At 38.5% G+C, this 70,937-nt stretch overlaps 8 protein-coding genes across 12 annotated transcripts in view; 4 read left to right on the top strand and 4 right to left on the bottom strand.

Annotated features, from left to right (window-relative positions):
* The first annotated feature begins 1,317 nt into the window (after window positions 1-1,317).
* Window positions 1,318-3,927, top strand: LOC144648028 (GFP-like fluorescent chromoprotein amFP486). The gene is made up of 5 exons (XM_078507680.1): window positions 1,318-1,335; window positions 1,731-1,828; window positions 2,351-2,575; window positions 2,834-3,043; window positions 3,801-3,927. The coding sequence occupies exons 1-5, from the start codon at window positions 1,318-1,320 to the stop codon at window positions 3,925-3,927; spliced, it is 678 nt and encodes a 225-aa protein (XP_078363806.1).
* Window positions 3,928-6,087: 2,160 nt separating this feature from the next.
* On the top strand, window positions 6,088-8,690 carry LOC144648016 (GFP-like fluorescent chromoprotein amFP486). Its single transcript, XM_078507672.1, has 5 exons — window positions 6,088-6,105; window positions 6,496-6,593; window positions 7,116-7,340; window positions 7,599-7,808; window positions 8,564-8,690. The coding sequence occupies exons 1-5, from the start codon at window positions 6,088-6,090 to the stop codon at window positions 8,688-8,690; spliced, it is 678 nt and encodes a 225-aa protein (XP_078363798.1).
* A 9,278-nt stretch (window positions 8,691-17,968) lies between these two features.
* Window positions 17,969-19,927, top strand: LOC144644470 (uncharacterized). The gene is made up of 3 exons (XM_078503970.1): window positions 17,969-17,986; window positions 18,073-18,438; window positions 18,893-19,927. The coding sequence occupies exons 1-3, from the start codon at window positions 17,969-17,971 to the stop codon at window positions 19,238-19,240; spliced, it is 732 nt and encodes a 243-aa protein (XP_078360096.1). The 3' UTR covers window positions 19,241-19,927.
* A 3,358-nt stretch (window positions 19,928-23,285) lies between these two features.
* LOC144666797 (GFP-like fluorescent chromoprotein amFP486) lies at window positions 23,286-46,469 on the top strand. Of its 3 annotated transcripts, none has more exons than XM_078528225.1 (6): window positions 23,286-23,423; window positions 27,582-27,641; window positions 42,800-42,897; window positions 42,995-43,213; window positions 45,760-45,969; window positions 46,251-46,469. In XM_078528225.1, exons 1-6 carry the CDS (start codon window positions 23,397-23,399, stop codon window positions 46,375-46,377), a joined length of 741 nt encoding a protein of 246 aa, XP_078384351.1. In that variant the 5' UTR covers window positions 23,286-23,396; the 3' UTR covers window positions 46,378-46,469. The 3 variants fall into 3 exon arrangements, with proteins under 3 accessions (XP_078384351.1, XP_078384501.1, XP_078384424.1); XM_078528375.1 differs by having other exon boundaries at window positions 45,760-45,998; XM_078528298.1 differs by lacking the exon at window positions 27,582-27,641.
* A 116-nt stretch (window positions 46,470-46,585) lies between these two features.
* Window positions 46,586-51,255, bottom strand: LOC144647998 (alpha-1A adrenergic receptor-like). Of its 2 annotated transcripts, none has more exons than XM_078507664.1 (2): window positions 51,160-51,255; window positions 46,586-48,806 (listed from the first exon to the last, which is right to left on the bottom strand). In XM_078507664.1, exon 2 carries the CDS (start codon window positions 48,776-48,778, stop codon window positions 47,906-47,908), a length of 873 nt encoding a protein of 290 aa, XP_078363790.1. In that variant the 5' UTR covers window positions 48,779-48,806; window positions 51,160-51,255; the 3' UTR covers window positions 46,586-47,905. The 2 variants fall into 2 exon arrangements, with proteins under 2 accessions (XP_078363790.1, XP_078363784.1); XM_078507658.1 differs by lacking the exon at window positions 51,160-51,255 and adding an exon at window positions 49,201-49,382.
* Window positions 51,256-54,034: 2,779 nt separating this feature from the next.
* LOC144665590 (beta-1 adrenergic receptor-like) lies at window positions 54,035-66,494 on the bottom strand. Of its 2 annotated transcripts, none has more exons than XM_078526958.1 (2): window positions 66,465-66,494; window positions 54,035-56,876 (listed from the first exon to the last, which is right to left on the bottom strand). In XM_078526958.1, the coding sequence occupies exon 2, from the start codon at window positions 56,850-56,852 to the stop codon at window positions 55,950-55,952; it is 903 nt and encodes a 300-aa protein (XP_078383084.1). In that variant the 5' UTR covers window positions 56,853-56,876; window positions 66,465-66,494; the 3' UTR covers window positions 54,035-55,949. The 2 variants fall into 2 exon arrangements, with proteins under 2 accessions (XP_078383084.1, XP_078383009.1); XM_078526883.1 differs by lacking the exon at window positions 66,465-66,494 and adding an exon at window positions 58,405-58,806.
* Window positions 62,110-63,891, bottom strand: LOC144665402 (alpha-1A adrenergic receptor-like). The gene has a single exon (XM_078526688.1). The coding sequence runs from the start codon at window positions 63,803-63,805 to the stop codon at window positions 62,897-62,899; it is 909 nt and encodes a 302-aa protein (XP_078382814.1). The 5' UTR covers window positions 63,806-63,891; the 3' UTR covers window positions 62,110-62,896.
* Window positions 66,495-70,566: 4,072 nt separating the features above from the next.
* LOC144652419 (uncharacterized) overlaps window positions 70,567-70,937 on the bottom strand; it is an 8,605-nt gene continuing 8,234 nt past the window's right edge. The window contains exon 5 of the mRNA XM_078512434.1: window positions 70,567-70,937. This exon is cut by the window's right edge and continues 1,329 nt beyond it. The gene's annotated coding sequence lies outside the window, so the exon portion shown is untranslated.

Below are 70,937 nucleotides of genomic sequence, written 5' to 3'. Positions count from 1 at the left end.
CACGTCCCCGTATAGGCCATATAGGGGAGTGCCCCCCCCCCCCCCCCCCGGGATTGGGAACCAGTCACGCAAATCACACAAACGCTGGTGCTTGCGTGATTCCTCTGCGTTTTCATAATTTTTCCGATTCCAAAAATGAACTCAAAACGCTTGAATAACAAGCAAAAAATAATTCATTTCTCGCTAACAGAACTGGCTCCTGTATGAATAACACGAGTTACATAAACATCAAGAATAGACGTTTTGCGCTGGCGTCCAGTTCTCACCGCGCGCTCATCGATCGAAAAACACGAAAAAATAGAGGGCTGTGGACAGCGCTGGCGTCCAGTTCTCTCGCCGTTCTCACCGCGCGCTCATCGATCGAAAAACACGAAAAAATAGAGGGCTGTGGACAGTCTACATCAAGAATAAAATGTTCAATACACAAACGACTTAGAACAAGTTACTGTCTAAGTTATTGTCTAGACATGTAATTGAGTCCACCGGGCAAACAAGTGGTGAGATTATCTCTGATACTTTTAAATATCCACCGTTTTTCGATTCTTGTTGGCTTATAATCGGTTGTATTTTTTGTTTCCAGGTAGATGGGCCTATAACCGGGGGTCACCAAACAACGGGTTTTTCGGTTCGTGTCTTGTTTGTCCAATTTTGTACCATGTTTTCTGATTACTTTTATACGGGCGTGTTTTGGTCGCACCACGTTTTCAATATTGCAATATCGCTTAATCTGCTCAGATTTTTATTTCTTTGTTGTTATGATTCAATGAAGTGCAGTGCCTCGGTTAAGTTATTGTCTAAGTTATTGTCTAGACATGTAATTGAGTCCACCGGGCACACAAGGGGTGAGATTATCTCTGATACTTTTTAATAACCACCGTTTTTCGATTCTTGTTGGGCATGTCTGAGAAATTATTTTCAATGCATAACAAAATTTAGAGTGGTATTGTTGTTCCATCTCGAGAACACTACTCTTAAGAATTTTAGGCAAGGTTATACCATTTCCCAAACAGTCGCAAAAAGAACGGCAACAAAAAAAATTTCATAATATTACATAACATGTACACATCATGTTTTGACACTGCATCACCACAAATATTGCGTAACGAGAACGTTCGGTTAACGCATCGGTGAATTCAAAGATGTAAAAACAACTAGTACAGTCTAATTGGATTTCAAATGTCCCTAATAAGTTTTCTTTTAGTCCAGCTTGGCTTTTAAAAGTGATTTACCGCTAAGGTAAATCAGTCGAGTTAGTCGGTGACAGAGTGAACTGCGAACAGCTCAAAGGGTAGAGATTTGAAACATTTTTTGGCCAGTATGGCTCTTTCAAAGCAAGTAAGTGAATATCTTGTAGCTATCATTTTTGAACACTACGATTTTCAATTAATTTGGTAGTGGAAACCCCGATCACGTTCAAGCGCTGGTTGGGTCATTGCGTTTTTGGGCAAGGCTTTCTACATTGAACTGATGATTAAACTCAGGAATATTCGTTGATGGCGGCAAAATGTTAGGGAAACCTAAAATGCTACTAGGGTGAACGCCGCTTCATTACGTCAATAATCAAAATAACATCATGATTCTTTGAGGTATTGTTGTCTTTGAAAGATTTCTAAATTTTTAAGGCTCTTTTGACTTTATAATATTTATTGTTAATAGTAGTTGTCAATAAAGTATGTATGTACCTATGTTTCTATCTATTTTTTTTTTTGTTGTTTTTTCGATTTCACCAGGTGCTTGCAAAAGAACTTAGTGGGAACATTTTCCTGGATGGCTGTGTCAACGGACACAACTTTACTATTGAGGGCGAAGCCACTGGGCAGCCATACGAGTAAGTACCAATTTTATAAAAATACAAGTCGAGAATAAAGTTTGAGTCAATGAGTCATGAGTCATGAGTCAATGAGTCAAATCTTAAATTAGAGTTCTAAATTTGAAAATAGTGCTACCCTTACTAACAAATTAAAGCTAACGCAAGCAAACCAGGGTGGAACTAACCGCAAGCAAACCGGAGTGGAACTAACCGCAAGCAAACCGGAGTGGAACTAACCGCAAGCAAACCAGAGTGGAACTAACCGCAAGCAAACCGGAGTGGAACTAACCGCAAGCAAACCAGAGTAGAACTAACCGTAAGCAATGTGAAGTGCTTGTAAGCTTACTTGTATAAATGTAAACCATGGTTCAATAGATAATATCCTACTTTGTGTAAAAATCAGCTTGACTCATTGACTCATGACTCATAGACTCATTTGACTCATAAAATAGGGGACCTCATACAAGTCATGTTTAATGAAGATGTGTCCCTTTGATGGCAGTGCAGTGATGACCATGCCCTTTTATTTTGTTATCTCAGGGGACATCAATCTATAAAACTACGCGTCACCAGCGGAGCTCCCTTGCCTTTCGCGTTTGACATAATATCAGCAACGTTCTGTTATGGCAATAGACCAATGACTAAATATCCTGAAGAGATTCCCGACTTTTTCAAGCAAGCTCTTGCATCACCTGGAGGCCTGTCATGGGAAAGGTCGATTACCTGCGAAGATGGGGGCAGTGCTGCAGTTAGTTGCCGCATTAGGTAGAAAGTTTCTGTTATCTATTAGTCATATTTTATTCAGTTCATCGTACGATCCAATGCATATCTCAAGGATAACTTAAGTTTTCCTGTCACTCTAAAAATTTCTAAAAATTCAGTAATCAAGGTATGCCTTTTAGAGAGTACAGCATAACAAGCTCATTTCAGTAATATGGTTATATCATTTTTTCTTCTAATATCTTTTCTTTCGCCGTTTCCCTGCCGTAGCTTTATACTGATAAATTTCTTTCGTGTTTACAGTCTTAATGATAACCGCTTCGTGCACAAATCCAAATTTGTGGGCGTTAACTTTCCCCCCAACGGACCTGTGATGCAAAAGAAGACCCTTGGTTGGGAGCGATCTATCGAAAAAATGACTGTCCGCAATGGAGCCCTGGAAGGCAATCTTACGATGTTTCTCATGCTGGAGGGAGGCGGCAATTACAGATGCGAATACCGATCTATCTACAAGTACGTCGGCAGAGTATAGGCGCTGCGATTTCTTGTTTCTCTAAGGTTAAGGTTTTTGGCTGATAGAAGTTAACTTATAAATAACGGCTGAGGCGTTTGTAAAGTGCAAGAAAACTTTACAGTGTTAAAGGCTCTTTTAGTCTGCGTTCATTGTGGCTATTCATTTCTTTTCGGGGGGTTGTGGGGGTCTAAGTAAATAATTCGTACAGGTGATAAAATTAATATACATTACAGCTTTGCTTAAAACTAATGCACCCGCAGGAATTGGCGAAAGAAGTTCCTTGTGCTTTATAATTTCGCCAAACATCGCTTTAAAATGGTTTACGTGCCTAGTTAAAAGGTACTGGGTTTTATTGTTTCACCCAACTTCACCACTCGAAATGAATGCACAACAAAACAAAACAAATTTCCTAATCGAGTTTGAGAATTCATGAACCCCATGTCTGGGACAGCGGGAAGGAATTAATGTGCTTTGTTTGCAGATTTTCTATCGAGCCGTAAAGATAGTAACACTGATCGCGAATCCATCGTGAAACTTAAAACCGAGGGAAAAAGTTACTTCTCATCGAATAATTTATCCGTCCGCGAAAAAGTCCAGCCGAATGAATAGTATAATCCTTCCTTGCTTAACACCTTCAAATCCATTTTGCGACTGTTTTTGTAGAAAAAAAAAAGAAAGAAAAAGGCAATCTTGTTTTATTTACTTGATTTAAAATTAGTTCTCATTGAATCCTTGCTGTCGTATTTTCTTTTTCAGAGCAAAGGAGAATGTGCAGATGCCAAAAAGCCATTTCATAGAGCATCTCCTCGTCAGGAACAACATTGAGAAAGATGCGAAGGGCAACACCATTGAACTGATAGAAGATGCAGTAGCTCGTAACTAAAGCCAGGTCCCGTATCATGACCACTGGTCGATGTCGCAGAGCGATTATAGACAAGCAATTAGCAACGCGTGTTACTTGTTAATTCTGATAGACAATGTTGAGCCCTTCAATTCAAGAGTGATTTTAACGCCTAATTTTACTGCAGCACTGTATTGATATGATGTAACGCTCCGACATAAAACTGACAATAAAAGAATTATAAATGCGAATATATTTGATTTTGGGTGTCTGCAATAAACTACTTTGCCCTCTCCGAAATATTAACTGTAGCATGATTTTCCCTTGTATAATAAGGATTTTATGTGATGATGATGATGATGATGATGATAGCATCTCTCAGGAACACCCCGTTCCACTGCACGCCGCATTAGCACCCATACAATTGTTAATAGCTTAGGAAACTCGCGATGTCTGTAATCATATCGAGAACACGAGACAGGACCGAATGTTTAAATTTTCGCTTATTTCATCAAAAAAGATAAATAGATAGATAAAGAAACTTTATTAATATGTCAAAACCACATAGCTTGGAAAAATCCCATACAAATTTGGGGACAAAAGACCCATTCTACGAACTACTGTTTAAAAGTTCCAGCGAGTTTAATTTTTTAGGCGATGGCATCAGTCAAGTTTAGCACAAGCAACCAAACCCGTTGTACCATGTTTTCTGATTACTTTTATACGGGCGTTTTTTGGTCGCCCTACGTTTTCAATATTGCTTAATCTGCTCAGATTTTTACTTCTTTGTTATGATTTAATGAAGTGCAGGCCTCGGTTAAGTTATTGTCTAAGTTATTGTCTAGACATGTAATTGAGTCCACCGGGCACACAAGTGGTGAGATTATCTCTGATACTTTTTAATAACCACCATTTTTCGATTTTTGTTGGCTTATAATCGGTTGTATTTTTTTGTTTCCAGGTAGATGGGCCTATAACCAGGGGGTCCCCGACCAACGGGTTTTTCGGTTCTTGTCTTGTTTGTCCAATTTTGTACCGTGTTTTCTGATTACTTTTATGGGGGCGTGTTTTGGTCGCACCACAGGCGGCTCAGGCTCTCTCGTTAATTATTTGCAACGGTCGTTGTCGGTTCGACTCAAGCGATCGAAAAATATGCTTCATAAATTGACGAATTTGAGATCTTTCGTTCCCAAATTACAATAAACTGTAAGCCATATAAATAAAGATCACTTACCTATTGTTGATTGTCTGCTTTTGTGTGATTTTGAGGGGTTTTTGGGACGTTTATTCCCCACTTGCCGCTGACGCCCCCTACTAATACCAAAGAAAAAGACAAAGTAGGGGGCGTCAGCGGCAAATAAGGAATAAACGTCCCAAAACCCCTCAAAATCACACAATAACAGACAATCAACAATAGGTAAGTGATCTTTATTTATATGGCTTACAGTTTATTGTAATTTAGGAACGAAAGATCTCAAATTCGTCAATTTATGAAGCATATTTTTCGATCGCTTGAGTCGAACCGACAACGACCGTTGCAAATAATTAACGAGAGAGCCTGGGCCGCCTGTGATCGCACCACGTTTTCAATATTGCAATATCGCTTAATCTGCTCAGATTTTTATTTCTTTGTTATGATTCAATGAAGTGCAGGCCTCGGTTAAGTTATTGTCTAAGTTATTGTCTAGACATGTAATTGAGTCCATCGGACACAAGTGGTGAGATTATCTCTGATACTTTTTAATAACCACCGTTTTTCGATTCTTGTTGGGCATGTCTGAGAAATTATTTTCAATGCATAACAACATTTAAAGTGGTATTGTTGTTCCATCTCGAGAACACTACTCTTAAGAATTTTAGGCAAGGTTATACCATTTCCCAAACAGTCGCAAAAAGAACGGCAACAAAAAAATTTCATGATATTACATAACATGTACACATCATGTTTTGACACGTACACTGCATCACCACAAATATTGCGTAACGAGAACGTTCGGTTAACGCATCGGTGAATTCAAAGATGTAAAAACAATTAGTACAGTCTAATTGGATTTCAAATGTCCCTAATAAGTTTTCTTTTAGTCCAGCTTGGCTTTTTTAAAAAAGTGATTTACCGCTAAGGTAAATCAGTCGAGTTAGTCGGTGACAGAGTGAGCTGCGAACAGCTCAAAGGGTAGAGATTTGAAACATTTTTTGACCAGTATGGCTCTTTCAAAGCAAGTAAGTGAATATCTTGTAGCTATCATTTTTGAACACTACGATTTTCAATTAATTTGGTAGTGGAAACCCCGATCACGTTCAAGCGCTGGTTGGGTCATTGCGTTTTTGGGCAAGGCTTTCTACATTGAACTGATGATTAAACTCAGGAATATTCGTTGATGGCGGCAAAATGTTAGGGGAACCTAAAATGCTACTAGGGTGAACGCCGCTTCATTACGTCAATAATCAAAATAACATCATGATTCTTTGAGATATTGTTGTCTTTGAAAGATTTCTAAATTTTTAAGGCTCTTTAGACTTTATAATATTTATTGTTAATAGTAGTTGTCAATAAAGTATGTATGTACCTATGTTTGTATCTATTTTTTGTTGTTTTTTTTATTTCACCAGGTGCTTGCAAAAGAACTTAGTGGGAACATTTTCCTGGATGGCTGTGTCAACGGACACAACTTTACTATTGAGGGCGAAGCCACTGGGCAGCCATACGAGTAAGTACCAATTTTATAAAAATACAAGTCGAGAATAAAGTTTGAGTCAATGAGTCATGAGTCATGAGTCAATGAGTCAAATCTTAAATTAGAGTTCTAAATTTGAAAATAGTGCTACCCTTACTAACAAATTAAAGCTAACGCAAGCAAACCAGGGTGGAACTAACCGCAAGCAAACCGGAGTGGAACTAACCGCAAGCAAACCGGAGTGGAACTAACCGCAAGCAAACCAGAGTGGAACTAACCGCAAGCAAACCGGAGTGGAACTAACCGCAAGCAAACCAGAGTAGAACTAACCGTAAGCAATGTGAAGTGCTTGTAAGCTTACTTGTATAAATGTAAACCATGGTTCAATAGATAATATCCTACTTTGTGTAAAAATCAGCTTGACTCATTGACTCATGACTCATAGACTCATTTGACTCATAAAATAGGGGACCTCATACAAGTCATGTTTAATGAAGATGTGTCCCTTTGATGGCAGTGCAGTGATGACCATGCCCTTTTATTTTGTTATCTCAGGGGACATCAATCTATAAAACTACGCGTCACCAGCGGAGCTCCCTTGCCTTTCGCGTTTGACATAATATCAGCAACGTTCTGTTATGGCAATAGACCAATGACTAAATATCCTGAAGAGATTCCCGACTTTTTCAAGCAAGCTCTTGCATCACCTGGAGGCCTGTCATGGGAAAGGTCGATTACCTGCGAAGATGGGGGCAGTGCTGCAGTCAGTTGCCACATTAGGTAGAAAGTTTCTGTTATCTATTAGTCATATTTTATTCAGTTCATCGTACGATCCAATGCATATCTCAAGGATAACTTAAGTTTTCCTGTCACTCTAAAAATTTCTAAAAATTCAGTAATCAAGGTATGCCTTTTAGAGAGTACAGCATAACAAGCTCATTTCAGTAATATGGTTATATCATTTTTTCTTCTAATATCTTTTCTTTCGCCGTTTCCCTGCCGTAGTTTTATACTGATAAATTTCTTTCGTGTTTACAGTCTTAATGGTAACCGCTTCGTGCACAAATCCAAATTTGTGGGCGTTAACTTTCCCCCCAACGGACCTGTGATGCAAAAGAAGACCCTTGGTTGGGAGCGATCTATCGAGAAAATGACTGTCCGCGATGGAGCCCTGGAAGGCAATCTTACGATGTTTCTCATGCTGGAGGGAGGTGGCAATTACAGATGCGAATACCGATCTATCTACAAGTACGTCGGCATAGTATAGGCGCTGCGATTTCTTGTTTCTCTAAGGTTAAGGTTTTTGGCTTATAGAAGTTAACTTATAAATAACGGCTGAGGCGTTTGTAAAGTGCAAGAAAACTTTACAGTGTTAAAGGCTCTTTTAGTCTGCGTTCATTGTGGCTATTCATTTCTTTTCGGGGCGGTTGTGGGGGTCTAAGTAAATAATTCGTACAGGTGATAAAATTAATATACATTACAGCTTTGCTTAAAACTAATGCACCCGCAGGAATTGGCGCAAGAAGTTCCTTGTGCTTTATAATTTCGCCAAACATCGCTTTAAAATGGTTTACGTGCCTAGTTAAAAGGCACTGGGTTTTATTGTTTCACCCAACTTCACCACTCGGAATGAATGCACAACAAAACAAAACAAATTTCCTAATCGAGTTTGAGAATTCATGAACCCCATGTCTGGGACAGCGGGAAGGAATTAATGTGCTTTGTTTGCAGATTTTCTATCGAGCCGTAAAGATAGTAACACTGATCGCGAATCCATCGTGAAACTTAAAACCGAGGGAAAAAGTTACTTCTCATCGAATAATTTATCCGTCCGCGAAAAAGTCCAGCCGAATGAATAGTATAATCCTTCCTTGCTTAACACCTTCAAATCCATTTTGCGACTGTTTTTGTAGAAAAAAAGAAAGAAAAAAGCAATTTTGTTTTATTTAATTGATTTAAAATTAGTTCTCATTGAATCCTTGCTGTCGTATTTTCTTTTTCAGAGCAAAGGAGAATGTGCAGATGCCAAAAAGCCATTTCATAGAGCATCTCCTCGTCAGGAACAACATTGAGAAAGATGCGAAGGGCAACACCATTGAACTGATAGAAGATGCAGTAGCTCGTAACTAAAGCCAGGTCCCGTATCATGACCACTGGTCGATGTCGCAGAGCGATTATAGACAAGCAATTAGCAACGCGTGTTACTTGTTAATTCTGATAGACAATGTTGAGCCCTTCAATTCAAGAGTGATTTTAACGCCTAATTTTACTGCAGCACTGTATTGATATGATGTAACGCTCCGACATAAAACTGACAATAAAAGAATTATAAATGCGAATATATTTGATTTTGGGTGTAAAGATATTAACTGTAGCATGACTCTCAGGAACACCCCGTTCCACTGCACGCCGCATTAGTACCCATACAATTGTTAATAGCTTAGGAAACTCGCGATGTCTGTAATTATCGAGAAAACGGGACAGGACCGAATATTCAAATTTTCGTTTATTTCATCAAAAAGATAAATAGATATATAGAAACTTTATTAATATGTCAAAACCACATAGCTTGGAAAAATCCCATACAAATTTGGGGACAAAAGACCCATTCTACGAACTACTGTTTAAAAGTTCCAGCGAGTTTAATTTTTTAGGCGATGGCGTCAGTCAAGTTTAGCACAAGCCACCTGGAAAAGGACTCATACAAAATAAAAACGCAAGAGAAAAATAATGTTTGAAGAAATATATAAGACACGGTTAACACATGAGGACCCGCATAGGACATTTTTCTGTTCGCCGGTTGGAAGCCAATGAGTCTGCCTTTTGGTCGAGGGTCGAGGGTACATTGTCGAGGGTGAGGGTAACATGTCGAGGGTAGACAATTTTCACAATATTCCAAAATTTACCAACCATTACAATTAATTACCATTGTGGGTAAGACAGTCAATAGCACGTAGACATCGCTAGGCGTTTTTTTTATTAATTGATTTGTTTGATGAGGCATCACAATTAGTTTCATTGATTTAGAACCCACAGAAGGCCATGTATACACGAATAACTACGTGAATAGAAAAGAGATGACTAAAAGCTGTGCTCAATTTCAGAACATAGGGTTGGGTGGAACTTGCCTGCGAACGCAAACGTACGGAAATACATCTGCGTTCGCAGGCTAGGGTCGAATCCAATTGTCGAGTAAACTCCTTATTTTGTTCCATCTTGACATAGCTAAGATCCAGACAATGAAATTTCTCGGGATGAATCACCCGGTAACATTTATTGAATCCGACTTCACTGAAAATGTTCACAAGTCGACCTGTTCAGGTATCATCGTACTGAAAAAGACGGCGACTAGTACATTAAACCCGCAATTCTCGGCGGACAGGTACTCTTATTCGCTAATAAAAACGCAAATTAAAAGTCTGAAAACTTCAAACCTGGCATACACAATGTTGACAGTTCATAAAGAATCTTCACAAAAACATGGAGGCCTTTTATGTGTGTCTATTGTCTGTGCTAGGTTCACAAGGAGTTGTGTTGAAATGTACAGTCACCATCTTTTTTCTGTACGGTGGATTCGAAAGTTAAAACACGACACTCGAAAGAAAACACATCCATGTTATTCTTGCTACAACTTATCAACGTATAATTATATTAAATTCAAAGGAATTAAGAATTTCGTGCTGTGCTGGACTTTACGAGGCATATACGGCATGATTGATGTCCCAGGGGGGGGGGGGGTACTCCACATTTTAAATGACGGGGATGATAGAATGGAGGCAAAAATCAGAACCCAAAAAAATCCCTTAGTCTTCCAACAATACCCAAACAAATGCCTGGACCAAACATAACTCCCAAAAAAATCCCTTGTTAAATTAACCCAGTGATCACAAGCGAAAGAGATCATAAATTCACTGCAGCAAAATTCCAGTGACAAGAAAGCCTGGATACACAACGGGACACCTTGCAGACTATTGTGTAACCAGTTTTTAAAATACCACATTTCTGACACATGCATTGTAGAGCGACACCATCATTAACTATTAAACAACAGCAAAACACGTTCGTTTGTACTTTATTCGCAGAAATACGCCAAGGCCGCGTCAAGTAAGGCACTTTAGTTCGTCTTTAATACCCAAAAAATCCCTATTTAAATCTAAGTCACCCCAAAAAATACTTGCCTAATTTTCCAACCCAAAAATATCCCGGAATCGAAAATTTCAAACCCCAAAAAATCCTTCGATCATCCCCGTCATTTACAGTCCGGAGTACCCCCCTGGGATTGATGTACACAAGTCCAGTGAAAAGCAAACTTTGTGTTTCGTACCGATACCAAAAGTCGTTTTGCAAAGGAGCAGATTTCAGAGATTTCCCTTGCACAACGTCTGCATAAGTAACAACATATGCACCACTACTGGTGCCAGGCTTAGGCGAGTTTTCGGGTGAAGACATTTCGAACAAAGCAGTCAAAGCAATAACCAGAAGGCAGAGAGCTTGCAACACTTCAAATGTTCCAAAACAGGATCCGTATGAAAGAAGGTAATCCTAAACCCTTCAAATGATTTCCATATGTGATTGACAGAATGGAAAGAGTGCCATGACACCGAGGTGTACCCATGCGGAGCCAGGAAGATTTCACTTCAGTACCAATAATTCCGCATAAGAACTTCTGAGATGAACAGCGTATCTAACAATACGAAAGAATGAAGTAACTTCTAAATCTAATCATACAGAAAAACAGGCAGTGCATCTGAAGGACACTCAGAAATATAATCCGACAGGAAAAGAACATACAATAGAACAGTCAAGTTTTGTTTTTTACTGTCACGAAACTGTCACGCCACGAAACTAAGTAAAACCAAAACCATTAAGCCAAAAAGCAAGAATTTTAAATGTTGAAGAAAATTACTAGATAATCCATATATCGAGTCAGTGTCGATCATGACTAATACACCACACGAGTACTACGAGTAACATACGGGTATAACATACGAGTAACACACGGAACATACGGGTACATACGGGTACATACGGGTAATATACGAGTAACATACGGATACATACGAGTAACATACGGATACATACGAGTAACATACGGATACATACGAGTAACATACGGATACATATGAGTAACATACGGATACATACGAGTAACATACGGATACATACGAGTAACATACGGATACATACGAGTAACATACGGATACATACGAGTAACATACGGATACATATGAGTAACATACGGATACATACGAGTAACATACGGATACATACGAGTAACATACGGATACATACGAGTAACATACGGATACATACTAGTAACATGCGGATACATACGGGTGCATACCAGTTCCTATTTTATTTCAAAAAGCTTGCGTGACGAGTCCAAAACAAAAGTAAGACACAAAACCATTTACTAGTAAAAAAGTCAAGATTTTGAAATGTTATAGGATCACGCTTATCAATCATACGATCTTACATTACCCGTAACATATGAGTAACATACAGATACCTACGGCATACCAGTTCGTATTTCATTTCACTCTATTTTATTTTAACTTTTTATTTTTATTTAATGCAACACAAGGAAACAAAACAAAGAAACACGGGTACATACAGGTAACATACGAGGTATAATAATCTAATAATAATAATAATAATTCCCCATTTATTAAGGCTTCAGTATTGGAAATTTGATAGACAATAGACACCATGTTAATCTAAATATGATTTACACATGAACAATAAATCTTTTTTGATCCAGTGTTCAAGTAACGTCTAAAGTATGTGTTACAAGATCTAGAGAAATACAGTTATTTATAATAAGATATTCTGGTGTGATGAAATCCCTACCCTTTTCCTATGTTTTAAATGATTTTGGCATTTCGTTAAATGAAATGAAATGAAATGAAATAGGAACTGGTTTGCACCCGTATGTTCCGTATGTTACTCGCCCGGGGGGGGGGGGGACTCCCATATGAAACGGACGGGGATGCTCGTCGGAAATTTTGAAAAGAACCCCTAAAAGAGACCAATCTGGGTGTGGCTCAAGTCTTTCTTGACCCCTAAAAGATACCAAAAAACTAAGAATGGAGTTTATATTTGTATATTTCTTCGTGTGTAACCCTAAACGAGACCATTATGGCTAAAAATATTGGCGTTTTGGGCGTTTTTTCCCGGAACACCCTAAGCGAGACCAAAAGTCCGAAATTTACACCCCTAAGCGAGACGACGAGCATCCCCGTCACTTTCATATGCGAGTCCCCCCTCCGGGGTTACTCGTCAATGGTTTTGTGTCTTACTTTTGTTTTGGACTCGTCACGCAAGCTTTTTGAAATGAAATAGGAACTGATATGCACCCGTATGTATCGCGTATGTTACTCGTATGTATCCGTGTGTTACTCGTATGTATCCGTATGTTACTCGTATGTATCCGTATGTTACTCGTATGTATCCGTATGTTACTCGTATGTTACCCGTATCTACCCGTATGTACTCGTATGTTCCGTGTGTCACTCGTATGTTACCCGTATGTTACTCGTAGTACTAGTGTGGTGTATTAGTCATGATCGTCAGTGTCGAGTGAGACTCAGGTCAGTATTCGGTAGTTGAGCTATCTGTTGAATGTTGAACATAACTTTGGCGCCAGAGCTCAGTATGGAAACGCTGCCCTGCAGAGAGGCGTGGCGGCCAGAAATCGATGAAAATGTCTGGAATTCACTTCTGCTTGAAAAGGCGACCAGTTCAGCCTCATGAACTAGTAAAAATTCACATAAAGATCCATAAATAGTTCTCGCAATACCTCACAACTGTTTAGACTGCTATAAGTCGCAGGATGAGCCATTTTTATATGTACGTGACAGCCGTCTGGGGGGCCATCTTGATGTCGTGCAGCCTAACTAAATAAACCGCCTGTTCTGCAGGCTAGATGTCGTGTGGCGTAAAAACTCCTGAATAAATCCGGGGAATGAATGAAGTGAATTGTTCAATTCAATGAAATAGCTAAAGAGGATGACAAAAGAAACCCTCAAGGCTTTTGTAAAGTAGTCTCCCTTCTCCTGTACTTTAAAGATCAATTGTGCTATTTAGCCTGAAACGGGGGCCACGGCGTCCACCAAGAATGATTAGAATGCGAAAAGTGTGGGTCTTGAAGCGAACAACATCTCTGAGACGCCGACATTGTGTTATCTGATGCGCATATTTTTAGGGCGACTTTAAATTTTCGTCCCCTGTGTTTATTAGAAAATTAGAAAATACGAAAAATAAAAAGTACTGATTATTGATAGCCATTGCTTTTCTACTGCTTCATTTAGTCTCTTTCACGACACCGTGCACCAACTGATGATGAGCTCTTCCTGAGTCCAAGTAGGCCCGTGGGCCCGTAGTACGGTACTCCCTCACCCTTGATTAATAATAAATAAATTAATTAATTAATTTATCTTTTATTAATATGGGAAAAATTGTCACCCTCGACCCTACCCTCGACATACTACCCTCGACCCTCGACCAAAAGGCAAACTCGATAATTACTTAACATTGAAGCCATTTCAAGACAAGCTAAGCCTATTGAATGAGTCTTTTAATCTATTTAATACGCAACTTTTCGGAACAGTACCGCAAAAAAAATTCCTTATGCGAATGCACCAAAGTAAAATATTGTACATTTTTACATAGAATCTTTATCAAAATGTTGCTGTAGTGTGAAAAAAGTGCTTTTCTAGCACTTTTAAAAACAATTTAACGGTAAAAAACACGTTTTTTTAGAAAAAAAATACTGTACCTTACTTTTCTGTAATTTTTTGTTATCCACCGAAATACCCATTTTAAAGGGAGAATGCTGCCTTTATTTCTGATTAGGATTTAAAACAGAGACCGCGCAACTTATATTCGACTGAGGAGGCTAAATCAAATGCCGCTTGTAATTCGCGCCGCTTGCGCAAGCCGTCTAGGGGGTTCCAAGGGCATGTTCCCCCGAAAGCGTTTAGTTTCCAGAATGGCTAAAGATGCATCCCAATATACCAGACGCAGTGAATTATTTCATTATTTATCAGGCTAATAAATGCCACCAAAAGTGTGGGTCGAATTTACCCCTAGTGCATAAGTTAAAGATGTAGTATGGAAGTTTAAGTTGTATTATATCTTTACAACAGGGCTTTCTGGTTTTCAGCTCCCTTTGAACCTGTCGTGTCTTCGAATTCTTCCATCGGTATATCCCTTTTGTTGCTGTCTTCAGCTGGCGAAATTTGGTGCAGGATCCACTGAATGGGACGGGAGTAGAGAATGCATTCGGTCAAAAGCTGAGGCGGGATGACGACATGGCCAATAACGTTTCCTTTGTCGACGGTCAGTGGTTGAACGACGTTTAGGATCACGCTTGCAATGGTGGTGCGCATATCCCACACGGAGAGAGCCTATATAAATAACATAACAAGGAATGCACATTCGATTGAATTGTTTGTTAACATTAAAAAATTAGCTGCTACATAAGATGGCTTCTGTTATGTACTCGCAAAAACAGAATAGTCATTTGAACATACATCGTCAATCCAATAAGTGGGGATCTTTAAAAAAGCTCTGCAGAGCTTGCTAGATCTCCTGCCGTATTTAGAATGTATATCATATGTGATGTAATGAAATATCGAAGGCGAAATAAAGACGTGAACAATTCAAATCCAAGCGGAGCTAAGAGCTAAGATGTATTTGAGCACAGTTTCAAGCAAGATAATGGCCGAGTATTACATGCAGATCTGGACATCGGCAGATTAAAAGAACAAATTGACGAGAGTCAAATGACAACAACAACAATTTAAGAGCAAAGATCCACTGAGACCGAGCGAAAACAAAAATAAGTGGCACAAAATATCAAAATCAGACTTCTTGATGTGCCGCCCATAGAAAACCTATAGTAGGCCTAGAAACGTGGTAGTTCTTGCTGATCACATAAAAACCACAGGCCATAACATCAAATGGGATCATTTTGAAATCCTTGCGTCAGGCAAAACTGACCTCCACTGCAAGATTAAAGAGACCTTATACATTCAAGAACTACAACCTTCTTTAAATGCCAATGTCGGCAGTGAGAGGTTGTTACTTTATTAACTGAAATGTAAATATTAAGTTACTGCTGAAGATCAATTGTCTCAGTCTAGGTTCCAGACTTCTTTCATAACAATATATAAATAGTTGCCAAAATTTTAACGGTCATACTTTTGAAAATGTATGTAGCTTAGCATACGAAACGTCAAGTTTATAAAAATGCGATTTTTCATAATGTTTGTCACCGCTGTTTGTGTTATATTTTTATTGGCCAATATTTCAACTTGCAGAGCTAGTCTTCTTCTGGGCCAGTGCTATAGTGAAAGGATTTCCTTACACTATAGTACTGGCCTAGAAGAAGACTAGCTCTGCTATTTGAAATATTGGCAATAACTTTTGCCCTACTGTCGTTGTACTAGCCTTGCAATCAATCTGGTTTTAGAGCAACGTCTGGTACAAGCATTTGTTAAACAAGAGATCCGGCAATAGACTAGCCAAGTAGTTTTATTCTTCGTTGAGTGGTCCCCTGCATCCAAACCTTTTTGAAATATGCACTAAGGTTCTTACAGTAAGATGGATATCTGGAACGGCGTAGATTCATTCAGATATCTAAAAAAATAACGCAGTGATGGACAGATTTATTACGTAACCAAACTCTATTCACACCCCAGAAAACCCTTTACGTACAAGACTACCCCTTTGTGACTTTATTGTTAAAAACGGAAGGCCCCCCCCCACAAAATTTCTCAACATCATGCAGCTAAAATTGCTACGAGGCAATAGACGCGAACAATAAAGACTGACAGAAGCAACATGATCGAAATTTGATTGATCGATATATATTTCAGGGAGTAAACGATTTTGCGAATATACAAAAGCTTCATAAATGATAATACATGACATAGCAACATACATAGTAAGTAAAAGTAAATTAAACGTTTATTTGTACATTTTCATCAGACGCAGTCCGCTTTTTATTCAGTTCATTTACTGGTTCCCATACCATCTCTGAACAACATTCAACTGAACTTGCTCGTGTTCAGATGTTAACCGTGAACATTACAGAGTCTGTCCAACAGAACTAGTTTTTTTTTTCTTTTCAACTCCGGTTTCGTCTTGGGAATATTTGATGAAAATTGCTTTGGCGATTGACGGTGTAAGAAAAACGCATTAAACTCTTCCACTTTCAAGCCAAGACTTCAGAAGACTGACAGCAGTTTCCATCACTTTTCAGCTGTTATACCAGGATAGGACAGTTCTAGAGATTGTTATCAGTTGCTGCTACAAAAATGGTATCAAGCAAATGCCAAATTGCAAATTCTTGAAATCTTCCTGACAGAGAGATTTAAGATATATGTCAACTCCAGAAAAAAATTTTTTTTTTTTCACATAACTTGTTTTTTATAGCAATGGTATATATAACCTGTTAAAACACTCTTAATTATAACTCAAAAAAGAGCCTTGTGACTCCCATTTTTTTATTGCTTACTATACAATTATCAACATGTTAAGATACAACTTTTTGCAAAGTTGACAAAATTTCCTGGGTTTCAGAGCCATCTTGAATTTCTTGAAAATTTGATAAAAAATTTTACGTACCAGCTTTATAACCTCAAAGTTTGGCTTGTCACTTTCATTTACCAGATTTTGTTCCAAACGTCTTGCACAATATGCTTCAAACTCTTACAAAATTCAAGGTTATGAAATGCATGTTTGCTAAACCCATTTTCATGCCCCTCGATACGTGAAGATTTTCATTCTGAATTCTACTTTTCAACGTACGATAAAAACACGCTCGACTAAAACTGTTTGTCTAACTGATATTGAAATTATTTCACGTCTTCGTAGACTCAGTTTGAAATCTTACGCTCTTATCATTAAATTTTCTTCTGCAATATAACAACTATTTCAATCAGAACACAATGCTCGATGATAGCAATACTATGGCTGAAGTGAACATAAAAGCTACGTGTTGAATACGATTCGCCAGCAGACGGTCTACAAAGCGAAATTAATTAAGTTCACGGGCCGTACAAATATGCAAAAAACCGGCTCACCGGTTTGAGTTCTAAACAGTCGCACTACTCTTCTTCGAAGCAGAACAGATCGACACAGAACAGATCCTACCCTACACAAACGCATCAATAAATAAATAAAAAAGTGTTCATTTATCAATACTACAAACGCAATTTGGCGCCTTAATAGTTTAAAAATAAAATAGCCTTGACAGTGCTTTGTTCCGTTATAAAGCACGCAAGGAAGTGACGAGAGCACGAAAGAAGTTTGGGGCTAAACACGAGCCGCAGACGAGTGTTACTCCCTTCTTCTTGAGTAAACTGGTTTCCGACTAGCAGTATGACTAAGCTGCTTCCTCCATGGAATGCTACTCATCGGTTAGGTTATCCCCAAGCATTTTTATTAGGTCATTATTATCACTAACGCGCTGTGGAACTAAGTACTAAACTACTTTGTTTTCCAGTACCCAGCCTCTTTGTCCCTTGAGGATCTCAAGCGCCAATGTCCTGCCTTCGCGGACAAGGTTTGCCCTTTTTCCAAGCTACCGGACGAAAAGAAAGGCGTGGCTGCCAAGTGTCCTGAGTTCAAGAGCGGTTGTCCGTTTAAGGGCTGCAAAACTGTTGGAGAGTTTGAAGACATGCTAGGTCAAATGCGCGACCAGTGTAAGGGTGACGCTGCTTACGTGCAGTTTCTCCGAGATACCGTCCACACTGCCAAAGTGAAGGAGGTTGACGCTGGAATGGCTTGTACTTTTTTCCAGACTAAGGGTGGCTGCCCCTTCGCCAAAGACACTAAAGGAAAGTCAATACTTTCTCCGGACTACATCGTGGTATGTTTGTTTTTATGAATCCTTCTTTGCGCGGTAAACCGTTTACTCGCGAGTGAGAAAAAGGACAAATCTTAATCCTCTTTTGCCGTCATTTGAAAGTATTGACCTTAGAAATGTAATGTAGAAATATAAGAACGTTTCAAAATTTATACATCACTACGCGACAAAGTTTATAAAAGGATGTGGAAGCATTTTTTCAAATTTGCAATTAAAAGTTTTTAGAATTTTGCGGTCAACTCTGGGCACAAATATAAAGTTTAATTCTCCAATGGTTTGCCTCGCTTACACTTGGAATAATACTTACTTTTAATTTAGTAAAGGAGGGGGGGGGGGGCTAATTATAGGCGAGGATATTTGAAATATTTTGTCAAATAATTAAACTGCATTGACTCGATAGCTATTTTTGTTGACTTTGGGTTTTATTTTAATTTCTATATATTTTACTCTCTTCAAGACCCCCTTGGGCGTCACCTTGAACGACGTGATGCACAAGTGTCCAGCTTTTGGCAAAGGTGTGTGTCCATACGCCGGCCTTGTTACCGAGTGCAAAGGTCTGGCTGCCAAGTGCCCGGCTTTCAAGGGAGGCTGCCCATTCAAGAACTGCAAGACCGTTGGCGAGTTCGTGGAGAAGATGACCCAGATGCGAGATACCTGCAAGGGGAAAAAAGCTTACGAGCATTTTTTCCAGAAGCTTCTCAAAGTCACCGACGATGGGCAGAAGGCGATGGGTGCATGTCCTTTCAACGCACATGTCTGCCCTTTCAAGAATGATGCCCAAGGAAAGCCAATCATCTCCAAGTGAGGTGGCCAGATCAAGAAGAGCGGCTTCTTAACATGGATATGACGAAAACAACTTTCAAACCGGACTGACGATTTTTAGTAGTGTTAATGAAAGAGTGTTATGCACTTTGCACATCTTATCACGAAAATTATCGTGTTTGTCTTTAAAGCGTTGAAAAAGATCTTTCCACGTATTTTGGTCGCCATCTTTATAGAGAAGCAAACACGGCAAAAATGTGACTGAAAACTGGATTCCAGAAAAGGCGTTGCCTAGTAAAACATCACCCAAGGCTTTCAGAAATGTATGTGCTATCTATTTCCACCTTTTCCCTTGATTTGGTTTTCTATCATTTCCTGTTTCGTCAGCTCCCAGAGGTCTTTATTTCTGACTGGTTAGGCGGATTCTTAAAATAAATTGCTATTAATGGGGCTGTAAAGCCACTCTAATTCGCTAACTCTGAAAGGGGAGGTCTTTGTTTTATCTGAATTCTCTTCAAGCGCAAAGGATAGATTCAGGCTTACATACCCTGGCCTCGCATGTTTTTTTTTTTTTCATTTCCAAGTTCTCTTTGCGTTTATAAACTGTAGCGGTGAAGCGAAGCCGAGATGGCGGCTCCAAAAATCCATGGACTGATCTATTTTTAATCTCGTTTGGTTGTATTTGCATTGCACAATTAAGTAGTTTTCACAATAAACTACATTGAAAGAGTTTCCTGGGTGTATGTGTATTTTTACTATATTTGCTGTCCTGTCATGATTAGTAGGTGAGTTTCGAGTCTATGCCTGCATGTCTGTCTGTCTGTCTATCTGTCTGTCTGTCTGTCTTTCCGGGCGTCCACGTTTCTGTCCCTCTGTCTGTCTCTCAGGTTTGTGAGCCGCCATGTCACTGGAGTAATTTGAGACCTGCATGAATTCCAGACCATCGCCGATAAGACCAAAAGGACAAACTCTGCAACCCTAAACAAAAGCGATTTGTGATTTTTTTCAGATTTGTACTCGAAAATTGCGAATATTTTAAGTAAAATATAGATTCCCTTTTTAATCGACGTTGTTCTCGGCGATCGGCCTCGGCGTCACATTCATGGTTGCTTAAACTCCCTATTAGCTCGGAGGCTAGAAAAGTGTCTGACGAGCCCAAAGCTAAGCGCGTGCGCGCGTAGGAAGCCGAGTCGACTTGTGATCGCAGGGGAAATTATTGACCAACTGCCAAATGCTCCCAAGATAATATTAAAATGAATTTATTTTACAGAGTGCATTAAAGGACAATTCAGATACGCCTGCAAGACCCTGGGGCAGGGTTAATGCTGGACTAGGATGGGAGGAATAGGAATAGGGAATATGTAATATGTTACTGCAGCTTTGAGAAGGTGTTCGACTATTTTCAAAAGCTCATATCTGATACTCAATAAAATTTTTATTTCTTCGTTCTTAGACTCGAAGTTTCATCGGTGTAATACTGGAACATTAAAAACCAAGCAAAATCACTTAGCTTGATGGAAAGATATTGGTTTATATTGGTTTATATGTTCCTATTGGTTTATATGTTCCTCATACATATTTCTCGTAAGTGAATTGTTTTTAGTTCTCCTTCTAACTCCATTAGGAAATTGAAACTTAGCTTCAACGCTTTGGGGAATAAAACAATAGAAATCGCGTGGGCAGGTTGGGGACAGGGTAATGGGTTTCAAGCTGGAGAGTGATTTACCGTAAATGCAGGGCTTAATTCTTTTTAAAAGATTTCTTGAGGTTAGGAAGCGGGGAGCTTAGAAAGAGGAGGCGTATTAGAGTAGGGGGAATATTCCAAATCATATATCATTTAACAGCCAGATGCAAGACGAGGCACTTGCCTCATTCTTCTTTTTCAAAATTTGAATTTTTTCCCTTTCTTTTCCCTGGAGCTACCGGCTCGCGCCTTTGTGATCGCAGATCTTGCCTCGTCTTGTGCCAAAAGTCTGGCTACGGCCCTGAACGTACATATAAAAGAAATCAAGTGGACTTTTAAATTAATTTTTTAGTGCCGTTTAGTAGCATGTTTTCTTTTTTTGGTGGATGAATGTCATGAATGCTGCAAGCAACTGATGTTCACGTAGAGATGGTGGAGTAAAATTCCATGATCTCTGCGGGATCCAATGGACTGTTTTCAGTTGCTATATAAATAAAGTATTATCATTTATCATAACTACACATCGCTGAGTTAATGTCAATTAAAAAGGCACACATCAACATTCCACGAAACGGGCTTGACCGGTTCACGCTTCTCTGATGAGTTTGAAAATGAAAAACAGTTTTGCTCAGTGTAGGGTAACTTGTTTTTAATGTGCCAATCATCGCCTTAGCTTTATTGTTGATTGACCGCCAAAGAACAGTCTGCAAGCGAGGTTAAGCACAGAGTGAACTACAACAGCTCAACGCGGTTGTTCCCTTCTGAACTGCTTGATCAACATATCCTTTTCAAAGCAAGTAAGTGATTTTTAAGAGCACACATTTCTTCTTTTTTCAGTTCGAGTTTACTATTCATTGAAAGTTTCTGTATATAACTGAGAAAACGCGGTCTTCAGGCTAGTTTTTTTAGTAGTACTTAGACAATTTCAATCTCAATTTCAATAATGATGAATACCGTATTTATTCGATTAAGCGCCCTGGGCGCTTATTAAATTTTTGGACCTTGAGGGTGGGCGCTTATTCGAGGTGGGCTCTTATTCGAGGCTGGGCGCTAATTACATTTTCACCATTTTTAGCAAGTAGTACGTTTATTTTGCAAGAAAACAATGTGTAATAACTAAACGTGAAGGTGTACGAAAGCTGAATAGTAAATGCTCTTTGAAAGTTTCAGTAAAAAAACTAAAAAAACTCGGTCTTCGGGATAGTCTCTTAGTAGTACTTAGTCAATTTTAATCTCAACTTCAACAATAATCAAAATTCCTCTTGTGCCCTCATTTTAGTGGGGTGGGGGTGGGCGCTTATTCGAGGCTGGGCGCTTATTAACTTTTCCCACCTACTGGGTGGGCGCTTATTTGAGGTGGGCGCTTATTCGATGTTGGGCGCTTAATCGAATAAATACGGTAAACTGGAATCAAGATTTCTCGAATCTGCCGATAATTAAAACTCGAACAAAAACTCGTCTTCCTTCCGAATTCCATCAGTCAAATACTACAATTTTATCCTCGATTTCTCGACCACAATTCACTTGCCTTGGAAGTTCCAGAAATCGGGATTCAACTCTATATCATTAGTTGTTTTTTTGTGGTTTTGATCATGGCAACCCTTGAGAATTTGATGGGGGTAAAAAAGCAATTGGTTGAGTTATAGGTCAGTTATAGAGTGCTCGGAGATGCGTGATCGATCTACTTGCGAGTAACATTTTGAACCGCTTTTACATTATTAGTCTTTTGAAACAGACATATAAGTCAATATTAAGCAAGTGCATCGTATTAATACGAGACTCGAGCGTTTCGACGATAGAAATTTATATTACTCAAACAACAAAAGTGACTCTTCAAGCGACAAACCAATCAGAAGTCTCTTTAATATTCCGGACAGCCCTTCCTTTCTATTTGATAGCGTTGGAGCACTTTTAAACAAAATTAGTATCTAAGCTTTTTCTGACATTGATGCATGAAAAGTTTGTACCTTAAAGTAGACCGATTTCAACACAAACTTCACTATTGTCCATGGTCTACCGGTCATAGACTAAACAATCTACCGAGCTCAAAAATAGAACAAAACTAAACCACGGAAAGAAAACCACCGAACCAAACGAGCGAAAGGAAAAAATCTTCGTAACAAGCCAAACCATTACCACTTCTTTTCACATGTATCGATCATTTTATCTAGTTTCGCTCGTTTTGGTCGATTTGGTGATTTTGTTTCGTTGTTTTGGCTTTTATATACATGCCGATTATGTGGTCTTGTTTTGACAAAAGCTTCAAGATCATTACGTTATAATTAAAACGCGAGAGGTCAATCAATCATTTGAATGTCTCACCGATTGACCCCTCCTCCCATTTTCGATAAAACCAACATTCCATTCGTGTTAACAGTATTAACATACCGTAACTGCACGACTTTTAGGCTTGGATATTTCATTTTTTTAGACAGTCGCAACAGGATCGGCAGCAATGAAATCTTGGCAATTAAGTAACTCGGTGACATAGTGAACTACGACTGCTAAGCATTTTATGCTCAACATTTCTCTTTCAAAGCAGGTAAGTGAAAAGTCTGCTGTTAAGTAAAAGTGTTGTTTAAAGGGCAAATCTCAAAACTGAGCTAACTGATTGTGTTGTAGTTTGAATAACGAAACTCTGCTGGCGGAAATAATGTTTACACATTGTGCAGCTTCAATATGTATGGAAAGCGATTCCAGCCAGACACACTTGAACGTATGACTAAACCTATGCTAATCGGCTTGCGTAAACGACCATATAAAAAAAATCACTACTACAATTCTTTCTGCCAGGTAGCGTCTGACTTTATTGGAGCCACACTTAAAGTCATTTTAATTATATTAAAACCCACTATTATCTTATGCTGTGTTCACACTAGGCTGAAACATGATTAATCTGATCACGAATAAAACGTAACATGTTCACAACAGACGGTGCTTTGCGCGAATCATGATTGAAACCTATTTATTCTGAGCATGGTTGAAACAACCTCACGAGGTAGTTTCAATCTCGATCAGACGAAACGCGTTAACACAGGCGGACATGCGGAGAGAAGGCGACCAATATTGGGCCTACTATGAGACCAAACGTTTATTTTAAATACGGGACGACAAAGCGATACAAGAGGAATTATCGGCGATGGGTAGAAAGCAAAATATTTGGGAGAACATCGCCACGAAAGTTAACGACGGTGGATACAAGCGCACAGCATTGCAATGCAAATTCAAAATTCACAAACAATTCTTCTTGTACCGAAGATAGCGCAAATACTGACAATATATTGCCTTTTTGCTAAACGCTGGAAAGCCCTCAGTGCTCCGAACGGCTTGAAAATTGACACAAAACCAAAGAATTGACGGTAATGTTCATAGTAATTTCGAGAAATATTTTTCTGTTAAAGTGTACAAGATTTATGCAAGAACTGTAAAACCGCATAAATTACACATGCACCAGGCATGAAACGTGTTTGAAACTGACACCTAATGTGAACAATGCAATAACAAGCATGTTTAGGTGAAACATGTTTATTCTAAACATCTAAACATCCTAAACATGTTAATATAATTCTAAACACGTCTCGGGTTTAATGTTCAAGTACCGTGAAACCACATTAATTACACACCAGGCATGAAACGTGTTTGAAACTGACCCTAATATGAACAATGCAATAACAAGCATGTTTAGCCTGGTTTTCACTTGCGACGCAAGCACAAGCGCAAGCACAAGCTCAAGGATAACAGCTCTTTTTTCACCGTGAAAACGGCTTCGACTCAAGCAAAAGCACAAGCGCATTGCATTTTGACAAGCACAAGGATCGAAATTTGTCCTTTTTGCATGATTGCGCGTGTACTTGCGTTTGTTCTTGCCTCACTAGTGAAAACCAGGCTTTAAGGTAAAACATGTTTATTCTAAACATCTTTCGGGTTTACTCTAAACGCAGCTTTACTGCATTGAGGTTCTGCCCATGCATACTGCGTCATTATAAACATGGGCCTTAAATGACCCTAAATCAAGAGTCAGTAACAAAACGGTCCATTTGCATCAGTTAGCAGGCGGGGTTTTAATAACCAACCATCATGATCAAACTGTAGGTTTAATCAGGCAAATGGCCTGGAAATGGAATATGATACTAAACTGGATTTGGTACTGAGTTAAAAGGTGATTATACACTCTTGCTTGGGCAATAGCTTCAAGATCATTATAAAAAAGACATCCCCTCCCTTTTTTTATTGAACTATCATGACATCCGGTTTTGAAGATTCTCGTCTCAACAATGAATCCGATGACTATTTTAATTTGGTCAAAGGGACATGTACTTAGATTTGTTTTAAGAAAATGCATGACTAACCTGCATTACTTTTTAGGCTTGGCAATAATTAATACAGTTGTGCTTAAGGCGTTCAGACTGATGTTTCTATATGTTAATCATTGGTTGTTTTGTGAAGATTGGCCGCCTGTAATCATGGTCTGGAACTTTGGAAAAGAAAAACAAAATCGAAATTGTCAAACTTGGCCAGAATGTTACCAATCAGATTTTCTTTGAACACCTCAAAGTGATTCCATCGTGAGACAAACGAATTAACGTTCATCTTTCAAGATTTCCTTTTACGCGAAAGGCGCCGATGACTGTTTGACAATTCCGATTTAGCTTTCAAGGGCTGCACACAACGCACTTCTTAAAAATAACCCAGAAATGACCTAAAAACATACATACGAACAATTAAAATATCATTAAAAAGATATACTTAGTTATGCCTTGATTAGCCTAGACTCAAAGTTGCATTTTCCTGCTTTTTATTCTAAAGCCTGGTTCTCATATGATCGTCCCGATCGTCTCTGTCGCTTCTGTCGCTTCAAAAAGTTTGCTTGCTCCAATCACCTCAGACTTTGCAAACGACAGAAGCGACAGAGACGATCTGGGCGATCATATGAGAACCAGCCTTAAACAACACCCAGTGTTACCGTGAATTCAATTGTTTATTCTAATTTATACTGTATTCTCTGTTTAGTTTTATTATTTTGTGTTTTTTGTTTTGTTTTTTGTTTTTTGTTTTGTTATTTTGCTTTGCGCCCTTTTTTTGGCACTGTTGTTACTATCCTGCCAATTTCGTTCCAAAAGTCACATCACTTCCCGTACTGCAAGACTTTTCCGATAAAATGTGTAAATCTGTTTTTCCTCTACACGGAATCTCGTCAGAGCGTGATTCAAGGCTTAAATCAGTATGCATCTTTTTTAGCACGATCACTTGAACCTGCAAACTCCTGCCATTCTGCTTCAACCGTTACAACTTTAAAAGTAGACGTTCCTGTAGCCATGGCCACCAACAGCAAACCATTCCACAGTTCCCTCGATCAAAGAAGCCTTCGATCGGCCCTTTCCGTACCGGCAACACAACCAGTATCGCAAACTTATCGTACAGGCTGTTGGTTCAGGATATTCTGTACCATGCTGGGAAATAGTTGTCTCGCTATTCTTTTCTTTGAAAGTAACCAAAATGGTCTCTCTCACACAACACATGCAACCATTACCGGCTGTGTTTTAACCAGTACCAGTTGATTTTTTTTCAACCGGTAAATTTGTTTTAGAGCATCGATGCCACCGACTTCCATGGATCCTAGCGTGGAGGATCATATTGATCACGGAAAGGTGCCACCTAAAGCCTAAAATAGGACTCTCAAACGTGAATGTATTTACTTCGATGATCTTCCGTCGTCCAAACTGTACCATGTACACGCCTCTCTATTCCAACAACTTTACTGTCGTGAAAGTGATAAATGATCATCGCAGTGAATTTCCAATTTAAGCAATTGGAAATAAAGAAGCCTGAAAAAATTTCGGGGCTTCAACGGGATTCGAACCCGTGACCTCTGCGATACCGGTGCGATGCTCTACCAACTGAGCTATTGAAGCCACACATTGGGAGCGAGGTCATATATGAATCATTTCATATACATTACATCAACTTTACTGTCATTTAAACCCTTTCCTACAAAGGAAACGCCGCATCGAAGGCCATTTGGCCTGGCTCGAGGACTGGAATTCGTACCTTTTTTTCCAACGTTTGCCGTCAGCTAGACAAAGACATCCTTCCGAAAAGGACTCTACGAATTTACATTCCATGCTACACAAATGGCCATCACACCTAAACCTTTATTATGTGCTTTAAAGTTAACCGGCCCTTTAGTTCCTTAAGAGCCTAGTTGCGATCTACCTAACCCTTTTAACAACCATCTTTTTAACTTTTACTACGATATTAAGTTAGTTTTATTATTGAAACTACCAGACTGTCAATGCAACCATCCTGGACGCAGGGCCCCAGTGGAATCTGACTTTATCACCCACCCACTTTACTTGACGCCGCTACCATTTAATAATTCATATTTTTATCATTCGCTCTCCGAAAGTCTCTCCCATTTTAATTATATGCTTTGCTTCTTCCACAAGCGGTCAGTTCCGAAGCTGTTATAAAGGAGGGTTAGCGATGCCGCACGGATAGAACATTCCCAGAATCGCCAATCCTGGACCTTCAATGTTCTCCCCTAAGGGGCTTGCCAAAGAAAAATGGCACATGGCTTAAAACCATGGACCCGTACGCGTCCTCCCCTCACAGATCTATCCTTGATGACCACATATGACTTACTATACTTACCATCATCTTCGTTATTCGTATTAACAGTGATTTTGTTATACACACACAGGTAAACACAAACGATATTATTTCTCGACGTTTCGGCGACCACCTGACGCCATTATCAAGGGTAAATTGAGAAAATTATTTAAATGCCTTATTAATAAATTAATGTAATCTTCGTTTTTGTAATTAAACTGCTTCTGCTAGCAAACGGATTTAGAAAAATATTAGCTGTCAATAAAGATGTGTCTGCTGCTGTTTGATGCCTGATTTCGATGCATCCGTGCTGATCAGCCATTGCAACCTTGCTTGGGAATCAATGGCTTAGCTTCAGCATCACGGGTTGTTCTCCTTAAATGGGAAGCTGTACTTGTAAGCCAAACATTTGCTGGCAAGGAATGTTGGCAGAGCTCTTGACAGGCTTTTTAGAGATTCCATCATATTGGAATACATATTTTTTAGCTCAATATTGCAGCTGACATGTGTATGGACGCACATTCGAAATAGTTTTAAAAAAATTTTCGGCTTAGTACTGTGTTGACCTCAGCGTAGATCTCGGGCTCCCTTTTTAACAGAACTTTGCGACAAACAAGTGCTTTATTTTGCATAAGCTAAACCTTTGCTGAATGTAAAGCACTGGTTCACAAGTGAGAAGCAGCTGTTTTATGGGCAAATAATGGAGAGTAATTGCCTAGAGTAGCAATTGTTTTCGGTGTGTGGTGGACTTGGTGCCGTAGGGTTTGGGTTGTTTGGTTGAACTCTTTCATGAACCTCTTACATATTTATGAGGCTATGTTAATGCGTGGTATTTCCTGCAAGCATTGTAGCTCCATTAGCGCAACTAGCGCCATTTTCTCGCACACCTAAGCTGTTCTTTTCTCTTCATCATGCCAATATCTGTCAGACTCCTACTTGAATACAGGACATAATCCTGTTACTTTATGAAGCTTTTTAACAATAACCTAAAGCGAACATTATAGAATAAATTTCTTTACATCGGTAAAAAATAACATAAATATGAAATTAGAAAGAAAATATACATTTTTATAATTAACGTAATATAATTTTCATCCCATTATTTTCCAATCCACATTTGATTTGCTGTAGAAGCTTCTGTACGACTTCAATAATTATGGATGCCTCTAGACTACAAAATATAGCAAAGCAAATTATATCCAAACAACATCGAAAAAAAGTCGCGGCCGGGTTCCAAATCGTTTTGTGCCATACAAACATGATATTTGACAATTAACATGTTGCTAGTCTTACCGGTATTTGTTGCATGTCTTAGGTGAATTTGTGCTGATTAGCAATGGCAACCTTACTTGAAAATCAATAGCATGTCTTTAGCATTACGGCTTAAAGGTCAGAGTGACGGATTGTTCTCCTCAATTGGGAAGCCGTCTTGGTATGCCTAGCATTTGCTTGCAACGCCCTTCTTGGCTACAGGACCGGTATATGGGCAAGGATCTTGCTACAAAAGTATTTACGTACATTTTAAGATATTGTTGGTTGTTCGAGGTGACGTCCATTGAAACTTTGAATTTTCTCCACTGGTCTAAAACATTTCCTATTATGCATTATGAAATGAGAAAGGATTCCTATGGTGATTATTCATTTTCCTTTCCTCGTGCATCTGGCCTTGCCGGCCATTAGACTCCCGAATAGTTTGGACAACTGAAGGAGAGCCACCATTAAATATCGGGCACTTGGTAGTCATTTTCTGGGTAGATGGCACCCAACCTAGCGTCTTCTTTTGCATCACAGGTCCGTTGGGGGGAAAGTGAACGCTGACAAATTTGGATTTGTTCACGAAGCAGGTTCTATTAAAGCTGTCACAACAAAGGAAATATCTATCTATCTATCTATCTATCTATCTAGTCACTATTTTTTTAATGTAATTAAGAGTGTGCCCGTGAGAGAACAGGGCAGAACCATGCAACAGGTGATACAGCTCATATCACCGATTTCGCCCAAACTTAGCATAAATGTTGGGTATGGTGAGCTATTTACTGTGGCAAAACATCAACTCAAAATATTTTATTCCCTTCAAGTTATGGCACCTTTTGCAAAAATGGCCATTTTTCACTAATTTATGCATATTTAATTAGCTGACTTTGATTGACCAGTTCCACAAGAAAAAAAGACTTCTGAAAATAAAATTCACTGCACTATATTCTGTGGTTATTAGGCTTTAAGTACAATAATTCACTTTAACCGTCAAATTTGATTTCTTCTCTTCAAACGGTCTTTTGGAAGGTACACATTTCGTACTGTTGGAAATAGCCTTTAACTAGTGCCCAATATCTCCCATGAGCAACAACTTATATACATTATTCTTACATAGGTAATGAAGTCCATCATTAAACTTTACAAAAATGCAACAAAATGTCTGGGGACTACAATATTTTATTAGTATTGAGGAACTAAACACACGTGACTTAACGATTTCTTGCTATTTCATCAAAATTCATCGAAACATAGAAGCCATTTATTTGCCTCAATTTGGCATAAACTCGGTACGAAATAGCTAATCAAGCATTAATCTATAGATAACAATCAAAATATTGGCGAAGAAAAGGCAGTTAGGACATTTTTCGGAGCGTTTTCAGAGCCATATAATTCGGCAATGTTGTGATATAGCAAATGTAAAAACAGCAGCGAAAGATTTTCTTTACAAGCTCGCTCAATTCAACATTTAGGCACATCAGAGTAAAGAAACAAGAAAGTAATACTACATACATGCCACTTATCGACACACAGATGCTTTCTTTTGAAGAATTTGTTCTTCCTCGCTGCACTTCGATTCTTTGATCGATCTCAATTGACATGTACTGTTGCTTTGAGGCGCGCTGAACTTAGTCAATCCATCGTGGTTCATCCTTCGTGAAAGGTGTAAGCAGGTTGTCAATAAAGTCATTCAAAGAGCTGTTCAAAGTTTACGGAAGGACACTTGTCTCAGCCAGTTTGCATGAAATAAATTTAACTGGAAAATAAACAGCCGCCATGTTGAATTTCTACCTTTGAGCCTGCCGTTTCAGTCAGCGGTACGGCTGTTCACTGGGCATCACGCGTCCATCACGCGTGACCACACCACACGCGCGATCAGCTTTTCCTCCCCGAGTGTTCGTTGGATGCGTTTGTGATGAAAATGAGAATATTTTCAAATTGTCGTAGGGAAAACAATTTCCTCCGCTACAGCTTGACGTTTTTACCGCAATGTGATGCTGAACGAACTCTAGGGTGCTTACCATTTGTTGGAGAGAACCGGTTGGAATGACCACTGAAAAATGGAAAGGCTTCTTTCCAAAATTAGCAAACTAACCGAAATAGATGTCGCTTACCATTTGTAGCTCAGTTTCCTGTTATTTCTTTCCGTTGATGGGAGACCTGATGCATGGGAAACTAGAACTGGGAAACCTTACAAGCTCTTACAAATGGTAAGAAAATTTCTGACGTTCCGTCAATCTCCGAAGAGATTTTCCAGAAAAAATACTGTTCCATTTGACTTTCACCGAGACAGAGTTCTTGTTTTTTCTGTTCAACGGTCGGCTAGCCTGCGTGGCAGGCCTCGTTAGTTTCTAGCGCGCGCATGGGAGAAACGCGAAAGGCGCGAGAGCGCCACGCGAGGAAAAAATCGAGAAGACGGCGTCTCCTCGATTTTACCTCGCGTGGCCTTCTCGCGATCGCGCACTCTTTTACGCGTGCTAAAAACTACACAGACGCCTGCTACGCAGGCTAACGGTCGGCATGCACGGCAACCAAATCAAAATAATTGTTTATGTTCCAAAATGACGCTAAATGGCGATATAAAACTGCTCCGACGTTTCGGCAATACTGCCTTCTTCAGGGTGCCACCCCCAAAAAGCATAAAAGACGCTACACAGTTAAATAGATCAAAATTTCAACGTCTCCCAGTTACTTTCCAGACATTTGTACTTTTTTATTGCTTGTTCAAATTCCCCTTCCCTGGCGGGAATAGTGATTAATACCGCGCATAACGATTACATTTTTTGACCAAATTCCCCTACCCCGGGGCATAAATGGGAAAAAATGAATAACTCAGCAAAATTGGAGAATAACGTTTACCACGAGATAAATCACTATACGGTGGATAGCGAGGTAGGTTTTGTAATCGTTTCTTGCGCAAGTGCTTTAGTTGGGGGAGCGTCTGTGCTGAACTGAACAAAGAATTCACGTACGAAATGCCTTTAGGGACGCAGTCTATATGGCGCAGCAAATATATACAGTTATTACACGACTAAGGCGGTCCGAGGGCCAATAACTAAATCAGCCAATCAGATTACTTTATTTCCGGTCCCGCGAGGGCCGATATTTTCCAAGTATTGGACCGGGTTTTGTCCCAGATGACCCCGCACTAATTCCCGCGCGATTTAGCGCAAGATTTTTTGCAAGATTTCTTTTTGTAAAAATTTTTCGGAGTTTTTATTGCTTTGAAAATGAAATGACCTTCAACACAGAAATAATTTTAACTCCTTTGGCGCGCGTAAAAGTTTTGCCGCATATTGTTTTCCACGACATCTACCGGGTAGCAATTCTTAATACACAAAGTTTCCAGTCGTGAAATAAATCTCTTATTAACCACGCGCGAGGGCCGTACTGGGCGAATATTGGCCCGAGGTCTTAACAGTACGGATCGAGCGCAGCGAGGTCCGTACAAAAAAGACCGAGGGCCAATATTCGCCCAGTACGATCCCGAGCAAGCTTGGAGAAGGCTACCTGTGCTGGTTGAAACATTAGCTAATAAGTTTTGCCGTCTTGCGTAGTCCTAGTTTTACAATAAATTTGTTTAGTTTTAATGCGGGGTTTAAGCTCTCTACAAAAGTCTGCATTCGCGTCTTTGTAACTCACATAGCCACTTAAATTGAGTCGGTGATGAAGAAAATTATCATTTGAAGCCGCATTTCGTCGACACTTGCAATGTGGGCATTCAGGAGGAAAACAAATTAATAAAACAAATTAATAAAACTGCAGTAATGACGTTTATCGGTAAATGGACAGATGGAGAACTTTGTGCGATCCCGAAAAAGAGAGTGGGTACAAATTCAGTCTCCTAGCTGCCAAAGTGTAATATAATATAGACGATTTGAACAGAAGGAATAGATGTACACAGGCCAGGCTGACAACCTGACCGCCATTTCGTCGAATGTCCATATTCACCCCCTCCCCCACCTCCCAAAAAAGACAGAAACAACAAAAAAAACAACAATAAACATACTAGTTTTAACCTGATATAAGATGGAAAAACTTGCTCTGATTATTTAATGGTTTCCGACATTTCAGAGCTCAATTTCAGAGCATCAATTGCATCGCATACATTACACTGCATCCAGTGTATTTCTCTTCAACTATTTATCAAAAAAATTCAATGGAGAAGTTGAAAAAAATTCTCACTTTTACAAGAAACGCACACTACTTACAAGGCTAAGATCAAGCCCCGGTTGTTCAGAGGGTAGATAACACCATCCGCTACTTATTCCGACGAAAACAAACATTTGCGAAGGAAAAGCAAATGAACACGCGTGTGTATAGCTGTGTATAGCTGTGTTGGGCTATGTATAGGCGTGTATAGCTGTGTAGGGCTAGGCTATGTATCCCCTCTATGAACATCCCTATATAGGATTTAGTCAAACAAATATATGATGACTACACTACGTACTTGCCCAAGTGTACGGCTTTACCGCTGACTGAAACGGCAGGCTCAAAGGTACAAATACAACATGGCGGCTGTTTATTTTCCAGTTAAATTTATTTCATTCAAACTGGCTGAGACAAGTGCCCTTCCGTGAACTTTAAACAGCTCTTTGAATGACTTTATTGACAACCTGTTTACACCTTTCACGAAGGATGAACCACGATGTATTGGCTAAGTTCATCGCGCCTCAAAGCAACAGTACATGTCAATTGAGATCGATCGAAGGATCGAATTGCAGCGAGGAAGAACAAATTCTTCAAAAGAAAGCATCTGTGTGTCGATAAGTGGCATGTATGTAGTATTACTTTCTTGTTTCTTAACTTTGATGTGCCTAAATGTTGAATTGAGCGAGGTTTTGAAGAAAATCTTTCGCTGCTATTTTTACATTTACTATCACAACATTGCCGAATTATATGGCTCTGAAAACGCTCCGAAAAATGCCCTAACTGCCAATCTTCGCCAATATTTTGATTGTTATCTATAAATTTATGCTTGATTAACTATTTCGTACCGATTTTGTGCCAAATTGAGGCAAATAAATGGCTTCTGTGTTTCGGTGAATTTTGATGAAATAGCAAGAAATCGTTAAGTCACGTGTGTTTAGTTCCTCAATACTAATAGAATATTGAAATCCCCAGACATTTTGTTGCATTTTTGTGAAGTTTAATGATGGATTTCATTACCCATGTAAGAATAATGTATATAAGTTGTTGCTCATGGGAGATATTGGGCACTAGTTAAAGGCTATTTCCAACAGTACGAAATGTGTACCTTCCAAAAGACCGTTTGAGGAGAAGAAATCAAATCAGACGGTTGAAGTGAATTATTGTACTTAAAGCCTAATAACCACAGAATATAATGCAGCGAAATTTATTTTCAGAAGCCTTTTTTTCTTGTGGAACTGGTCAATCAAAGTCAGCTAATTAAATATGCATAAATTAGTGAAAAATGGCCATTTTTGCAAAAGGTGCCATAACTTGAAGGGAATAAAATACTTTGAGCTGATGTTTTGTCACAGTAAATAGCTCACCATACCCAACATTTATGCTAAGTTTGGGCGAAATCGGTGATATGAGCTGTATCACCTGTTGCCTGGTCCTCTTATGGATACACTCTTAATATAGTAATTGACGGCTTTTGTGAAAAACAAAAGTGCAATTATTTGTAATTTTTGAACAAAGCTACCGTCGTTAAATAAAGTTTTCTATCTATCTATCTATCTATCTATCTATCTATCTATCTATCTATCTATCTATCTATCTATCTATCTATCTATCTATCTATCTATCTATCTGTCTGTCTGTCTGTCTGTCTGTCTGTCTATCTATATATCTATCTAAAAGTTGAAATGTAATGGTCAAGAGGCCAACTCCGATAGCTAAGTTGGTTTTATTCGCTCAACGTTTCGACCATCACGGTCTTCATCAGGAGCGTTAGAGGCATAAACTACTTACATCAATAACATACAAAATTCAAATTCGTGTCAACGGTTAACATATTGTGACGTAACAACGTCACATGTAATGGGAAATATGCAGCAACGGGTAAAAAATATATACATACCACAAAAATACAGATATAAAGAAAAACGAAAACAAAATTAATTAAATATATATATAAATATATGCAAGCTATGGTTTTTATACAACTAAGTTATTTATAGAGGGTTTCAGCCTTAAAATCCAATATTTTTCTATCTATCTATCTGTCTATCTATCTATCTATCTATCTATCTATCTATCTATCTATCTATCTATCTATCTATCTATCTATCTATCTATCTATCTATCTATCTATCTATCTATCTATCTATCTATCTATCTATCTATCTGTCTGTCTGTCTGTCTGTCTGTCTGTCTGTCTGTCTGTCTGTCTGTCTGTGTCTCTCTCTTTCTGTCTGTCGCTCTTTCTGTCTGTCAATCTATCTATTTATTTACATCGTAACATGGCCCTTTAGTGTTCCATCGCGGAAAGTTATTTTCTGGGTAGATGGCTACCACCCTAGCGTCTTCTTTTGCATCACAGGTCCGTTGGTGGGGAAGTAAACGCTGACAAATTTGGATTTGTGCACGAAGCAGTTTCCATTAAGGGTGATACAAGAAAGGAAATTTCTATTTAATTTAATAATAATAATAATAATAATAATAATAATAATAATAATCGTCCTCTTTTGCATCACATGTTCGTTAGTGCGGAAGTGTATGCTGACAAAAATAGCTCGCTGTTGATTTATCTATTTATCTATCTGTTTGTTTGTCTATCTGTCTGTCTGTCTGTCTGTCTGTTTGACTGTCTTTCTTTTTATCGATCGATCTTTTAAGTCTTATAAGCAGTAGTTTTACTAAGTTTTTTTTAGTTATATTCCTGTCAAATGAAAATCGACGATTTCTACAAACCCACGCCTGGTCTTCCCTTCTCTAGAGAGGAAGCTGCAGCTTTGCTGATGTCTGATGCCTCACATGTTTGATATGCATAGTAAGGACATACACTTAAGTTCATCTGTTCTTCCTTGGAAACAGCGTGAACTTCAGTGAAAATAAACCCTTCATAAGCGAAAGGTATCTCGTATCCTGTTTAATGTTTCGTCGAGATCATTAAATGTCTTGTCCTCCTTAAATTGGAGACCGCCTTTGAATGACAGACATTTAATGGCAACGCTTTTTTTCTTTGCAACCAGGTTGGTATATGGCTACGTACACTTTAGAATCAATTTGTCGGTCTTTCGCAGTGACCTTCGTAGAAGCATTCAACAGGACAAAAAAAGGCGGCGGCCTTATATTGAGCTAGATTGGGCGGTCCTGGCTCGAGCTCTGGCTTGAGTCGAGTGTTGTGTTTAAGAGTAGGACGTTTTACTTTTCTTATTACTAACTGAAGAGTGTTGTCATTGTTTTTAACATACAAATTCCCTTCACTGGTCTCAATAAATTTCATGGAAGAATGGATGATTGATTTACTTTCTTTTACTTCGAAAGTTTCAGGCATTTCACAACTTGTAAAATGACAGTTTAATGGTGTTGTTTTGGTTGCAAGAGCAAGGGTCAGCACAAACTAAAAGGTAGTACAGCACAATTTCTCTTAAAAGCGTACGAAATCAGTTCGTCTAAAATGGCATAAAGTGACAAGTAAACCTGGTCTAATCCGGTTTGTAACTTGTTTCTTTACATCCGTGTTGATAATCCATTTCCATCTTTTGGCTTTACTTAGTAATCAATGGCTTCTTTTCCAGCATCACTGTTGAAATGGCAGATTCAACTCCTTCTCAATTCCTGTAAAAGGGTATGAACTTCCTTGTAAATCTTCTGATATTTAGCATCTTAAGCATCTGAAAGCATTGCACTTGCAACGCACCTGACCCAGTTTTGAAGATATGAAGGAATAGCTAGCCCAAATTGAAGGCAGTTTTTGAATCCAGCAAGCAGCTTGGCAAATGGAAAAAATCTTTTCCACAAAAACGATGCATTGGCTTCACGAAAGATATACAAAAATAGTTAAAATAATTGACATTGGTAAAAAAAAAAAAAAAAAATGGAAAAAAGAAATCTTTTTTAATCATTCTTCGGTAAAAAAGTCGACCGATAACCCGTTATACGTCTTCGATAAGCAATGCCAACATTCTACAACTCTCTTGTTCTTAAGGCATTCATCTGCCAAGTCATAGAGAAATGAGATTTTTAAAAAGATAAATTGCTTCCTGATAGACATTGCCCTCTCAAAGGGACGAATGGCACAGGGTTTCTCCACCCCTATACTCCTGCCACCTTCCCACTACCATCAGCAAGAAATTAAAATAAAAAAGCTAAGAGGGCAGAACCTCTGCTAATGAAACGTTTAAAAAATCATAAGGAACAACCAAACAGACAAAACTTAGTTTAACAAGTAAAATAATATTAGTATGAATTGACAATGAAAACGTGTCTACTCCTTTAATTTACAAGTCATACTTGAGAGTCAATGACTAAGTTTCATCGTCATGGTGAAAGGCTATAGACAGACGAGTTGAATGGTTCTTTTATTTTCTTGTCTTGGTATTCCTTAATGGGTAGCGGTCTGAAACCTGGATTTCCTTGGCAATGCCATTATTTAGTCTTGGAAACAAGACTACTGTATGGGCATGAACCGCAACAAAAAGCTTGAAAACAATGTGGGTTGGCTTCGGCTTTTGGAATCTTCTTTATATTAAATATTGGTTCTTCAATTGAGATGTTACAAATTGACTAACTAATTTGAAATGGCCTAGCCTAAAAAACTAACCACTTTCAGCCTTTGTCAAGTTATCAAGATTAGATGTTTTCTATAACCTATAAATAAAAGTAAATAGGTTTGTGGACTTGACACATCTCCAGCAAAAGCTTCGTGTACTTCGAGTACATGTCCTAACGGAATAGTGTGGAGACTAGCTTATTCGAAGAGGGGTGCTCAATATAAATACAGCAAATACAACGTGTTCATATCTGCATATACTTTACGTACTTGTTGGACGACTTATGTGTGTAGCCAGTAACAGAGGCTTTCCACCGGTGTGTTACAAAATGACAGCACCGTTAGGTGAAAAACGGGCACGCGGGTCCTCTGTGTTCCGAATGAAGGCAGAACACTTGGTGGCTATCCCACAGTTGCTTGGCAAATCGTGAGCGTTGTCAAGATAACTGCCTTTTGCAGTATCCACGGACATCGTGGCTATGAACGAAAACTGCAAGATCAGATCATCTAGCTGTTGTCCAATTAATTAGACGTAATGAGCATTTTGGGTGTGATATTAAATTATAATAATAAGGTACTACGAAAGAGAAGTGTTGAAGGTTAAACAGCTTACTTTTCGTATCACTTCTTGAAGACCTTTAAATTTTAGCATACAGACTCTCTTCATTGGTCTCAATAAGTTTCCAATCTAAAAATGGAAGAAAATATTCATTATTGTCATTGTCCTATAGTTTTTACTCAGTTGGATTGCTGTACAAAACCAAACTATTATACGGCTTCCACAAGTATTGATACCACCAATCTTTATAATATAACATAGCAGAGTTTATAAGAAAAAAAACAAGTGTTCTAAGTCAATAAGTGGTATATTAGCCACTGGCCCCAGTGATATTAGCATAGTTTGACAATCATGCTAGTCTAGTGCTATTTGTCGCTGATCAGCAATTGCAACATTATCACTGGCTTGTCTTCAGCATCACTGAAAGGTCACAAGAGAAAGTTTATTCTTTCTTAAACCGGTAACGTCTTTGAATACTGTGACATGTGTTGGCAAAGCCTTGCTTTTGGCCATCGGACCGGTACATAAGCAGGTACCTTGCAACAAAAGGACCGACACATTATGTCGGTCGTTCGAGGTGACACCCACTGGAGTTTTCTACTGGAAAAAAAATGGACATATACTCTTCGAGGCTTGTGGAAAACGGCGTGTCCAAGTATTGAGTACGATAAACTCCATATCGAACGGTCTGGTTCAAGTGCTTGCTGGGTTGATATGTTTTTTTTTCTCTTTCTATTGCACTACAAAAAAAATACAATTAAATCCTGCTACCACAAGCGCAGGGTCTTATCCCTGTGAAAACTTCCGCTGTCGTACTTTTGGCCACTTCTCTAGTAACACCAACCTTCAGGGCCCAAACGATTCTATCTATAACATCCGGGAGTTGTTCACTTGCTCGTCCTAAAGACGTATTTACAGCATCTCCTGCCGTCGCTACCCTGCCATTTACATCGGCGAAACTGGGCGCACTTTGAGAGTACGTTTTGGCGAACATCTACGAAGCATCACCAAGAGTGCGCTGGGCCTCTCCGTCGCAGTGCATTTCAGCTCAAACAAACACAGCACAGCCGACGCACGGGTCCGCGGTGTTAACAAGCAAAGAAAGAGGCAGGAGAGCGTTTAATTTTCCAACCTGGGACCTGCCATTACCGCGCGGCCTCAACTCAGATTTTCGTTTTTATTGAGGTTCTCGCGCGCGCGCGCGCATTCTAGAGACCCACCCTTTAAACGATCACTTTACCACTAATGAGGGGCTAAGCCCGAAGCGTTCGGCGTCTATTGTTCGAAACGTTCGGTTCGGTTTAACTTGGCACTTTAAACAAAGTTTATACTCAATTTTCACAATTACAAGTGCCACGCAGAGATCGAAGATATATTTTTTCAAACTAGTAGTAATGGGTTCCTGCTCTGTTAATGCAATTTTAATCTTTAACCTAATCCAACGTAATCCCCCCCCCCCCCCCCCCCCGCGGCTTAACATTGATAGGTGCATAAATCGTTTTTAATCGAGTGATCACTATGAGAGAGCATACATAAATGGCGCATGCACTTTTGGTTGTTTTTCATCACATTACTCATTTTGTGCATTTTAGATTTTTTTGCACACTTTCGAGCGTTTTTCGTACTTGGAGTTATGACTAATTGCACACTTTGATATTTTGCACGCTTTTTGATATTTCATAATTATCATAATTGATTCTTTGACGGTTATTTATTTGTTATAATCCACATGGCAATTTAGGCCGAGAACGTGATCTGTGTTTGGTACACCATGGACCAAAATTTGAAAACCAGTTAATCACTAAGCATGCAGTGCGCGTGTTAGCATTTGTACTTTAGTACTTTTACTCGAGCATTTTTTTACAGTAACAAGAACAGTTCATGTAATTTGGAAAAGTTCCCACAAAAAACTTATTACCAGCTAAAAGTTCCCTTTTGTTTTATACATTTTGGCCCAAATATCCAGGCCTCTATTAATACGCTCAAAAGTCATAGACAACCCTTGTTCCAGTTAATCCGGCTAAAACTAGCCGTCTACCAGTGCCATTACCGCAGCTTATATTAGTCTTCTAGTGCCAATTATCACAATTCAAGACTAAAGATGCGTTTGCAAGTCTGGCACGAGTAGCTTAACTGGTAATCTCTTTACTTTGTATTGAATTCCGTTCTTCAGAAAAGTTCTGCTTAGAAAGTTAAATTGTTAAAAGTGTCGGAGCTATCCTGACAAACACGAACTTTTGAATCATTTGATTACGTTCAACGAAGAGTATTAAACTTAGTTAATCTCGGTTAGCGCGTTGGTCTTTTTGAACAGTTCAAGGTTTTGTTTCTTTGAAATCAGTCGAGAACAGATTACGAAACGATTGGTACGGCGTTCTTAGTCCAGTAACCTCAGTGATTTGAACTTGAAGAATCTCCAATTTAAGTGTATTTTCATTGCTTCTGCAGTTGACCGAATTTAAAGCCACCATGAGGTTTCTAAGAAAGAACGGGAAACGCGGCCTTAATCCTTGAAAGTACACCACCGTTTCAATGTAGACCCAACAGCGCATTGTCTGGCTTTGTAAATTCATACTAGTAGCGGCGCTCAGAGTTGAGCAGTTAGTTGAGTTATATCATCAGCGAGTAAACTTGTCAGCCTAAATGTGTGGTTCGGTTTACTCACTAAATTGAGCAGTCCAGAAGAACAGAGGAAAGCCACAACCAAAAAATCCAGAAAAGGCCCAGCTAAAACTGAAATTAAAAAAAAGTTGTGTAATGTTTAATAAATGAGCAGCATTGTTTTATCAAAATTAAAACACGAGGCGCAGACGAGTGTTTTTGACTTGACAAAACACGAACTGCGAATTTGGTCAAAGGCTTTAAAATCTTCTGAATTATATCAACTTATCCTGCACTTATATTTCGATTTGGAGTTCTTTTGGCCTCGAAAATTGGACATAAAGTTTAACCGTGTTTTTATCAGGTATAAAGGCAGTCATTAAACATTAAGTGCTTTTGCATCTTCTTTATGAAGTATTAACGAGTTTTTGAATCATTAATATTTGTCTGGTACGAGATTATAACAAAAAAGTGTGGAATGTAAGTGGCAGGAATAAATGCGCTGAACAGTAATCGAGTTCTGTAGATAAGACTTGGCCCACCTAGGGTTGCACCTCTCTCCTCCGCAGAGGCCTCTTTCGTGTTCCGTACGGGCTGTGAAATGGGGAGAGGTGAAAGGTAAGCGCGCGAAGCCTGGAGAGAATCGAAACGAAAGCGCGCGGGGGACTGCCCCCACTAAAGGAGCCTCTGCGGAGGAGAGAGGGGTTGCACAGTTATATCTTTTGCCACGCCTCTTACAAGATTTTGTGAGCGTGCTCAAATTAAAGAATTAAGGGCATTCAAGGCCAGGTCAATAAATGACAGAATATAGGATGTCTCCCGTGGGGTTGGTTAGATAACGAGCGGCCGCAAACCTTCAGTTAGACTACATACTTTATATAAGCCAAATATCTCAATTTTGAAAAATTTGAGCTGCTTTGTATAAATCTTTAACATAGGGCCCATGATGGATTAAATGTCACATAAAAAGAGTTTTGCTGCGTAGCACTCAATAGTTACAATAAATGTTCAATAAGTGTTTTTGCCGGTGCAAAGATAGTTTTTTTTTAAAACAAAAAACAAAACAAAAAACAGACGTTTCGGGGAAACCCCTTCATCAGTGTAAATATGATGTCTTATAAAAGCTCGTTTATGCGTCGCTCTATTTATTTTTAAACGACGCGCACGCAAGACATTTAACGTACGATCAAGCGTTCCTGAACATTTATTGGCCCATGATGGATTCCTGCTTATAACACTTAACACTTAATCTTACTTAATCTTACTTAAATCAACTTGATCTGACGTAAATCTAAATAAGTGAGGCCTTTGAAAGAGTACATACACGGAACATACACTTTTCCTCATTTTTTTGTCATTATTTTCCACATTTTGTGTGTCATCCGTGGGCTTGGATAGATAACGAGCGATCGCAATCCTTCAGTTTGTAATGCCATAGGAAGCCATGTGATTCGCGGTTCGTGCAAATCCACTTAAAAGATTAATAGTGCTCAATGGCTGACAGCACGTCAATCATCAATCAATTTCTAATTGTCTGGACCTGGCCATAAAGTTTGCTCATCGTCGACTAACTAATCACTCGATTGGCAAAGAGTGAGCTGTGAACTGATAGTTTAACGCGAGTTGTTGAGTGGCATTTCAAATCAGCTTCAATTCCAACATGTCTCATTCAAAGCAAGTAAGTCAGTGAATTTTGATAGTTACATTGGAGGCCATACAGATCCCTCGAAAAAAAGTCTTATTTCACGATTTTTTCCTCATACTTTTCCACAGTTCAATGCCACACCCTTAAAATGCCAAGATTTCAAAGGACAATATTCTGTCTAAGATTTTACATGTAACAAATCTTGAGAAAAAGTTAACCCGATGTCCTTTTTTTTCTTCTGGGAGACGCAGTGGCCTTAAGGTTTAAAAGTTAGCACGTTGGCTCCGAACTTAGTGGCCCATATTCGAACGCTTTCCAGGGTTATTGTGTTCTTAGGCAACACATGTCACAATGCCTCGACTCAGAAATATTAGTTGCACGGTTAGGGCAACCTTAAAGAAAATGCCGGGTGTATAAACTTGGCACTGGACTAGCAACCCATCTATGCGGGCGTAACAATACTCCAAAGCACTTCTTGTTGCGAAAAACCTGGATAAGCTCCAGCAGTACGTAGTCAGTGTGTGCCAAGTTGGCCTTTCTTGACATATTTGTATTTTAATCCAGGCGATTCAAAAAGAAATGAAGATGGTCTATCGTATGGATGGCAGTGTCAACGGGCACAACTTTACTATTGAAGGTGAAGGCAACGGCAAACCATACGAGTAAGTTCCATTTTGAACAGAAATTCAAGTCATTTACAATCAAGATACGTCGCTTTTATCACACTTCAGTTCTGAGCAATTCTTTTTATGTTTTCAGGGGACATCAACGTTTTAGACTTCGCGTCACCGAGGGAGGGCCTCTGCCTTTTGCGTTTGACATATTGTCCGCAGCGTTCTGTTATGGCAACAGATGTTTCACTAATTACCCTGAAGAGATACCCGACTTTTTCAAACAAACATTTCCTGAAGGCATGTCGTGGGAGAGGTCGATGACGTTCGAAGATGGAGGGATTGCTGCAGTCAGTGCTCACATAAGGTACAAACTTTCTTTTTTCAAGAGCAATTTGTATACCTCAGTTATTACATGAAATTTTCGCGACACGTTTATTTCACGATTTGGGAGATCAGATATTTCCTCGACACTTAAATTTAGCGATTTTCGAAAATGTCGTGATTATGAACTTCCTTTTCTAAACGTTTTTTTTTTTTAAGTAGTAAATTCAACCGATTTTAATGCTGGACATAACGACGGTCACTCTATTTTCTCGTCTTCTTATGCTCGCGATACCTATTTTTCGCGACACTAGTTTAATTTTGCAATATTTGTAAAACTGTGAAAATCGCGAAAATTTTATGTAAAAGGTAATTTTGAAAAGTTCCCACAAGAAGCTTATTACAACATTTTGGACCAAATATCCAGGCCACATTTTAATACGCTCAAAAGTCATAGACAACCATTGTTCTAGTTAATCCGGCTAAAAGCTAGACGCCAACCCTAAACAATGCCGCGACTTAATCCTCTAGTGTCAATTATCACAATTCAAGACTAAAGATGCGTTTTCAAGTCTGGTACGCATAACTGGTAGTCTCTTTACTTTGTATTGATTTCCCACTCTGTAATGTCCTGCTTAGAAACTGAGTTAAATTGTAAAAACTTTCGGAGCTATATCCGGACAAACACGAACTTTTGCGATACTGATACTAATACTGTTTTACAAAATCTGGTTAAAATTTTCACAATTTAACGTTTTTTGTTTTAATTGTTTTGTTTTGTTTTTTTTTGCTCTTTAGATAGAGAAAGCATTTAAGTTTCCTTTGTCGAAAAAATAAGTTCAAAGTGTTAAAAAGAACGCGAAATGCCACAGAAAGAATGTGTGGGCGAACTTGTAATTAACTTAGTTAATCTCGGTTTGCACGTTGGTCTTTTTGAACAGTTTAAGCTTTTGTTTCATTGAAATCTGTTATCAAAAACAGATTACGAAATGATAGGTACGGCGTTCTTAGTCCAGTAAGCGCACTGACTGGAACTTGGGGAGCATCTGCAATTTAGTTTATTAGTAATGGTTAATGCAGTTGACCGTTAAATTTAAAGCCACCCTTAAGTTTTTTTTTTTTTAGGAAAAACTAGATTCGCAGCCTAAATCCCTGAACTAAACCGCCGCCGCCGTTAACAATCAATGACTTATTAATGATCATGACTAATCATCGATAACTCATTGACTTGATCGATTTTACTCATTGATTACTTATCATTGATTAGTTATGTCTGGACGTCCAATATCGACCATTCCAATCACAGCCCATTCCGCATGCTTGCAATAAAAGCGGCGCTCAGAGTAGGATAGTTAGTTTTCTAGTCAGAGAAAAATCATATCTGCCTAAGTGCATGGTGCTGTTAAGAGATTAAATCGATCGGCCCACAGAAACAGAGAAGAGCCCCAACTGAAAAATCCGGTCAAGGTTCTGCGACAATTTTAATATAATTGTTGGTTTACATTTGTCTAAATGCAACGCAGCGTAGCGAAACAAATGATAGAGTGGTTTCTTTAATTCCAAAGCACATGTGCCTTTGTGTTGTAAGTGCTGGTACAAGATTATGCGAAGAAATTAAAAAATGTGGTATTTAAATTTAAAGTGGCAAGAATAAATGGGCTGAACAGTAAATCATGAGAGCTTCATTGTGGAAAAGACTTCAAAGAGGACATTTGGGATCTGGTAGGATTTGAGTGACAGTGCCTGCATGTAAAACATAATGCCCCCTCCCCCCCCCCCCCTTCCCCTCCAACCTTCATCAAGAATTTTTAACTTGGACCCCATTCGTAATCCTAAATTTTTGATATGACCCTCCCCCCCCCCCCCCCCCCAAAAAAAAAAAAAATGATGACAATTTAAACTTATCAAACTTAATTTAGAATATGAGACAAAAAATTACAATGTGGTAATAGCAATAATACTGCTAGTGCAATGAATAACCGTTTTATTGATGGGACGTGATTGTTACTGCGGGTCAGCTGCATTTACAACGAAATAGTTGAAGAGATCGACTTGATGCTCCTCGGTTCACAACGTGAACGTTGAAGCGTTTTCTTTTCTATTTTGACACCCGGTAATAAGTAGTTTATGTAAGAGTCCGCGTAGTATTGTAAGTAATTGTATTGTTGTGTGTTGCAAAAAAAAAACAAAAGCAAAAACAAAACAAAGTAGGGGGTCCGGGGATAGCTTTCGCTGAATTTTTTTTTTATTTTCAGAACCTCAGAAACACTATTTTAGGTATTCTGGTAGAAGTTTCGTACTAGTATAAATGCCATCATACAACACGTAAAGATAATTATTTTGAGTGACCTCGCTTTTATATCACATTTTTCGCATGCCCTTGAAGCCATATTTTTTGCCCCCACCCTATAAAAAATGAACGTTCCCTTAAGTTTGTCAATAATTCTGTGGACCGTTTTTGTCGCAACTTTTTCCGTTGCCTGATGATTAGTTCATATTTTTTCAAAAGTACTGCATGATTACTACATGTTTACTCTAATTGTTAACCATCATTTTTTTTTTTCTTCCTTCCTTTCCTTCTTGTGACAGCCTTGATGGAGAATGCTTCGTACACAAATCCAAATTTGTTGGCGTAAACTTTCCCGCCAATGGACCTGTGATGCAAAAGAAGACGCTAGGATGGGAGCCATCTACCGAGAAAATGACTGCTCGCGACGGAGCACTAAAGGGCGATGTTACGATGTTCCTCAAGCTGGAGGGAGGCAGCAATTACAAATGTGTTTACCGAACTTCTTACAAGTACGTCGGCATATTAGGCACTTAGATTAGTGAGTTCTGTTAAAATAAGGTTTTTAGCTGCTCGTTTTAAAAAGAAGTTAGTTTAAAAGTATTGGAACATGCTGAGGCATTTGTAAAGGGAGAGAAAACAAAACGGTATATATATATTTCTGCAATGTTTTTCCATATACAAATCAATTTTATTCTTCAGTTATAACTTTGGCTGGATAAAGCAATTCGACAAGGTTTTCGCACTTTTTCTACATTACACTGTTATTTGACCCTTGTTGTCTTTTTTTTAGAGCAAAGAAGGCTGTGCAATTGCCCAAAAGCCATTTCATAAAGCATTGCCTTGTCAGGAGCGACATCAAGCCAGATGCCAATGGCAACACTGTTGAAATACAAGAGGATGCATCAGCTCATTACTAAAGCCAGGTCCCGGCCGTTTGGCTTTGATGTATCAGGAATTGACCATCAGATATTGGAAGGACATTAAAAGAAAGAAATGCATGGCAATCATGGATGTGAATTTATTCTCATCGAAGATCACCCCCCCCCCCCCCTCCCCCCTCCCATTGCACGCTGAATAAGTACCCTTACAATGTATAATAGATCACAAAATTAACAATTTCAGGCTAAAAATGACTTATTCTATGTATAGCGCTTGCAGGCCTGCATCGTTGGCTTTACCTAGCTGGCAAGCGGAGTACATCATATTTTCTCGAGAAGGGTCCGCCCAGGATGTTGGTTCCTAATATAATCTCTTCCCTTTTCTACCTTGTGATACAAACCTGTTTAATTTCATACGTTTTGACGTTACTGCTATATACAGCTTATTCGAGAAAGGTTGTCGGAAAACAGCACAAAAGTGCACGCAACAAGACCGAGAGGTAGTATGGGTAGAAGTAGAGAGCTACTGCACGCCCTGAATACTAATAAGATGGCGACATGAGAAACGCGAATTTTCAGGTTTTGTTTCTCTTCAGACATGTGGAAACAAGGTACTTTTAGCCACGCTGAATTTAAGAACAATTTTCAAAGCTCAGAGATATGCGACAGTAAAAGTAAAGCTACAGAAACAGGCCTCCTGAGAGGAAAAACAAAATCTTCACGTGCAAAAATTCAAACTTGTACATTTCCTCTAGGCCAATAAGCAAAATTCTAGTAAATATCCAGACCACCTTTCGGTCTTGTCGCGTGCACTTTTGTGCGTTTTTTCGACAACCTTTCTCGAATTAGCTGTATACAATGAAAAAATGTATTCCTGTGCTCGGACGGCAAGAGTAATCACATTGGCATTTTTTTCTCTTGTTGATTCGTGTTGGTAAACCTTAGTACCCACAACTTGTTAAGCTCATTCTATTGATATTAACCGCATATGATGAACGTCTTTGCTGATTGCCAAGTAGCTTAAATTCTTGGCTAGTTTTTGAATGCCTTCTCGTCCTAATTGGCATCTCTCTGCACTTTTGTAATCGATGCACCATCTCATATAACCAAAGGACAAATAAGCCGACCTTAACATTTTCCAAAGTAAAACGACAATTTCAGACGTGGTGAGCCTCAGCAAGGATAGGATACATCGCCTTTTAAAAGGCGTATGTTCGCAGCTAGTTTACAGACGTCGGCTTTTTTTGCTGCTTAAAAACCCACCTGGATATAAGCTCTTTCGGTAATAAGCTAACACAAAAATCTTTTACGAATTTGTATGAGTCCAGAGCTTAAACTCGTCAGTTACGTTTATGGTGTTGATTCGTCCCCAGTCGTCCCTTATGCGAAAATTGCAAGACGCGAAGTTTGATGGGAAGCAGGAAAGGCGAGACATCCTTCGCGTCTTGCAATTTTCGCATAAGGACGAATGGGGACGAGTCAGTCACTAGCATCAAGTGCGACTTCAATTATTTATAAACGTTTCATTGTACTTGTAAAACAAAGTCCTGGAACGAAATCGCCTCGATCAGTGCTTAACAAGTCTTTTGACTGATTTGCGAAATTTTTCACTCCGTACGCAGTAAATAAATGGATCTAACGCGGCATTTAAATAGTACACCGTTTTCATCCAGAAATGCATTCTGGGATATATCCAATCAGTTCTTTGAACCACTGAGTAAAACGCCACTGAGGGAACCCAACAAAGTGCGTACACTCCCAGCACAATGGCCATCGTCTTTGCAGACTTGCTCTCCCAGGGAAGTTGCGCGGTCCTTGAGTAATAATCGACCTGCATCGAAGCAATTTTTTTCTCGTGCTTAAAAGCGATGGAGAAAATGTAAATGTAAAGGAAAAACGTCACCAGTATCAAGAAAATGCAATAAATAATTTGAATATAGACGATGTTTAAACCGTTGAAAACACCAGTTATGATTGCTCCCAAGACCCAAGTTAGGACAGCGCATGCAATGGCGCGCCTTCTTGTGAACAGTGTCTTGTAACGAAATGGAAAAGCAATGGCGATAAAACGTTCTGCTGCAATAACGAATAAGCTGGTTGAGGCAGCGGTCACTACAAACTGAGCCAGTATTTTGACCATCAACACGACCGTTTTGTCCACATCACAATACCCCATTCGGTCACACACGTGCCGGTACATATCACCTGGTATCAGCACGCACGCAGTTAGTAAATCAACTGAAGCCAAGTTCGCGATTAAGATATTGGAGACGGTGGAGAAACGAATGTGGACGAAAATTACTGTTAATACAAGGAGATTTCCCAGCGTTCCTACGATTGCAATGAGTCCATCGGCCGTGATGACTGCTACACCGGTCAATAAACTTGGTATATAATGGCTGGCATTTGTTGAGGTGATATAAGTGTCGTTATCGTACATTATGCCGCTATGTTGCGAGGATGATGATCTGAAAACAGGAAAAAAATAAAGACTTAAAGATAGTAAATAATAAAGATGGGTAATGAAGATGAATTGATCAACAATGAAACAGCATGGGACAAAGAAAAAATCTGACTCCCCGACGGGAATCGAGCCCCTCCGATACCGGTGGGCGCTCTAACCAACTGAGCCACGGGAGACTCGAGGCGGTGATGTGAGCTATTTACTAGGTGTATATGTGACACGCGTCCTGCATACTGCTAGGATCAGCAATGTCGAAATTATCAAGTGTGTAACTAGTAAATAATATTGATTTTTTTGTTGTTATTGTTGAACAATTCATTTTCATTAAAGACTTTAAGTTAAACAATAAGTGAAATAAGCAATGCTAAGACCTTTCAGCAGAAAAGTACAAAACTCACATCTACTTTCCGTTCATGCATGCTAAATAAAATAAGTTTCAAGTTCAGTCATCTTTCAGAGCCCATCGATAAAGTTTCCACAACGCTTCCTTCACCGATTTACGTTCAGTTGTTATCTCAAGCTGGCTTTACAAGTCAGCATCATTCTTGATGAGTTCACATGTAATCATTTGATTGCTGTCCAGTTTACGAGTCATGCTATGAATACATCTCAGCGGAGCCTGTCCTTAGCTTAGATGGAAGGAGCTGGCAACCCCGCGGAAACGACCACGCAATATTTTGCTATACACGAAACTTACATAAATTGCTTTTCTTTGTGTAGGTTAGTCGGATAGTCAGAAGAGAAGTGTTGGCAGCGCCCCTGCTCATATGGAAGGAGCTAGTATACCCCTGCGAACATGACCACGCAAAATTTCAGTTTACGTGTATTTTACAAAAATAGTCTTTTTTACCTTCTACGTGCATTCTGACTGACTAACTGATACGGTTGACTGGCTAGAACGGTTGAATTGGAAAATACGCCTTTCCGTCAGACTGTTTAGAAATTAAGTTTTTCAACCTTTTCAGTTCAAAAATAGTAAAGTGTTCTATTGAAACCGGTTCAGGTTATTCGGATGAACGGAACAGAAAAGATTAGTGTAGAAAATGTTTACCTACATAAGATCATAACTTATTCTTTGTCTGAGTCATTAACTTTCTTGTCAATGCCGCACACGTACGCAAACGCAGCGAACAATTAAAATCACCCACCAGAAATATAACGGTCATGTACGGCAAACAGAATACTTTTTGAATAAAGAGTGTGTTCATTGTCTTGCAACGGGCTGAAAACGCCTTGCCTCGAAAACAAAAGTTGCTCGTATCATTTTTTAATATACAAGGCCGCTTTTATTCGATAATAAATCGATATTGATTTCTTTTGGTCGCCAACGCAGTTTAAAATTTTGTTCTCTCTCTCTTTAATTTTCTTTCTTTTTGCATTAAATAAAATAATCCAGCTCAGCCTGGCGGAGCATTCGATCATTACGGCGCACGTTACATCACGTAGATGAAGTTGCACGAAGTTTTGTGTTCACGCAATCTGCGGTATAATGCAAAACTCAGGCTCCTTTGTAAACAAATTGCAGGGTAGAAAAGAACGTTTATTGTAGCTATTGTTGACCGAACTACCTTGATATTGCCTAATTAATCATTAACTTTTGTTTTGTGTACTCCACCGTGAATCCTCAAGTAGCCACGCGTAGGCGAACCATATTTGGCTTGCTGAAGTGGGCCATTAAACACAACGCCATGACCAAAACTAATGCGTAATATCCCGTATTAACGTCGAAGTTGTTACGCAGAAAAATGCTTCGAATGAAAATATAAAGTACTGGGTAGTTTAATATATATACGTTTAAACAATTAGCTTTTAAAACAGATCACGATGTTTTTATCGTAGTACTAGTGTTACAATAACATTTATGTTCGTGAATAAACGAGTAAGTCCTTGTACTGAAAAACGAATTTAATTTAAATAGTTTCAAGTATTTATAAACAAAAGCAACTAAAAGCGTCAAATACGTTTCTATAAAAGGCAGCAAAAAAACGCGCGAAATTCGCTATTTCTTAGATTTGTAACATCGATTTGGCGAAGCTGTAACGCTTAAAACTGCTAATCAGTGCGCTTAACAGTGCTTTTTTCGTGAAATTTTGCAAACAAATTTCTGCCTTTATTTATACCTCACTTTGTTGTCAAGAAAATCTACCCTTTGGAAAAGGCTTGTCATTTTCACACTTTTCTTTTTTTTTCCCGGCCTTTTTACTTGATTTAAGCCGGGGTGAAAACCTGTGTTGCTGCACTCACGTACAAGTCCATTTCAAAAACCTATTCAAACGTAGTTTCAAGATATGAAAGCATAACAGTGGAGTTAATTAACAAGGAAAGAATTTAACTAAAAAACTAAAGTCGAAGATTACCTGCTCAAACTGCAAAAGAATTGAACCAAAAACTAAATTGCGTTTTGAAGTAGTAGTGTCCTCGCTCTGAATTAATCTCGACTCGTTCGCCAAAAGTTGTTCGTTGATTGAAATTGATGAAACTGAATGAAACGTCACACGTACTGCTCCAACGTGGGCAATATCGGTGCTCTATAATGCATGGTTCGGAAGGCTTTACCTATATTTTACTTAACCTTTTGGCTTTAATCACTTACAAAACATTTGACATGCATGTAAAATCTTTTACGTTCTTAATTCTCTGATTCACTAATTTAATATTCTACTTAATGATTAGTCTGGCTTTCGCTAGAATTTGGGATCGTAAAAAAAGAAAAAGAAGAAAGAAATTGCGGTTAAAAATAGCCCAGTAAATAGAGCTGGTTACATTTGGAATGAGCGATCAGTTGTAATTTCGGATAATCTCAGAAGTTCAGGGATCTCAATAAAGCTGTTAATTTTTTCCCAACAGGTAAATAGAAAAAACAATGTAAACATGCCGAATGCCACTGATTTTGTTATCAGAAGCTATATAAAGAAATATTTGAATTCAAGTGGCCTCAAGTAGTAATATCAGTTGTGCTTGTGGTCAAAACAAAGTTAATAGCCGAAAAATGGTTATTTGGTATATTTTTAATGTGACACTTATGTTGCGCTAACAAAAAATTAAACAACGACAAAAGAATTTACAAGTTGACGATGCAGTTGTTAAATAATTATCCATTTTATCAGGAATAATTATACTATATCAGTTTGTGTAGCCTTATTCAGTGGAAAAACAAATTGTTTCATGAATTAGCGCACCTTTCCGACGTGAAAATAGGATGCAGTAGGAATATTATACTATCTTCACTTTTAACCGCGAACATACATGCCGACAAACCACTACCGACACAGAATATTTCTAGATTCAATATATCTGGCTTTGCCTGTGACCTTCAAAAGTTTGAGATTCGATATATCGGTCGCTTTATTTTGGACGAGCTAAAATAAAAAAATAAAAAAAATGGAAATAAACTTTAGTAAGCATTTGAACTTTTCTGTCGTGATGGTTGTACATAATGTCCCTTAAGTTTGATCATTTTGATCGATAATTTTGTCACCGGAGATACTCCCAAGTAACCATGCACTGATATTTTACTCGTGGGATACCGGAGTTATTTCATCAGGATGGATTAGTTAACAAAATTCCGTGGAATAAAGGTTTTTGATACAAGAACATGACGAAAACATATATTTCTTAGGTACTTAAAAAAATACCGTAACTTATCCTACATCAAGTTTTTCCTATATAAAGATTTTTATTTAAACATTACCGATATAACGCACAGTCTGAGTGGTTAACCAGTAATGTGCCTGGTGGTAAACCGCGATAATATAAAACACCGCTAACTTCTTTTATGTTAGAGGGGCTATGTCACGATAAATGTATGTCATCGAAATAAACCTAGAAATATATTAGGTAGGAAATCTCTAGCTAAAGAAGTTCTAACATACCAAAAGAACTGGAATGACTAAAAATGTTGAAAATTGCGATAAATCCACATATTTAGGATACGAGGAACAAATGTAGACTTCTCTTGTGAAGACATTTCTATATAAAGCAACAGCATTGCCGAAAGTTATAATTTCCTCTCTGATTAAAAATTCTTGCCATTTTTGACAGCTTTGCTGGAAGTCTGTTAAAATACAAGGAGATTTGCCAGCGTTCCTACGATCGCAATGTGTGCATCGCGGGCCGTGATGCCACACCAGTCAATAAACTTGGTATCATGAATGGCTCGTGTTTGTCGAGGCAATATCAGTGGCGTTAGGGTACATTGTGCATGCCGGCGTGTTTCGTGGCTTTAAGTCTGAAAACAGGAAGATGGAAAATATTTTATAGATGATAGCTAAAAGAACAAGCTTAAAAATGGACACTGCCTCATCTGTGCGCCCCTATACGTAGCTTACTAGACAATAACAACTTTATTTGTACTTTTTCTTGCCTTTAAAAAGATTATTACCCAAAAAATATTTGAAATAAGATTAGAGTGGTGGCTGCCTGAAATAACCACAGGGCTAGTTGAGCCAGGCAGCCAATTGACATTAGCATTTTAATGCTAATGTTAACTGGCTGCTTTGGTCAACTAAAAATGAAAATAAATTACAGGCCGGCAAGATAGCACAAAATTCAAGCATAAAAAGAAAGAGAGAGAAAGAGAGAAAAATCGGATAAAGACACACTATTACTAGGCTCGATTTTTGCCGGATGATGACAACCGGACTCTTAAAATAGCTGCAAATTGAGCCTAGTAGTTTACAAAACAAGTAATTTTATTTTTGGTCTTTTATATGGTGACTGATTAATGGATTTGGTAGCCTGCGAGCAGGCTCACCTTGGGGCACGCGCGAGAGCGACACGGAAGCGGTGAAGCCGCGACATATAACGTTGTTTAGTTGTCATCAGCCTTTTCAATCCTAAATTGTTGGAAAAGTGTTTTATTGAGACCCATAAGTTAAGGTTTTAGTTGAATATTCACAGCAGAACAAGTGAAAATATTCACCATTAGGATCGTACTTCTTTCTGAGTCGTCAACATTTTTGACAATGCCACACGCGTACACGCAAACGAAGTGTGTAATTAACACAATCCACCAGTTGGTTGACTATAGCCATTAACAGAAGACTTTTTGGTTAACTAACGGTTTGTCTCAGAACTGAGTCACTGAAAACGCTTTGGTTGGAAAACCAAATTGGCGTGTGTTAGATTTTCATATAAACTTTTTTTGATAATTAATATTAAGGCGATATATTGCTTCCTTTTGGCCGCCAACGCAGTACACTGCACAGTTCGTTTTTTTTTTTTAATTTTCTGTTTTATTTGAGCATTTAATAATCAGAATAATAACCAATATAATAATCCACAATAATCCAGCTCAGCCTTGTGCAACACTCGATCATTACGGAGTTACATCACGTAGGTGAAGTTGCACGGCGTGTTGCCGTGTTATGTTTACCACATCTACGGTATAATACCAAACTATCCCTGGCTCCATTGAAAACAAATCGCAGGGTAATAAAAACTTTCTCAGTTGTTCCTTTTGTCGATCGCATGACTTGATATTGTCTAATATAATTATAGGTCCTTCTATTAAAGAGTCATTATTCACCTGTGCTTTGTGGAGTCCATTTTATACGCCAACGCCATGACCAACATTGATGCGTAATATCCGATTTTATCGTCGAGGTCGTTAAAGGAAAAATATGTTTGGCTTTGAAATTCGAAAGGAAATATAGTTCAGTAGGTAGCCTTACATGTTTGAGTATTAAAGTAGCTTTTGAAGCAGAACATGATGTTTTTATCATAGTGTTACAGTAATATTGTCGTTTGTGAATGTTCTCTAGCGAGTCGCCTAATACTAAAAAATATGCAGTATCAAGTATTTATAAACAAAAGCAACTAAAAGCGTCACATAGGTTGCTATAAAAGGTAGCAAAGAAAAACACGTCAAATTCATTGTTTGTGAGATCAGTATACAACAGTTATCATTGTCGAATTGGCCAAGCACTGTCCAAGCTGCGATTCAACTCATTTGCTTTTTCCAAGAAATAAAGTAAACAGCTACATCTTCCGTCCATACACCTTTCATCGCTGCCGAGAAAATCTACATTTTATAATCCGTAATGTTTTGTGGCAATGACCACAGCTTTCGTCCTGTTTTATTCTGATGGGTGTAAACTCGTGTTAAACTAATTAGTTTCAAGATGGTGCGTCACAAAAGAGATAGCAAAAAAAGAATTTAACTGTTGCTATACGCGCTTTTTGACCAATGTTTCTCATCTACACCGCCTACACGAGCAAATAAAAGTTGTCACTTAAAAATTACCACATAAAAATTGCTCGTGTAAACTCGGCTTTACACTTGCTAATACCTTCTCGTATATCGAGTTTCGATTCTCTCTCGGGTTTCTCTTTGCATAATATTACAATCGAAGCGCGAGGGCCGTGCAGAGAGAACGGCATTCGAGGTCTTTCTGGAAAGGACCAAGGGATGCGAAGTCCATACAAGAAAGACTGAAAAGTTCAATTCCGGGCTAGCTAGTGTTTCGCCTCCAGCTAGCTAGCTGGAGGCGAAACACTATTTTGGCATATCACGTGGATCCTTCCATTAGGCTTTATTAATTTTGCACTAAGCTGGTTGATTTCAGACGTCAAAGAAAATTACCAAATTAAAATTGACAGATCCGACATTGTAATAGCAAATGGATATTCCTCTGCTTTGCAATTAAGCAAAAACCGCCCTGTTGTCATGAATGTCCTAAAAAGCACGAAAAACCCTGTTCTGCATAGAGTCAAATTGCTAGTATTCTTCATAATGTATCAGCAATTTTGCACAGTAATTCAAAACAAGCAGGATTGAAAATTATGCGAGGAGCGTCAAAGTATCGACGAGTGTAATTTGCGTCAATCATAACTATATCAGTCGATCGATTGAAAGATGATTGGATAAGTGATACACACGCGTGTGACGAGCGCAACTGATGACGTCATGACGCAACAGTAAAGTTAGTTGCAGTTTCAAGTCACAATTTTCTTGTGCTTTTTTTTGAGACTGGGTGAGAATTTATCAAGGAAGCATCTTTAACATATAATCCTTAATAATTTTTTTCTTTCATCAACTATCTTTGCTTAATTGCTGGAACCTGAAATGTAACATTTGTTTTATGTAACGATCATTTTCTTATATTTTCCTCTCTCCGCAATATTGTACACTTAACATTCGATCCAGTTATAAATTAAACCGAATCATAGAAGACTTCACCAGCAGTTTTATCCTTTTGCGAAAGTTCACACTCCGTACGCAATAAATAAATGGATTTAGAGTGGCATTCAGGAAGTAGAACGTATTTATCCAGCCTTGAATGTCGAGATACCTTGGATCTGCAGGTGTAACAACTATGTAAAATACCACTGCTGGAATCCAAGCAGCGGCGAAGATGCCCAATATAATTGCCATTGTCTTCGTCGACTTTCGTTCGTGTAGGAAATTTGTGGTTCTTTTTACATTTGTGATCTGCAAAGCAGCAATCTGTCTTTCCTTCTTCAACGCAAATAAGAAGATATGAATGTACAGAGAGATAGTCACCAAGATCAACAGGGTGCAATAAGCAGATTGAAAATACACGAAGTTTAAGCCCATGAAAATTGAAGATACCAACGCCCCAGCTATCCACGTAAGGCAAATGCAATAGGCGGTTCTTCGTTTTGTCATAAGAGAAGTATACTTGAAAGGACAGGAAATGGCCAAAAAACGGTCCACAGCAATCGAAAATAAGCTTGAGACCGCGGCAGTAACGACGAACTGTACAAGCCCACGATGAATCAATACAAATGCCTCGGGCGCTTGACAAAAACCAAATCTGTTGCACAAGTTTTTGTAAATTCCACCAGGCGCGACGAAAGCCATGCATATAAAATCTATAAAGGCCAAGTTTGCAAGAAGCAGATTCGATGCCGTAGCGAGACGAATGTTCGATAAAATGACCATTAGAACGAGAAGATTTCCAAGTGATCCGAGGATACTTAGAAGTACGTCTACTGTTATGACTGAAATGCTGGAGGCAAAATTATGCCGACATGACAGCATAGGGTGAAGCGTTGTGTTTCCAGGTTCCGAACCGTTTGGTAACATCGTGTAGACTTGTTGGCAGCAGACCTGAAAGTATTAAAACAAAGAATGTAGAAAGCTGCAAATACATTGAAACTAAATATAGGACGGTAATTTCATGCAAAGGGCCATCTTAAGGACAATCTTGTTCTTATATAATGTGTTAATAATGTCTTATATAATCGTGCACGTGTTCTTATGTAATGACAGTGTGACAAGGTTTTCACTAAGAAAAGCATTACGTTGATATTGAAGTATGCGGAATGTCTCCTTTGACAAAACTGAGCACCCCAGCCGGATTTCCTACAAAGAGCATTTAAATATCTTCCTTTTCAGTTCAAGAGCACTAAAAATAGCTTCGCTTTCTTTTTCCCTTGCTTACTGCTGCAAAAGAAGATAAAAAAAGCGATTATAATGTACAGGGATTTTTGTATACGATTGACCTCACAACAGTGGTTCATGAGTCACTGAATGCCTAAAGGTCGAAACATTGATTGGGATAGGTTTCTTTTATGTCATTTGTAATATTTTTGTGGTAAATCAAGAGACTTTGCTTTAGATAGCTGATGACTCATTCTCTCTATTCTCGACAGCTATCTGCTGAGGTGACAATGCGTTCAGTTGGTAAAAGAAATTCCTTTTTGATTAAATTTGGGAATTAAAGCGATAAGTTGATAAAAAAAGAAGTGTTTTTTCCTGATTGTAGTACAGAAAAACGTACTTTTCAATTAAACTTAAGACAATATTTTAAACTGTGATTTAAATTACGTGCATGTCGCCATACAGAATTAAAGGATGGTAATATAACCAATCTTATTCAAATATTCAAATACTGATTTCAGTTTCCTTTTGTTGTTCTTCAACCAATAGGTTTTTAATCTCTAAGTTTTCCTAAGTTGTTATAATACTTGTACTTGCAAAGTCACTCATCCATATATTGGTTCAACAACTTACAAAGAAAGAACAGGAATATTTTTAAACGGTTACTAATTACTGAAAACATGCCTTTGTGTCTAGGAACTATTGTTCTTCTGCTTTACTTTTATGATACAATAATCTGGTTGTTTGGCGATTCTACAGTTGAAAACGTTTTAACAATTCAAACGTCTACACAATTAAATGAAAAACGCCAACGATATACACAATACGTATAGAGATGCCTTGATGCTAAATTTTTGCGAATGATTGATTCTAGTGCATTTCCCGTCATATGGTTTCGAAAATTGCTTACTCGCACAAATTAATTATGTTCTAAAAGAATCATAAGCAGTTTTTCATAGAAAAAATAGAAGTTTCGGGATCATAGACTAAGGAAAACATTCATGAAAGATTTACACCCACATTTTTACCTCTACACCCACACTTTAACCTCCAGGTGACGTTATCGGAGTGAAAAAAAATCTTTGCTTATATATTTTCAAAGCGCCATTGCATTTTATTGGTTGCTAAACCTGCGGGTTTTGTATCGCGAATGTTTTTCCCCTCGAACTGTTTGAACCGCTTATTGTTTGTGAATCCTGGTTAAATAAATTCAATCTATTAAGCCCGGCACAAAAAACAAGGCTCAAGAACTTACCGTATAATGTACATTAACCTCTCAGCTTTTCTTTTTCTTCTGAAGGAAAAGATGTCCAGTTTTAACTCAGTCGGTAAAACGCAATCCAGTTTAGACTAGAATCATTCAGTGAACAAACGCAGAAGTTGACTTGTGGACTATGACTTTGCCTTACTGCTGAGCAAACGCGAAATCTTTTATCTACAGAGAGAGGTTCAGCGATGCCTCAGTGATTTTCTCCGTAATGTCCAAGTGACTGTTCAGTCTTTCGGAACGAAGTTCTAGGCGTAATGGAATCTGTTCACGGCGGACAAAACAACTGAAGTCCCAACAAGAAGAAAAAACGCGTTTGACGCATATCTCAATCTGTTGTTTCAAAATCGAACTACACTCTACTGTTGAAATATCGCAAGTGAAATCAGTTTTATCTGATAAGCGAAGTTTGGTCCTTGACACTAATATATATCAACCTTGGCTTATTAAAAGATTGCCCTCGCAGAAGAACTCATGAATACATTAGAGTGCTTTTAATAGGTACTGAAGCTCAGAAACGTACGTGCAAAGGAAATACGTGTTATATCGGACCCCCTGGCAAAGGCCTTGTTGGAAGTGGTTGACTATTGGCCTTTTACTTGCGGTTCGTTCGTGAGTTCTAGAAGGCTAAAGGAAGTAAAAAAAAAAAAACAACAGAAGTTGTTTGAAGTTGTTATTGAAATCAACTTCCTGTTAGCTAACAGTGGTACACCAAAATGACAGTCTATTAAAATATTTGAGCAGTGATGGATGATTTTGGACTATTTTAGTACACTGTAACCTGTAGAATAGATCCGCTCATGTTTGAATGTTTTGCGGCTATTGCTATTAATATTGTGATATTATCAAATAGCGACGTTAGCAAAAAATTCATTTGCATTAAATAGGACGCTCGACTACTTTCCGAACAATTTTCCGAAACATACTAACATTGCTTAAAAAATTGTAACAGCATTTGTCGCGCTATTAAGGTCGCGCAGGACCCTTGCTCATTAATAAATTCATAAGCCAAATTTCTTGATGGGGTGCTTTCTTGTAAAGCTTTAATTCGCTACATTTTGAACATCGATTCCTCAAAAATTTATTAAGGATATTAGGGGATGATGAAATTACATCATGATTGTCCTTTTACTGAGAGATGACCATTTACTGTGATGCTACAAGCTCTTAAAAGTTTAACTGCAGATAATGCGATTTTGTGTCCAAGTTTTCAGCTAGAACAGCGCACCGAATTAAATGATTATAGAATCAACTGATAAATCATAACCTCTTTTGTGTTCTGACAAGAACGAAATTTTCGATTTCAAACGCTGCTTGAAGTTAATGGCTTATAGGAGAGTAAAAATGTGAAATCTAAACTTTGAAACGTGCTATCTTCATTTTGAGAAGGACGTTTCAAAATCAGTCGCTCTTGTCAGAACACAATAGGGTACACCAGGTTTTTGTTACTAGCGAATCAACTTCTGAAATTCTATATCGGCGGAGAAAACTTGGACACAAAATTGTAGGTTTTGAGGCTTCCGAAGTTCTTCCGAGTCGATGTTTACAACAACGCTTGCTTTATTCAAAGCTGTGAATCTAATTATGATAATTCCCTTTGTTCCAGCGCACGGGACTTAAAGCTGAGAACAATAACGTGTAATTACTTGCACAAAGAGCTTCAAGAAAATAAAGTCTCATGAATATTTCGTTTGTTGTCGGCTTCAGTCGTTGCAGTTCGTGCATACACTTTAAATAAATACATTCATAATGATTGCAAGGGTCCTGCGCGACCTTAAGCTGTAATACGGTAATGTCAAGGGCCTCTTTGTCCAGAAAACAAAAGCTATTATTCTGCAGATGTTGTCATTGCTATTCTCATCTCAAGGCAGATTAGCATGCTTCGGAAAAATTTTCGGAAAGCAATCGAGCGTTCTGTTTAATGCAAATGAATTTTTTGCTGGAGTCGTGCACGTGGATATGACACTTGAAAACAATACCCGTCAATAATGAGGACACTCGCTTGTAAACACGAAATCTGCGAGAAAAAATCAGTACACTGGAGGCCCAATTTTATTGCCTTAAATGTTTTCAATGAGCTTGAAACTTGCAAGCTATATCAATTGATGACAAACCTAGAGATTGTCGAATTTAAAAAAAATTCATCAAGCGGTTTTCAATTTATTCTCACTTTTGTAGGCATAGGCCAAATTATATACAAAAATGGCAACAAGAGCACCGAAACTGCAATCCAAAGGCGCGTCGTTTTCTTTAGATATTACCACATTTTCTCGTTAGTATGTTTTTGACTGTATTTATAGCCCCCAAAACTTCATCCCCAAATATTTCAAAAACGCTCTCATAGAATTTGTTCAAACTTTGCCAACATTTAGGCGGCTATGCGTGGTACAAGCTTCTTTGAGCGATTTCTGAAAAAAAAAAATCATTTTGTACCGAGGAATACGAGCGAAAGTAAAGTGCGTCATTTCGTCGCTATGGCAACTCCGATGTCAGTGTAACACCGTATACTGTATCTAATACAGCTGTGGTGATCGTTTTTTGATAGCATTGTTAATGGCGACGTAGTTAATTCTCAAACTTGAGCGGTGTTACCCCAAAAAAACCAGTTGAGCCACCTGAAGTAGCTTTTGGAGCCGAACACGATGTTTTAATGATAGCGTAACAGTAATCTTAATTTGTTTCCCGAGAATCTCCATGTTCAGAGACATTTGGCGGGAAACAGTTCTTTTGTTGTATGTCATGTGACCTCAAAGTAGCCAATAGGAACACACGCGCGCTGTTGGGGAGAACTTTCAGTTATATAACAAATACAACTTATTAACCAAGCACGAGGACTTTTCCTGGAAAATACCGGCTCGAGGTCTTGACAATGCAAAAAACATCGAGAGCCGATATTTTCCCATAACGGTTCAGAACAAGTTTAGTTAATAAGAAGTATACTGTATGGCATTTTTTCCGCGCTATTGCACGCGTTGTGCCAGTGAGCCGGGCAATACAGTAAAATCCTTCCTCGACTGGCGCATTTTGAGTAGTTAGCCAATAAGTACCTGGTGTTTGAATGCGATAATGTTACACACTGCTGACTTCTTTTCGTTTAAAAGAGCTATGTAACGAGCTATATATGTCATCGCAATGAGCCTGAAATTGATCTGGAAAACCCGGAAGTTTTGAAGGAATTTTTGCTTGCTCACGCAGTTTGATGTTTCCATGAAGAGTGATTGGACAGGCGTGCTTGCGGATTTTTTCTTATCTGGTCCTTGCTAATTTAGACAGTTTTGCAGAAGGTCGAGTCCATTTTTGGTATATCACATGGATCCTCAGATTTATTAAAAAAACTAGCAATGGTATATTGCAATTTCTGAGTTTTGATTGGTTAACAGGCAATGGTATATGAGCTCATATACCATTGAGCACAAATATGGTAGCCGATACGCGTCAACGAAAACAGCTGGGGACCTCAAATATTGCAATTCTTTGGGCGTTTTTAATAAAACAATTATTCCACTCGCGCTTGCTGGATATGAGATCGTTATAGCCAACGAGGCGCGTAGCGCCGAGTTGGCTATCTACCATCTCATATCCAACGCGCGCTCGTGGAATAATTGTTAAATATACGTTTTATTAATTTTTCTCTTATTTAGAAGATTTACTGACATTAGAGAAAAATCACGAAAATCAAAATGACGCATCTGAGATGTAAATCGTTTTTTTATTGCGATGCATTTATTTGGAGGTTACGAAATCGAGAGCTCTGCATGGGTCGCACTCATTACGATTTTATTTCTTCATCTTAATGTTTGTTTTGTTGTAACAGCAACAAGATATTGTTTTCCGTCGCAATTAAACATAAATCGCCCTATCCCCGTGACAGTCCTGTAAAGGCCAAAAATCCCTTGTCCAAATAGGGTTCAAATGCTCTGATATTATCCCTAATGTGTCGTCAATTTTTCACAAAAATTTAAAACAAACAGGTTTGAAAATTACGCGAGTAGCGTCAGAGAATCAAAGAGTGGTTGATTTCAATTATATAAACTAAATCAGTCGACTAAAAACTGATTGGATAAGTGATTTACACGGATGCGTCGGCGCAACTGCTGACGTCACGACGAAATATTTAGTTGATAATTTGCTTGCAAACCAACTCACTGACCCTTTTAATAATATGCGAACTTTGCTCAAGTAAACGGTTACGTTTTCACTGCTGTTCCTGTCATCTAATCCGATCTCTCAGGAAACAAACGTTTACTTCGACCGTCTTAATTATGTTTCACAGTAGCGAAAAGCGCAATCGTTAACTTGGTTTTGAACTTCAGAGAAAGGCGCTAAACTTGCGTTTATATTAACCTTTAATCAATTTTTTTCCAATCAATTATTTTTGCTCTATTGCTAGAACCTGAAATAAAACGTTTTTGTCAAATGCACCCTTATTTTCTTTTTTTTTCTTTTTTTTTATCTCCATAATACTGTACATTTGATCCAGTTATAAATTAAATCGAATCATAGAAGTTTTCACCAGCAGTTTGATCCTTTTACGAAAGTTGACACTCCGTACACAATAAATAAATGGATTTAAAGAGGCATTCAGGTAGTAAAATGTACTGACCCAGCCTTGAATGTCGAGATACTTTGGATCTGTTGGTTTAACAACTATGTAAAACACTACCGCCGGGATCCAAGCAGCGGCAAATACGCTCAAAATTATTGCCATTGTCTTCGTCGACTTTCGTTCGTGTAAGAAATTTGTGCTTCCTTTTACATTTGAAACCTGCAAAGCGGCAATCTGTCTTTCCTTCTTTAACGCAAACAAGAAGATATGAATGTACATAGAGATCGTCACCAAGATCAAGAGAGTGCAATAGGCAGATTGAAGATAAACGAAGTTTAAGCCCATGAAAATTGCGGATATCAGCACTCCAGCTAGCCACGTAAGGCAGATACAGTAGACGGTTCGACGTTTTGTCATTAAAGAAGAATACTTGAATGGAAATGAGATGGCTAAAAAACGGTCCACAGCGATCGCAAATAAACTTGAGACAGCGGCAGAAACCACGAACTGTACAAGTGCACGATGAACCAATACAAACGTCTCATTCGCGTGACAAAAACCAAATTTATTGCACAAGTCTTTGTAAATTCCACCGGGCGCGACAAAAACCATGCATATAAAATCTATACCGGCCAAGTTTGCGAGAAGTAGGTTCGAAGCCGTAGCGAGGCGAATGTTCAGTAAAATGACCATTAGAACAAGAAGATTTCCAAGCGTTCCGAGGATGCTTAGAAGAACGTCTATTGTTATAGTTGATATGCTGGAAGCAACATTATGTTCGCAGTTATTTGACAGCATATGATGTAGCGTTGTGTTTCCAGGCTCCGAGCCGTTTGTTAACATTGTGTAAACTTGCTGGCAGCAGTCCTGAAAAGGTAAAAACAAAGAATGTAGAAAATTTACAAATATATAGAAACTATATAAATATTAGCCTGCGTTGCCACACCCGTTAGTGCGTCTGCCCACACTTGTTCCGGCCCCCCGCGTGTTCCATTTTCCTCTGCTTCCCTTTCTTCGTTGTCGGTGCATCTGGCATCGCTCGCAGGTCACAACTTGGCGGCGATCACGGCAGATCACAGATCGGTGATGCGTTGGCGGTGCGCGGTTCGAACTTCGAGCGCGCCAACTCGGTCATGGTGTGTCTTTGTCTTGGGTGGTGTCACACAGCTGTCTCCGGGGGCCCTCGCGGACCCGGCAGCGGTCTGGGGGATCCTCATCCGTCGGGGGGTCGGCCGGGCGGCGCGTGCTCCGCCTCAACTGCCCCTTTCTCAAGTGAGCGAGAGGATGACAATTCCATAGACGGCATACAGAGACGTTTCAGTTCTGGTTCTGGTTTGGCGCTTGGTTCGCACTCGACACGGGGCGGCCCTATTCACAATCAGGGTATTGTCCCTGGTCGGGGGGCGGAACAGCTTTGTGCAGTTTCGCGCGCACTTCCGGGGGCTCCGCAGGCTATAAAATATGTGACTGTAGTTTCATGCAAAGGACCATCTTAAGGTCAATCTTGTTGTTATACTAGTTCTTATATAATGTGTTAATAATGTCTTATATAATCGTGCACGTGTTCTTATATCATGTCAGTATGACAAAGTTTTCACCACGAAAAGCCAGGATTACGTTGATATTGAAGTATGCGGAATGTCTCCTTTGACAAGACTGAGCACCGCTGCCGGATTTCCTGCATAGAACATTTAAATATTTTCCTTTTTCGTTCAAGGGCACTAAAATTAGCTTCGCCTTCTTTTTTCCTCGCTAACTGCTACAAAGGAAGATAAAAACGAGTATAATATACAGAGTTTTTTGTATACGGTTGGCCTCACAACAGTGCATGGTTCATGACTCACTGAATGCCTAAGGGGTCGAAACATTACCTTATTACATGAAATTTTCGCGACACGTTAATTTCGCGAATTTCGCGATTCCAAAAAAATCGCGAAATTAAAGTGACGCGAACAATAAGTGTCGCGAACATAACATGACGCGAAAATTAAGTGACTCACTTTATGTCAATAATTAAGAAAGAATACGTTTAGTACCACTAAAATCAATGTGAATGAATGTTGTCGTCCGAATTGACCCAAGAACAATTATTCATGTATGTACAAGCATAACCTACTTGTAGACAGGGTGAGAACTGCTCTGTTGTTGCTTTTGCCGAGATTTAGTCCCTCCCTTGCGTTTTTGTTTATTTTGAAGTTATTGTTCCTTTGATGAAGTCGTTTTATGAAATTCAAGGGCATGTTGAATAATATTACCAAGGAAATGTAAATTCTGTCTTACTCAAAAACGCGAAATTAGAGTGATTCAAAATACAAAATTTTCGCAAAATCGCGAAATTTAAGTGTCGCGAAATATACGCATCTCAAAATCGCGAAATTAACGTGTCGCGAAAATTTCATGTAATAAGGTACTTATTTCAATGTTATTTATAATATTTTAGTGGTAAATCAAGATACTTTGCTTTAGAAAGCTGATGACTCATCAGGTCTATTCTCGTCAGCTATCTGCTGAGTTGACAATGCGTTCAGTTGGTAAAAGAAATTACATTTTGATCACCTTTAGGAATTAAAGCGATAAGTTGACAACAAAAGAAGCTTTTTTCCTAATTGAAGTAACAGAAGAAACGTACTGTCCAATTAGAACTTAAGACAATATTTTAAACTGTGATTTAATGTACGTGCATGTCGCCTAAAAGAATTGAAGGATAGTAATATAACCAATCTTATTCAAATATTCAAATACTGATTTCAGTTTCCTTTTGTTCTTCTTCAACCAATAGCGTTTTAATCTCTAAGTTTTCCTAAATTGTTATAAAACTGGTCACCCATATATTGGTTCAAAAACTTACAAAGGAAGAACAGGAATATTTTTAAACGGTTACTAATAACTAAAAACATGCCTTTTTGTCTAAGAATTACTGTTCTGCTTTACTTTTATGATACAATAATCTAGTTGTTTGGTGATTCTACAATTGAAAAGGTTTTAACAATTCAAACGTCTATAACTAAATGAAAAACGTCAACAATATACACAATACGTATAGAGATGCCTTAATATTATATTTTCGCGAATGATTAATTCTAGTGCGTTTCCCATCATATGATTTCGAAAATTGCTTACTCGCACAAATTAATTATGTTCTAAAAGAAACATAAACAGTTTGTCATAGCAAAAATGGAAGTTTCGGGATAATAGACTAAGGGAAACATTCATGAAAGGTTTACACCCACATTTTACCTCTATACACCCACACTTTAACCTCCAGCCAGGTGACGATTTTGAGTGGAAAAAAAAATCTTTGCTTGTGTATTTCAAAAGCGCCCGTTGCATTTTCTCGGTTGTTAAAGCTTGTAGGCTTTGTATCGCGAATGTTTTTCTCCTCCAGCTGTTTTAACCGCTCATTGTTTACTATTGTGCTTTGCATGAAATCAATCCTGGTTAAATAAATTCAATCTATCAAGCCTGGCAGATCACAAAAGAAAAACAAGGCTAAAGAACTTACCGTATAATGAACATTAACCTCTCAGCTTGTCTTTTTCTTCTAAGAAAAGATGTTCAGTTATAACTCAAGTCGGTAAAACGCAATCCAGTTTAGAGAAGAATCATTCAGTGAACAAACGCAGAAGTTGACTTGTGAACTACGACTTTGCCTCAAGTTACTGCTGAGCAAACTGAACTGAAATCCTTTATCTACAGAAAGAGGTTGAGCGATGCCTCAGTGATTTTCTCCGTAATGTCCAAGTGGCTGTTCAGTCTTTCGGAACGAAGTTCTAGGCCTAATGGAATCTGTTCACGGCAGACAAAACAACTGAAGTCTCAACAAGAAGAAAGAACGCGTTTGACGCATATCTCAATCTGTTGTTTCAAAATCGAACTACACTCTACTGTTTAAATATCGTATGTGAAACTAGTTTTATCTGATAAGCGAAGTTTGGTCCTCGACACTAATATATATCAACCTTGGCTTATTAAAAGATTGCCCTCGCAGAAGAAAGCATGAATACATTAGATTGCTTTTAATAGGTACTGAAGCTCAGAAACGTACGTGCAAAGGAAATACGTGTTATATCGGACCTCCTGGTAAAAGCCTTGTTGGAAGTGGTTGACTATTGGCCTTTTACTTGTGGTTCGCTCGTGAGTTCTAGAAGGCTAAAGGAAGTAAAAAAACAACAACATAAGTTGTTTGAAATTGTTATTGAAATCAACTTCCTGTTGCCTAACAGTGGTACACCGCAATGAAAGTTTATTAAAATATTTGAGCGGTGATGGATGATTTTGAACTATTTTAGTACACTGTAACCTGCAGAATAGATCCGCTTATGTTTTGTGACTATTGCTATATTGTGATATTATCAAATAGCGTGGCAACTATTTTTGAGCTAAAAGTGGAGAATGCTTCGGTAGTGTACGTAATGCCCAAATATCAACCACCGTAAAAAATGTTCTAAAACGGTTTAAATGGAATATAGAATTTTGCTTTTTTGCGTTGTTTTTCAAACAAGTCAAGGGGGATTAAGGGTTTTAACCTTATGATTAAGTGCCATGCTAAATTTCTTGCTAAGGTGCTATACTAGAAATGTCTGTTGGCTTTGCAAACAAAGCACTGGATTTCGCTGACGCCTGATAATATTGGTATCCGTTGATATGGGACTTATTGTGCTTATGATAACACTTTTGCGTGATCATAGCCGAAAACATGGTATAAAAATAAACCCAACCGCTGCTAATTTTAACACATTCGATTTCCAGCAGTGGTCAAAATATGATTTCTCTGTACAATAACCAATAACTGTCAAGAAAACAAGTTTTGAGAATTTAACTGTGAACGGACCAAACTTTAACTGCCGTCTGGGTTCACGCGACAAGGCACGTGACAGTTTAATTGGTTTCACCTACACATTTTGTTCTCTTTCACTTTTCTTTTTTACCCTGGGCTTTTTAACCCCTCCGATCAGACTGCCAAAACGTTTTGCCTCTAGCTGTTTTGGTGTCGTGATAAGGTTGAGAAAAGCGAGTGGCCAAGAGCGGTCTTGGGTGGCCGTTGATTTTTGAGAAGCTGACATCAGATTCTTCGTTAATTCTCACGTGGCCTGTCACGTGAAGCTAGAAATAAATCCAACAATAAAGATATTTAGAAGGTTGAGAAAAGCAAGTGGCCCAACTTGAGAGCGGTCGTTGTTGGCCGTCGATTTTGGAGAAGCTTACGTCAAATTCTTTGCAAATTCTCACAGGCCTGTCACTTGAAGCTAGAAATAAATCCAATCCGAGGTTGAGAAAAGCAAGTGCCCCTAGAACGGTCGATGGTGGTCGTTGAATTTGGAGAAGCCTACATCAAATTCTTTGTAATTTCTCACGTAAAGCTAGAAATAAATCCAACGATTTAGATATTTGCACGGGTCACCTTCCTGATCTGGAGGTTTAACAAGAAAAACGAAATCAAGTTTCTAATGTTCTAAGGCAAGTGCATTTGGCCTTGTTCGATTGCAATAAGAAATCGAATTAATTTTGACGTCCGGGACAAGGTGCTGCTTTATTAGAAGATAACATTATTTACGAGCCACGAATGGCCTGGATCCGCTCAATTTTGGGCACGTGCCAACAACCAGAACCAAAGAAGCGAGCCGGAAATATTCCTCGAGTGGGTTTTCACCCATATCAAAGGTATATAGGTATGTACCGCCGATAGTGAGTATAGTTTTAAAGCTGTTTTTGTTTAAAATAGAAAAAAGTGATGGTATAGAATTGATTTAGCTCGTTTATTGGCCTGAGATAGGGCATGCTTTTAAAGGCCGATATTACAATCGCGCAACAGAAAAAAAAGTAGCAACTTTCTATAATATATAAGCAATAAACGACGAGTACGGCAAGGAAGAGAAAAACAGAAACGCGATAAAAACACAGTTAAATATACAGATAAGACGACAATTGGATTTGCAAAACAAAACTGCCGGGGCTAAAAAAATAAATGAATAAAAGCATAAAAGGACCATTCCATAATTCCACATTGTATAAATAACGTAACAATTATGTTACGTTTGTATTTATTTTTCTTTTTTAGTCTCCGTCGAAGGTTTGTTTTGCAAACTTCGGAGATATTTGGCAAATGTGACATTATGATCTATACTAACATGGGTATATTCCACGTGTTTTTCCTGTGGTTTCAAAGGATTTTTCTTTCTTTGCTCATAGATCAATCTGTCGTTTATTTCTAATGAATTTAAGTATTTTACCATCTAGTAGGTGAGTCAAAAGTAGGGTTCGAAAAATAATAAATTTTAATCTAAAATTTAGCACGAGTGACACACCTCCACCGTATATTTTGAAAAGTACTGTCCCTCCAAGATATAAAACGGCGTTTTCGTGACAATTTGCTTGGACATGCTATCTTACAACATAAGAGTTGAGCCGAGAATGGCGTGACTGAAAAGAACTAATAAAAATAGACAAAAACTACCTTCAGGCAGCATAAAATAGACTAACTGATATTTGTAAACACCAAAACTTTGCGGGATTGTCAGTCGGGTTGCAGAACGATAGAAATGCGAAACTCAGTCAGTGTCTCCAAATCGGTGTAGGACATTCGTACATCCTAAAAATTTGTCAAACATCAACTGATTTTTCGTACGTGGAAATGTCGTTACGGCTTACACAATCCTCCTCATGATTCCCACACTGTTTTAGAGAGGAAGGGCCACAGCAAACGATCGGCGGGCAAAAAATTGTAATTGTAATTTGAAAGTTAGATTAATTTCCCTATCTCAACAATTCGCTTAAAGGCGACATCAAAACTGAAAACTGGCGGCTTTACAGCTTGTTGTGCTTTGGAAGTTTAGTCAATGGACAGCATGGCAGATATTGATTACACTACGACTTTGAAGAATTCAAATTTATCAAAATTATCCTCTTGCATAATTATTCCTATCACTTGGGTTTCCCACCGTCACGGGCGAAAAACCCTCGATCCTGTGACATTTCATTACTCGTCACGAATGTTTTTTTTCTTGTAATCGCACTGAAACAAAGTTGCATACTTAATAACACAATTTCAGCCAAGTTTCTCAAAGGCGCCATATAAAGGTAGTTTTTAAAGGTAAAAATTTCTTGGAGGTTTCAGGCATGGCCTCAAAAGACGTTTTTCATTCCTTGTATGTAATATATATAAACCTAATTTGTATTGCACTTTAAATCTGGGGGGTTTTCGTTGCAAGCCACCAATTGGTTGATCCCCTTGTTCCCTGTCCACCTTACCCCCACCTTCACCCCGGCATGCCTCGATACGACTAAGGAGATACATGGCAATTTTACCCCCTTACTCTGAGATTAAAAACCGCTCAACTAAGATAAAAAAAAAACAGAGACATTTGGTGGGCAATAAGTTTAAACAAGTTTTTGTACGCCAAGTGATGAATTTTAGGTCTTAGCAAAGGCCTATAAAGTCTGAAAACTTTTCGCCAAGAGATTTTTATTCTAGCTTCTCTTAAAACCATCTCTTTGGTGAAATCAATGTTGGTGTGAAGTAAACAAAATTGATCTGAGACACTACGAAACAGCAAAGCGTAACACCCTCCCTATAGTTAAAGACAAACATGAAACAAACAGCAAAACTCATTCATCAAGTGTTTATTCAAAGCCGAAGTCTAACTTGATTCTTCATGTCACATTTGACTAAAAAGCATAACTTTTCGCACAGTCTTTACTATCAACAAACAAATCTAAGCATGGTGACATCGAGGGGTTGTACTTGTTTACCCGCCAATTTAGCAAATTTAGACAAAAATGTTGCTACATCGAGGATCTTTTGAGATCTCAGATGCCACACATACTCCTTTATATTACTTGTAAACTGAAATAATAAAAAAGACTTAAACTAAATTTACTAGTATTTCTATTGAATTCAGTACTGAGAACTGTGCTTTGTTTCACAAAGAACCCTCAAACGTGACCAAAAAAGAGACATCTCAGTAAAACATAAATT

Source organism: Oculina patagonica, chromosome 1, assembly GCF_052425735.1.
Source record: "Oculina patagonica isolate OP01 chromosome 1, crgOcupat, whole genome shotgun sequence".
NCBI lineage: Eukaryota > Metazoa > Cnidaria > Anthozoa > Scleractinia > Oculinidae > Oculina > Oculina patagonica.
This window is presented reverse-complemented; position numbering and strand designations above follow the sequence as displayed.

Excerpts from the sequence above, each read along its gene's own strand:
- LOC144648028 (XM_078507680.1), top strand. Across the intron at positions 1,829-2,350 it reads GCCACTGGGCAGCCATACGA|GGGACATCAATCTATAAAAC; the intron begins GTAAGTACCAAT and ends TTGTTATCTCAG. Across the intron at positions 2,576-2,833 it reads GCAGTTAGTTGCCGCATTAG|TCTTAATGATAACCGCTTCG; the intron begins GTAGAAAGTTTC and ends TCGTGTTTACAG.
- LOC144648016 (XM_078507672.1), top strand. Across the intron at positions 6,594-7,115 it reads GCCACTGGGCAGCCATACGA|GGGACATCAATCTATAAAAC; the intron begins GTAAGTACCAAT and ends TTGTTATCTCAG. Across the intron at positions 7,809-8,563 it reads GAATACCGATCTATCTACAA|AGCAAAGGAGAATGTGCAGA; the intron begins GTACGTCGGCAT and ends TTTCTTTTTCAG.
- LOC144644470 (XM_078503970.1), top strand. Across the intron at positions 18,439-18,892 it reads TTTCTCCGGACTACATCGTG|ACCCCCTTGGGCGTCACCTT; the intron begins GTATGTTTGTTT and ends ACTCTCTTCAAG.
- LOC144666797 (XM_078528225.1), top strand. The coding sequence starts at position 23,397 with ATGCTCAACATTTCTCTTTCAAAGCAG. Across the intron at positions 27,642-42,799 it reads ACCTGACGCCATTATCAAGG|GCGATTCAAAAAGAAATGAA; the intron begins GTAAATTGAGAA and ends ATTTTAATCCAG. Across the intron at positions 45,970-46,250 it reads GTTTACCGAACTTCTTACAA|AGCAAAGAAGGCTGTGCAAT; the intron begins GTACGTCGGCAT and ends TCTTTTTTTTAG.
- LOC144647998 (XM_078507664.1), bottom strand. The coding sequence starts at position 48,778 with ATGTACGATAACGACACTTATATCACCTCAACAAATGCCAGCCATTAT.
- LOC144665590 (XM_078526958.1), bottom strand. The coding sequence starts at position 56,852 with ATGTTACCAAACGGTTCGGAACCTGGAAACACAACGCTTCACCCTATG.
- LOC144665402 (XM_078526688.1), bottom strand. The coding sequence starts at position 63,805 with ATGTTAACAAACGGCTCGGAGCCTGGAAACACAACGCTACATCATATG.